Source organism: Coffea arabica, chromosome 8e (genome assembly GCF_036785885.1).
Source record: "Coffea arabica cultivar ET-39 chromosome 8e, Coffea Arabica ET-39 HiFi, whole genome shotgun sequence".
NCBI classification, from domain to species: domain Eukaryota; kingdom Viridiplantae; phylum Streptophyta; class Magnoliopsida; order Gentianales; family Rubiaceae; genus Coffea; species Coffea arabica.
In genome coordinates this window covers 37,311,044-37,383,132 of record NC_092324.1, presented here as the reverse complement: position 1 = coordinate 37,383,132, position 72,089 = coordinate 37,311,044, and the positions used below count along the sequence as shown (strand labels likewise).

Genomic DNA, 72,089 nt, shown 5'->3' with positions numbered 1-72,089 from the left:
GCAATCCTACTTCATTCAATCATATCTCAGCACACACAACTCCGATTCAGGTAATTCCAAAGCCATTTGAAAGCTAAGATACAAGGCTATAATTCTTAAGAAGATATCGACAACCACTTCGGTAATATTCCTGGTCAAACTAACCACTTACAGAAGCTGATTATCAGTTTCGGACAGAAACAGGGCAGCAGGGGTATTTCGGTTTTTTCATAGGTTACGTTGCTCCAATTGAGCTGAAATTTTGCAGACAACTATAAAACATCATTCTCTACAACTTTCATGTTTTATACTAAGGCCAATTCGGCCTCTAACATGCTCAAATAAATTCAGATAGAACAGGCTTGTTTGGAACCCTAATCTGGAATTTTAGTTTCAAACCAACAATTTTTCACAACCAATCATTTCCAACACATACCAACTCCATCTTACACTATAACAAACCATTAATCCATGACTAAACAATAATTTATATATTAAAACAGAAAATCCTCAATAAATAGGAAAATTTGCACATCTCAACCATAAGTGATGAAATAATCCACAAACTAACATATTCAACCTTTATAAACCTCCAATTTCACATCATTAAGGACAAAAGAGAATTTCCTTGACAACTTACCTTTGTAACTCCAAGAAGCAAGACAACTAGAACTTGTTCTTCACAAATGGCTCCACTCAACACCTTAAACTAGCTTAGCAACTCCCTTTTGTGAAGAAATTTGGAATTTAAACGGTTGGTTTGTGAGATACAAGCAAGAAAGGAAGGAAAATTGAAGAAGCTTTCTCTCTTTTTTTCACTCTAGTGGTTCGGCCAAGAAGGAGGAAATGGAAGATGATTTTTGGTCAAAATTAGTTTAGTTAAGGTAAAGAAAGACTAGTCAAATGCCAACTTCCAATCACAATGCAACATGTGCCCATTTCAAGCTTATCTCATTTCTTTTGTCTTGCAAGACTTAATTAACTAGCTAACCCCTAATTATCTCATAACACCATGTAATCTAATCCTTGTATACAAAGCTTCTCCAAATGAACCACATTTACCGCACTTATCGCACTAGTGGGTCCCACATCCACTGTACACTTCTAAAATCTCATGAACTAACTTATACTAGAAAAATGTTTTAAAAACTATATTGACTTATAAAAATATCACCAAAAGAAATATAATAACGAAAATATAGAAAATGTGTACAACGAAAGAAAAATAATGCCTAGAAATTAAGAAAAATTTTCGGGTTCTCACAATTATTCTGCCCAAAAACATGCTTAAATTATGCAAAAGATGATTAAAACTTAAAAGGGGTCAAATTGGTTTAATTTTTCCAGATTTTTGGCCATATTAGGATTATTTAAAAAGTAGGGGGCCAAAATGCAAATTTTCATATTTGTTCATGCAAGCTTCGAAGAAAGCTTTTTTTTTTTTCACAACTTTCTTCTGCAACTCCTGGGTTCATCATCAACTTAAAAAAATGTGGGATGATCTCTACACATCATATCTTATGAGCTATAATAACACAAGATCCGAACACAAAGATATGAAGCAAAGATCTGAGCTAAACAACTTTGCACAAAAAGGGAAGAAAAGGCCACAGAATGAAGAGGGAAAGTGAACACAATAAGAACAGATGCAATATCAAAATTTGACATGTCCAAAGCTAGTTTGAGCAGACATGAATGGAAGAAGGTAAAAAATGGTTACCCTTGATACTTTGCGAAGCCAAATCAACGTAGAGTGTCTGGAGAAACGTGTCCAAACAAGAGGCTCGAAGCAGCAAACTTTTGTCGATGAAGATCTAAGTGTTGACGACCAGCTGATTTCAAGCCAAATTTTGAAAAGGCTGGAGACGTTCTTTTGAGATGTTTTCTGAACAAAAGTTATATTTTTACCAATGTAGAGAATGCAGAAACAGAAAAAAAACCTAAAAGATCAAGATTAAGATCAGATTTCGGCCAGAAAGGAAGCCTATTCGCCAACCCCGGCTCAGAATTTCTGCCTTTTTTTCTTCTTTTTCCTCTCTGTTTTCACTCTTTTCTCTTTGCCTTTTCTTTCTCCACCGCCTCCCTCCTTTTTTTCCCCTAATGTTTCATTTTTGAAGCCTTTTATAGGAACAAAACCCCCCTTTCCCGGAAAAAAACCTAAATCAATGGTGCAGAGGAGCTGAGTTTTTTTCAAGAATTTTGAGCCATTAGATGGCTTTTATTCTAGATTTTTCTTGATGATTTGGATGAAGGATAGGTGGCCTTGTACTGGGGGGCCTGGAGGGAAAGACAAAATGCAAAAAAATTGAGTGGAAATGGGTCGGAATTTGCAGCTGCAATGTTTCGGTATTATGGTCTCGTTGCTAGTATGATAAAGGTGATTAACAGCATGCATTCTTTTTTTTTTTTTAAAGATTTGATTTTGATTTCTTTCTTTTCTTCACTTTTCTGTATTCTTTTTCTTTTAAGGAATTGAGATGATTTTCTTTAGAAAGAAATAAATAAACATAAAATAGAAACAAAATAAAATAAAATAAATATAACTAAAAAAAACAAAAATAAACTAAAACGAGCAAAAAAAATGGGAATAAAATGATAAAATTTTTGGTGTCTACAATTTGCCCCTCTTTGTCTCAATTTCATAGAAATTTGAGACAAAAATGTAGACACTAAATTACTCACCTGTCTAACTCAACTGCAATTGAAAGAATTAGCAAAGTCTAATGAATCGGAAAACCTAAACCTAGAAAATGAGAGAGTTGGTGGGATAAAATTCAAACCCAACAAAATAACAGTTGAAGGGATAAAATTCAAATCCAACAAAATAAAGGTTGGTGGGATAAAATCCAAACCCAATAAAATAACAGTTTGTGGGATAAAATTCAAATCCAATAAAATAACAGTTTGTGAGATAAAATCAAAGTCCAACAAAGTAACCAGGTTGGTGGGATAAAATTCATGCTCAACGAAATAAAGGTTGGCGGGATAAAATTTAAATCTAACAAAATAGCGATTGGTAGGATAAAATTCAAACCCAACAAAATAACGGTTGGTGGAATAAAATTCAAATCCAACAAAATAACAATTAGTGGGATAAAATCCAAAACCCAACAAAATAACAGCTGATGGGATAAAATTCAAATTCAACAAAATAATAGTTGATGGGATAAAATTCAAACCCAATAAAATAACAGTTTGTGGGATAAAATCTAAATCTAACAAAATAACAGGTTGGTGGGATAAAACGCAAACTTAACAAAATAACAGTTGGTGGGATAAAACCCAAGTCTAACGAAATAACAGTTTGTGGGATAAAATTCAATCACAACAAAATAAAAGTTGATGGGATAAAATCCAAACCTCACAAAATAAAGGTTAGTGGGATAAAACTCAAATCCAATAAAATAACGATTTGTGGGATAAATCCACACCTAACAAAATAAAAGTTGATAGGATAAAATCCAAATGCAACAAAATAAAGATTGGTGGGATAAAACCCAAATTGAACAAAATAACGGTTGATGGGATAAAATCCAAATCCAATAAAAAAACGGTTGGTGGGATAAAAGTTAAGTCCAACACAATAACGAGTTGTTGGGATAAAATCCAAACCCAACAAAATAAAGTTGGTGGGATAAAAGTCAAATCCAACAAAATAACAGTTGGTGGGATAAAATTCAAATCCAACAAAATAAAAGTTAGCGGGATAAAACTCAAATCTAACAAAATAACGGTTGGTGGGATAAAATTTAAATTCAACAAAATAAAGATTAGTGGGATAAAATCCAAATCCAACAAAATAAAGGTTGGTGGGATAAAATTCAAACCCAACAAAATAATAGTTAATGCTTGAAAGCAAATCATATAATGGGTTTGAAAAAGCTTTCGGAATCGCATTTTTTTAAAAAATTTGCCCCAGTGTAGGCCTTTTTTATAATTAAAAATTGCCCCAATTTAATTCTAATTGGATTTCTCTCTCTTTTTTTTGGCTGAAGTATGTACTCATTCTGAATGAATAAACCAATTCATCACTTTGCCCTGTAACATTATTAACCTTCAAATTTGCAAGATGTTGACTTGCTCTTCTTCATCAATCTCAACCATAAACACCTGTCCAGAGGGGATTTGTCAAAATACAACACGCACTTGAATTTTTTTATAAAATATTTCTTGCTTTATTCTGAGAAAATGATGAACTCAAATTCTGAACAATAGATTCGAAGGTATATTATTTGACTCTTGGGCAAAATCTCACAAATATAATACAAAAAATTGGCCCTAGTTTGGGCATATTAGGCAAAATCTCACAAATGTATTACAAAAATTTGTCCCAATTTCGGTCTATTGGGCGAAATCTCATAAATGTATTACAAAAATTTACCCCAGTTTGGGCCTATTTAAATTATAAAAAAATTTTGTTCGAATGACTCTCCATTTATTTGGACAAAACAAGAAAATTGTGCTTCCTAAAATTTAGAAAATAATCACGTACTAACATATAATGTGAATTGATGTACAATAGAAATTGCATTCTTCAAATGAAAAAGTTTAAATGTCGTGTTTAAACTCATATAGAAGATTCCATGATGAATCTCTCAAAACAAGACCAAGTTGCAAAATATCTCTTCCTCACTTTAGGATCGATATTTAGGGGAAATGATCACTTTTTCGTTAGTTCATCCTTTAGGACCAATCAAGTGGGTATTATTCTTGATTTTAAGGTGGCTAAGGGAAATTGTATGTCAGTATCTATCTTACTTTTGTACCCAGATTGTGTCTAACACATTCAATATCACATATCTTGGTGAAAACAAATAGTTTATTGCCCTTATTTCTTGAAAAAACTTAGTCAACATATAAACTCTATAGGTTTGTAATATATGGGTAAGAGATAGCTAAATATATAAAACAGGTTATGACCCTTTGATCACAAGTGATTGGTAGATCCCTTAGACGCTTGATCCTTATTTCATGTTGTCATGAAAGATAAATTAGCAAAGGATTTTATGAGCTTGTAATATGGCTTTGACAACGACAACTAAAAGAAACAAGATTTTCAAGGACATTGCATTTAAAATCGCATTCCTTCCCAAAATTGCCCCAGTCTTGGATTCAAAGAAATTGGATTCCATTTTGACTCTTATCATTAACCATTAGAGGGACTTCAGCATTGGATGTCTTTGCATTTTTCTTTTTCATTTTCTTCTTTCTCTATCTTTTTTTTTCCTTTTTTCACATATTCCCTTTTTTTCCCTCTTTTTCTCTCTCTCTCTCTTTTTTGTTTCCCCTTTGTTGTTTTAATACCAAAATTCCAAATATAAATGGTAGAATCGAAAACCCCTTAATTTTTAATATATAAATGCCCCTTTTTTTCTCTTTTTTTTCATACTTCATGTCTCTTTAAAAAAAAAATTAGCATCTTTGTTATTTTTAAAAATTTTTAAATCTCCTTCCCCAATGTGGGGTGTGATCATAAGTACTTGTGACACAAACTATCAATTTAAAATCAAAATGTGGATGAAAAAGATAATCAATGTTTAGATAGTATAAACGATGACCAAAGTATCATTCTTACGTTACATGACAATCAAAATAAAAAATAACCCATTGAAAAAATCCATTCCCATTTGACATTTAAAAATTTTCTCAATGTAGGGTTATGATTACTAAGGCTCTTATTGTAAACGAAATTGTACCTTCAAAGGCTCAAATGATAAAATTTGTATGGATATAAAAACGAAAGCCTAAAGTATTATTCCAAATTCTCAAAACAAACAAGAGTAATGTACATTTTTACTTTCATTTAGATGTGGATTGAATCTGGTTAGGCATAGTGGGCATTTTCAAAGTAAAGATTGCCCTACTTTGAAGCTTGTCAACCAATGTGACTAATTTTTGGAGGGTTGATAGAAGTGGACAAAATATAAATAGTAAAAATGAAAGGAAAAAAGTATCGTAGTTGGTCTTTTGAGACAAACTAACCAGTTTGAGTGACCTCTTTTGATTTCGAGTGCCCTCATTAAATAGTTTGGACCACAAATCTAGCGCATGCAGGGATTTTAGAAAATTAAACACACACTTGTGAATTTCCATGCAAGAGGTTGAAAATCTCAATTTAGTCTTATTTTTTTTAAAGTCCATCATGAAATCTCCCAATAAGCAAATAAAGAATGAATTGTACATGAATATATACAAAACCATCATTGTTTAAATGAAAACTTTATTATCGCAAATGTTTAAAGCAAAATTTTTTTTACTCAACTATAATATAAATGAGAAAACAAAAAATTTCTAAAAAGCTCCCTTACACACGCACACACACTTTCTCTTTTGTTTCTTTTAAGACAAAATATGTTAGGAACAATGAATCAAGGGAATCTTTTTACGAACAACTATATCATGAAATCTCTGAAATGTTTTAGATTGACGCTTCCAGATGGATTCTCCAGATTTTTACATTGTAGGATCTGTTCAAAAATCAAGTAATACTTGTAATTTTTTTAAAAATTTATCAGATCAAAATTGTTATCAGATATAGAAAAAATATTTTTACCTTATTAAAACATCTTTTTATAAATGCACGGGAGGGAGAAAAATAAAAGAAAAATATCCAAAGTTAATAAGCAAAACTGTAAAATCGGTATGCATATCCTATGGGGGAGCCCTTTTATGCCAAGGGTTAGTCTAGCATAAAAAATGCAATTCTCTAGGGTAGACACCATACAATACCTGATGGATCTGATCAATTTACTGACATTAGACTAAGAAACCATTTGAAAATTTGGCTAATTGGAACGACAAGAGACATTTGACCCAATAGGATGAGAACAAAAGTTTGAATGAATTGATTACTTTGATTGACATATAAAGAGATGTTAAAAGTCAATTTAGTATGAAAGAGTCTACTCTTGAAATGATGACAATGTCTCAACTAGTTTCTTTAGTGAACCATAGATCGAAACCCTAAAAGAGAATAAATTGGTCAAATAGATCGGATGGAATTGATGATTTATTCAAAAAATTGAGTAAATTATCCTAAAATAAATAAAACTGCTCAAATGAATTGGATGGTTTGTTCAAAAATTGATTGGATTGTCCTAAAAATAAATAAAATTGGTCAAATGGATTGGATGGAAATGACGGTTTACTCAAAAATTGATTGGATTGCCCGCCCATTTGTAGTTTCAAATCTCACAAATTTTGTTGCAATACATTAGTCTATGACCCTTTTAAAATAAAAAATTTGGCCTTGATATATTTATCATCTCAACAATGAGGAATCATTTGTGAATTTTTTTTTCAACTTAGTGTCCTTTACGTCAGGGAATTTTATCAACTTTGATAAATGGCCAAAAGATGATTATTAGATGCTCTTGTTCTAATGTGTAAAAGTTATTCTATCATCTTCGATGCCAATATCATGGAAAAGATCGAATCCTACTTTATTTTGTACACTACCCCTCTGGATGATATAAAAATATAAATATTCAAGTCTCCTTGAATTATATATTCGAGACAAAAGGATAGTTTATTACTAATGCAGAATTCCCTAAGTGGCATTCCCTCTATAGTTGATGCATAATGACAGTTTATTAAAATTGATAAATATACAATACGATAATTGGAATATGGCCTAAAAGTGCCCCAATTAAATGTCAGAGTAAATCTAAAATGATATGCAATATATATGTATTATTAATGCAATGACTAAAATTTAAACGTGCTATTTACAAAAGACAGTCTGTCCTAAACGAGTACTATGGCAGGACTCTTATTTCTAAGATTTGTGAATTCAAGAAAAGAGAAAACAAAGAGAGATTAGTTCAATTGATAAATAACATATAACACATTGGAGCAATAAAATGATATAAAAATGTAAAGTACCGAAAGAGGGGTAAATCCCTCCCCTCGTGTCTAGTGTTTCTAATTGGGTAAGGTTGACTCTATCTCAGGCAATTTCTAATATGGATGCATAAGATTGGATTCACTAATGCATCTAGATTCGATAAACTTTCAGGTTCCCAAACCTTCAGGCTAAGAGGTGAAGGGTCATCAATCCTAATGCATTTAGTCGGTGGTTTGAATGATCTCTCAGACATTGCTACGCGCACGTTGTGCCACGATAACATGTCCAAGTGGATCGATCCTAATCCTAAAAGGGAGGAGTGGTGTGACAACTACTAAACGAAAATAAAATGAGGGGTTAAAAAAATAACGTATGCATGTATGAAGTGCTCATTTGAGGGGAGGGATTATTATTAAGCATGCATGAAGGTTCTAGGGTGACACTCCCTCATCCCAAATGCAAAAGCGCGATAATATAAATGAAAATAAACAAGTTATTCATCACATATACGGAGATCGGGAGGTGATTACGTGTGTGAAATGCAGAAAATTCTAAAAAGAAAAGAGAAAGAAAAGACAAAAGAAAAATGCAACCTAAACATCCTAATGTGACATGTAAAAAGGGCTAGAAAAAGAAAAAGGATCGACTAAATCAAGTGCTTAAACTCTCTAAAAGTCCCCAGTGAAGTTGCTAGCTGTCGCGCCTCATTTTTTGAAAAATAAAATTATGTGTTTTAAAAATGAATTTTTGATTAATTTTGAGTGAATTAAAAAAATAATTTTTTGATTTTATAAAATAAATAAAGAAAAATGGCTTAAAATGGGATATGTAAAGTATGACAGTTTTGGCCCAAAATAATAGTCTAAAAGGGGTTTTTAAGAAAAAATAGGAGTCGCCACTTGGTATTGAGTTTAGGTGTACCAAGTCTCCCAAAGTATTTTTAAATAAATAAATGAATAAATAAAAAATAAAACCCCTTTTAGACGACTCTAAGTTTTTGAAAATAAATAAGAGGGTTCGGGAGTCACGGTCGAAAAAAGGGAAGACAAAGATTTGATAGGGTTAAATTTAAGGCACCCTTTCAATCCAATCAAGGTTAGTTGCGAGATTTAGTCGAAAATTTTCTTAATCTAACTTATAAATTTTATCACATTAGGATACTTCTATATGGATGCGAATCTAGACCTGGAGGGTATCGGGAGGGTCGGAATGTCTCTTCAAATTTTAATTGGTGCAAATTAAATTAATTGTGATGCTAAAAAATGATTCTTAGAAGAGGTCACGAATATGCAAAAGATGAGATTCAAGGAAAAAAAAATTATAATATATAAATATACATGACCTAAAAGAAAGGAATGCAGCATAACGGGTATGGAGAACTAAAATTCGTGACTCAATTTTCCTTTTTATAGAGCGAATAAGAACGTGCTAAAATAAAGAAGCCATACTCATTTATGTCCTATATTTGAAGAGTGACTTTTCTAATCTAATCAAGCAAATAGACTAACATATTTCTATTTTCCTAATGGAATGCAAGTTTAAATGTCATGTTTCGCACACATAGGGATAAGGGAGATAATATATATATATATAGAAAATATTATGCAAGATGAAAAAAGATCCTAAAAATGAAAAACATGTATGAAATGTAATGAATGTCACACAAAGAATGTGAATCTAGTGCGAAAACGGCCTAAAGGATCTAACATTGGATTAGTCTTTTTCTATAAACTTTCACTGGCGTTGGACTAACGAGAAATTGGGGAGAAATGCCACAACTAGTATTGGATTAGTGTGATGACATCATGCATTTATTATAACTAAATAAATCATATAAAACATATTTAAAACAAGTAAACACATAAAGCACATAGAGCACATAGCACATAAACATAATATCTAGATGCAAAGACTCTAAAGAAAGTGAATAAATACATAAGCACACAAGCATGCAAGCACACAAGCAAAGAAACACACATAACGACCTAACTATTATATTTGAGACCCTAACTACAATCTAAAGGGGGAATTAAAAATAATAACCTAACTATTACATTTATCTAACTAATTACATTTTTACTAAAATTAAAACCTATCTATTACATAGGCTAACTAAATACATGTCTTGAGCATCTATCTATTACAACTTGACATTTAAATGCCCTCCAAATAATCATCAAAAATTAAATATAATAAATGAAAATTAAAAGGAATGAAATGAGTAAATAAAAGAAAAAGCATTCAAATCATGCAATTACATATAAAATACATATGAGCACATAAGAGGATTTAAAATAATAAAAGAAGATACCTCCCTTAAAATAATGGTTAAATGAGATTGGATTTGTCCGATTTATACTCTAAAATTAACAAAATGGTCAAGGCACCAATTTAATTAACCAATAAAGAAAATAAAATATAAACATATGGCAAATTCACTTTGTTATTATAAAGAAATGAAAATAACCATGAAATCTGCCAAGTAAATCATTTAAATGAAGTATAATTAAGAATTAAAGAAGATAAACAACTTATACTTAGGAAATCAAAAGCTATTAGGAACCTAATTGCAAAAATTAAGAAAGTTTTTGGGGCCAAATTATAATTATTAAATCAAAGAAAAATAAAGTTTAGGGATCAAATTGAAATTAAATTATGGACCTAATTGAAATAAAATCAAAGTTTTTAGGGCCACAACAAAATTACTTAAACGACCGAGGACTGATTTGCAATTCTTGTTACCAGATTTCTTAAGAAAAAAGGCCACTGGGCCATTTAAATCTTCTTTGGGCCAAAAATCATCTTAGCGCAACCAAAATCCATTTGAAAAAGAGCGGGCCAGTCCATCCTTTTTACCAATTAAGCTCAACCGAAATGTATGGGCTTTGTCCCTTCAAACCCATGTCAAACCCAACAAAATAAGCTAAACTCTATCAAAAATCCAAACAAACAACCCACAACCCAAAACCCGACTTATTTTTACTAAAACCCAACAAGATAATAAATCAACTAAAATTATTAAACCCTAATTATGTCCCAAAGTCCATAATTATTCTACCCAAAAACATGCTTAAAATATGCAAAAGATGATCAAAACTTAAAAGGGGTCAAACTGGTTCAATTTTTCCAGATTTTGGGCTATAGTAGGATTATTTAAAAATTGGGAGGCCAAAATGCAAATTTTCATATTTGTTCATGCAAGCTTCGAAGAAAGCTTTTTTTTTTCTTTCCGCAACTTTCTACTGCAACTCCTGGGTTCATCATCAACTTAAAAAAATGCGGGATGATCTCTACACACCATATCTTATAAGCCATAATAACACAAGATCCGAACACAAAGGTATGAAGCAAAGATCTGAGCTAAACAACTTGCACAAAAAGGAAAGAAAAAGCCACAGAATGAAGAGGGAAAGAGAATACAATAAGAACAGATGCAACATCAAAATTTGACATGTCCAGAGCTAGTTTGAGCAGACATGAATGGAAGAAGGTAAAAAAAAGGTTACCCTTCATACTTTGCGAAGCCAAATCAACATGGAGTGTCTGAAGAAACGCGTCCAAACAAGAGGCTTGAAGCAGCAAACTTTTGTTGACGAAGATCTAAGTGCTGACGACCAGCTGAATTCAAGCCAAAATTTGAAAAGGCTGGGGACGTTCTTTTGAGATGTTTTCTGAACAAAAGTTATACTTTTACCCACGTAGAGAATGCAGAAATAGAAAGAAAACCTAAAAGATCAAGACTAAGATCAGATTTTAGCCAGAAAGGAAGCCTATTCGCCAACCCTGGCTTAAAGTTTCTGTTGGAAATTTTCTACCCTTTTTTCTTCTTTTTCCTCTCTATTTTCACTTTTTTCTCTTTGCCTTTTCTTTCTCCTGCCTCCCTCCTTTTTTTTCCCCTAAAGTGTCGTTTTTGAAGCCTTTTATTGGAACAAACACCCCCCCCCCCTCACCAAAAAAAACCTAGGATCAATGGTGCAGAGGAGCTGAGTTTTTTTTCAGGAATTTTGAGCCATTAGATGGCTTTTATTCTAGATTTTTCTTGATGATTTGGATTAAAACTAGGTGGCCTTGTACTAGGGGGCTTGGAGGGAAAGAAAAAATGCAAAAAAAAATTGAGTGGAAATGGGATGGAATTTGAAGCTGCAATGTTTCCGGTACTATGGCCTCGTTGCTGCGCTCATTCTTTTTTTTTTTTTTATTTTAAAGATTTGATTTTGATTTCTTTCTTTTCTTCACTTTTCTGTCTTCTTTTTTTTTTTTTTAAAAAGGAATTGAGATGATTTTCTTGAGAAAAAATAATAAATAAACATAAAATAGAAATAAAATAAATAAATATAACTAAATAAAACAAAAATAAACTAAAATGAGCAAAAATGGGAATAAAATGATAAAATTTTTGGTTTCTACAAAAGATATTTCAAAATTTAGGCTTTCTGTGTTTATTTCATATTTCCTCATTATTAACTATTTTTATTATTAAAATTAGTTTAAACAATTATTGAATCGGTGAATTGACCAATTGAATCGATGAATAGACTGGTTGAACCAATTGAACTAGTAAAAATTGAAACTGGACAGCTAGTCAGTTCACTGGCCGGTCTGAGTTTGAAAACATTATCTATAGCCCAAAAACCGTGTTTCCGCTGCACAAAATACCTTGTTTAATGCAATCTGCCAAACTCAACACAAAATATTAGAAATATGTTTGTCATGTGAAAAATGAACGGATCAAATAAACATGCTTTGATTAAACAATGACCAACTAATAAATAATATGCCATCAAGCACGTGAAGCAAGCTTTACCGTATTGGAAGACACTCATTCGATCACCGTATTAGTTAATGCAGTCGATTTCTTTGTGACCAATTCTTTTTATCCCCTTTGATCCAGTAATTGTGGGGAGTCATAGAAAATCTTTATAGGTACAAAGATTAATCTTGACGCACGCCAGATTTCAATTAGATTTTTGGGCCTTAATTTGTTCTTCACTTCGGACAAAATCATGCCATGTAATTTTTTACGATTGGATTCATCCACTCAAGTATCTGTTCACAGTCCATCATTCATTAATCGAAATAATCTTCGGGCTAGACCAACGTGTCCTTTTTTTTTTTTTTTGTCTCCTCCACCAAAATTGCTTCTCAGGATCTTAAACCTTATCAAAAATGTTTCTTTTAAACTTTACCAAAAATCCTTCGTAAATTGATTTCCAAAACTTCTTCTTAGTATTCTTTTCCATATGACTCCATTGAAATTTATTCTCTCTCACCCGATGATAGTATAAATGCACCACAGATGAGCTTTAAAGCTCTAAATCTCAATCAATGGTTTGTTTCCAAGCATCCTTTTCCTTTGTCAGTTGCTCCTATTTATCCAATCCACTCTTTTATTTTGATTATCCATCATCACCCTAGTTTCTTGGGTTAATGTTTCCATCAGTTGCAAAATACAACATTATTTTACGAAAATGAAACCCCATCTAAGTACAAATCATATAAACAAACACACAGCCTGCGTAACAAGTTTGAAAAAGTTCATATCATATATACAACTTCATAACTGTAGTAACCAATGTATCCACTAAATTAATATCTCCACTTTGAATTGTAAACATGCAAAATACAATTCAAAATAGGATCATGGTCTCACAAATTCTACTTCGGACTAATTGAGCACAAAATGGTTCTTTTCTAATTTTTTACACCATAGTACTATCAGTTCACATCCTGCCTAAAACTATTTATTTATACCTTAGGAGCAAATTGATTTGAGCTAAAATTTGTGAAGCCCCTTGATCCTTCGACATAATATTCACATACATAGAGCATCAAATATTTGGTGAACTCCACGACTACTAACCAATGTTTTAAAACCCAGACCGTCAATTGAACCGGTGAAGTGAAAGGGTCGAGATTCAACCGGTCGGACCGATTCAACCCCGGTTAAATGAATTTTTTTAAAAATAATTTATATAAATAAATATATATATATATATATATACATGCACAAAATAAGACATGCAATGGACTAATTTAAAACTTTATATGATGAAAAGTTTACTATTTTTGAATAACTTGGATTTTCAAAAATAAATTTTTTAAATTATAAGTTGAAACAAATAAATTTGATCTCAATTTCAATTATATCTACCAAAAAAATCTGAAATCCAACCCAAAAATATCAAAATATTTTGAAATTATACAAAATTCACGTCTTTGAGAATTTAGACATTGTGAACTTAAATTTTAATTTATGTTTTTGAGATTTAGAGATTGCAAATTAAAAAAGGAAGTTTAGAGTTTGAAGGAAGTCAAGAGAATCGAAAATAGAAATGCAAACTTGATAAGAAACAAAAAATGAGATAAAAGTGAGTGGTTGTGGCATTAAATAATTTTGGTTAAAGAAAAATAATTCTTTTTTAACTTTTTTCAATTTAATGGACAAAAACAAAATTAAAAGATGGAAGAAAACATCAATAAATTAAAACTAAAAAGGTTTGATTAAAAAGGGAGTGACAAAAGAAAAGAGAAGAGAGAGAGAGAGTTGAAGATTAAAAATAAAAAGTCATGAGAGAATGAGATTTTGTAAAAAAATTGAAAAAAAGAAATATGTGTGTTTGTTTTATATAAATAAGTTATTAAAAAAGCTAATAAGATGTGATGGTGCACTGGTTATTACATTGGTCTTCAATCACAAAAGTCTTGAGTTTGAATCTTGATAGTTACATTTTGCAAAACAAAAAAAAAAAAAAGGAGGGGAAACTTGAAAACTGAAAACCATCGGTTCAATTTGGTTCAGCGGTTTTTCACGGGTTGACCGGTTTTATGACAAAGTCAACTCTAACATAGAATCGGACTGGTGCTATGGCTGGTTTGCGGTTCAACTGATCGAATCGGCTGATCCGGTTCGATTTTTCAAAACACTGCTACTAACTTCTCACATTTGACTTTCCCCCAAATACCAATGCTCTCTTATCCTAAAAGCTTAAAACGGGAAGTTCTATTTTAAAGTTGGCATTCTAAAACAATGAATATCCCCCAAATACCAATGCTCTCTTATCCTAAAAGCTTAAAACGGGAAGTTCTATCTTAAAGTTGGCATTCTAAAACAATGAATAGACAAAACTAAAACAAGAAGACTAAAAGCAGAACCTGATATGCGAAACAAAATGATAATTGAGTTAAAAATATCTATGCACAAAAATAAATGTCTAATTGCTTCTTGAGAATCACTTGGTAAATTTTCAGTTCGAATTTAAAATAAAATCTCTCGAAATTTAAGAAAATAAGAACTGCTTTCAAGACCTTTAGATCTTGTTTGAATTAAAAATTTTTAAAGTTTTTGTAGGAAAATATACTATAGTAATATGACTTATGTAAAATAAAAAGATGATTAAAAAATACATTGAGAGAATATTTCTCTTAAACCTCGCAATCCAAATAAGGCCTAGAATTCTGTTCAAAAAGATGCCGTTGAGCAATCTTCAAATCTCTCACCTTCTTCCCCTCTTGGAACTTTTCAACTGAAATATATCATCTGCTGTCGTAAGATGTGGGAAGGCTGAGATCGAAATATGTTGAAAGGAGGGATGATTGGCAAGTGAGGAAATGTATGAATGTTGAAGCGGTGGAATAAGCGGATCAATGGCACCAACAGTTGTTAGTAACAACCATTCTGAACGATGTAATATTTTTGAAATAAAGTATAATTTTATATGAACTATTTGTAAAACTTCATAATAGAGACATAATTATCACATATGGAATTCACGTGAATAATAATAAAATATCACATCTCTATTATAAGAATATACAAAAAATTATAAAATATTCAAAAAAATGTTACATTATCCGTGAACAATCCGCTTTTGAATAAGCGGATTTGACTTAATCGAAGATTGCTTCCCACCGCACCACTCATCTTTATTTATTTTTTCCATTTTTCCCCCCTTTTTTTCACACTCTTCCCGCTCTCAAACCATAGGGCTCAGAAGTTAAACCCTGAGCTGCACCACACCGCTGCAATACACTAAAAGTTGCTTCAAGACACTGGCAGAAAAGAACTGCGGCGCAAAGTTGTACTTCAACTCCAAAACTAAAAGGGATAATTTCAGAAACCTCCCCTGAGGTTTCTGACACTTTCACTGGCACCCCCCGAGGTTCTCAAAATTTCACTGACCTCCCTTGCTTTTAAATTGGGCCCCTTTGCTGACATCATGAAGGCCAAAATTACAAATATATCCTATGAAGTTGGGGTTTATTATGATCGTTTAGTTGGAGAAAAAGGCATCTAAAGTGATTAATTAAACTTAACAACAATAACACAAACTTGATGGTTAATACATGAATTAAAGCTGGATTAGGGAGTAAGGTGCCATTTTTGTGCCATTCTTGTGCCTGCTGTGAATATATAAATATTTTTAAGTAAAATTCAAAAAGTGTTACAGTAATTTCTTACGAAAAAAAACTAGTAGGTTATCTATTTAACATAAATTAAATATTTTTTAAAAAAGAAATATCCCATAAAGTACCAATTCTTTATGGCTTTTCTCTATTACATGAATCAAGTACCAGGTTTTTATGGACATTTTATTCTGAATTATTTAATTTATGTTAAATACATAAATATTTGCAAATAAAATTCAAAAGCCGTTACACAAATATTTTTACGAAATAAAAACTCGCATGTTTTGTATTTAATATAAATGAAATATTTGAAAGTAAAAAAAATTGTCCATAACATACCAGTTCTTTACGAGTTTTTTTTATTATATGAATAAAGTACTAGCTATTTATGAGTATTTTACCTCCAAATAAAAACGCAATTTTCAAATACGTTATTTTAGTTTTCATAAATTTGTTTAAATATGAAAAATTGGTTAAATAGCGCATTAAATACAAAACCGCTTTATGGTATGTTATGGGCAATTTCTTTTTTTTTTTTAAACTTTCACATATTTAATTTATGCTAAATACAAAACATAGTAGTTTTCCTTTAGCCACTATTTAACCATTTTTTCTATAAAGAGCTGGTATGTTTCCCATAAAGAGCTGATACAAAACATATTACAAAACCTGCCAGTTTCCCATAAAGGGCTGGTATGTTATGCGCTATTTTTTTTTTTTTTAACTTTCACATATTTAATTTATGTTAAATACAAAACATACTAGTTTTCCTTTGGTCGCTATTTAACCAATTTTTCCTATAAAGAGCTGGTATGTTTCCCATAAATAACTGGTACAAAACATACTACAAAACCTACCAATTTCCCATAAAGAGCTGGTATGTTATGCGCTATTTCTTTTTTTTTTTTTTTTAACTCACATATTTAATTTATGTTAAATACAAAACATACTAGTTTTCCTTTGGTCGCTATTTAATCAATTTTTCCTATAAAGAGCTGGTATGTTTCCCATAAATAACTGGTACAAAACATACTACAAAACCTACCAGTTTCCCATAAAGAGCGGGTATGTTATGCGCTATTTCTTTTTTTTTTTAACTCACATATTTAATTTATGTTAAATACATAAATTTAACTTTCAGAAATTGGCGTCAAATTACTTCTTCTATTGCCGCCTAGGAGTAATGATTTTTTAATCACCTTTATTAGATATTAAATTTATGTTATTCTAGTTAAATGTAATTACCAACCAGCAGATACATTTGTCAATTACTTAACGTAAGTAAAATTTAAAAGGTGATATACTAATATTTTTACGAAAGGCAAACTAGTAGGTTTTATATTTAACATAAATTAAATACGTGAAAGTAAAAAAAAAAGTAATTGCCCATAACATATCAGTTCTTTATGGGTTTCCTCTATTACGAGTTTCTCCCATTTAATTAGTTTAATTAGTTACTTACTTTATGTTAAATAGATAACCTACTAGTTGACTTAAAATTTATGAAAACCGACATTTTTCCTGGCACATCTGGTGCTTACATTTTTTTGTATTGTATTTATTCCCCCTCAATTTTAGTAATCATTCTAATAATTTATTCTTCTTTCAATCTTCTACTAATACAAGGAGCAAAGGGGCAGCCATGGAATAAAAATACCTTCTCACACATGAAAATAATATTGCAATCAGATTTGGACTGCAATGTTACCAAAAACTCAAAAGCAAGGGAGGTCAGTGAAATTTTGAGAACCTCAGGGGGTGCCAGTGAAAGTGTCAGAAACCTCAGGGGAGGTTTCTGAAATTATCCCAAACTAAAAAAGAAAAAATATCCTGACAGCTGTCCAATGCAACATAAATAACACCTGCCAGCACTACCAAAGACACACTGTCAAATCCCGAAAATGCTCACCACAGCCCTATATGAAATGATACAGCTCTCCGCCTAATAAAGGGTACGAATGCAGAATTCTGATCGCAAACTCCTGCTTTTAGGATGTGACTCTTCCATTACATATTCATGTATAAAACTTAATGTTGCATGCCGTGATTCATTGACATAGGTTCTTTTTAAGAGTTCAACTGAACTAAAGATATAATTGCCATAATTTTAAAAAATATAAGTATCAATATATAGAGTGTGTAACATGAATACTACACTCCATTATATAAGTGAAGACGTGTTGCCCTATTTTTATAGTAGTTTACATTTTGTCGTTTTATAGATGGATGATTATATGAGTGTGTTTGGACAGGGGATTGTTTGAAATATAATTAGGAATAATTATTGTAACACTTTTGTGATGTGATATATGTGAGATAAAAAAATAATTGTAAACATAAAAAGACGCGCTAAAAAATGTGTTTACAATGGAAGTAAAATTTTTTTGTGCAAATAATTCCTATCCACTTCTATCCATTTAAAGAAATTAGAAACATCAAAATATAATACGCAACTATTTCGCCTCATTGCTAGTAATAACATATCATATTAATATGGATAGAATACACATTTACCCCTGGTGGTTCAGTAATTTAATTTTTCATATAACCTTCTCACCCTCCATAGTTTCAAAAATTATGCATAATCTTCTCATAGTTTGGACTAAAGTGTCAATATAACTAAAATGATCCTCTGTAACGAAACCTAAGAAAATGTCGAGAATATCGTTGTTTAAAAACTAAAATGGGTGAGATGACCAAAATATATGAACTTAATATGTATTATACTTTGACCCCTTATGATTTTACATTTTATTACATAACCCCTTTATAGTTTAGTGTTTTACCATCCCTTATGTTTTGAAAATATATACACAAGCCCCGGTGGTTAATTAATAATTTTTAACTTCACAAAGGGGTGCTTTTGACATTTTAGTTGACTTTGTTATTGATTGCAAATTCCGTAACTTTGACATTTTAGGCCAAATTATGCAGGGGTTATATATAGTTTTTCAAACTACAAGGAAGTTATGTGAAAAAGCGCTAAACCACAGAGGATAAAGTGTATTTTAACCTTTTAATAAACACCTCCTTTGTTTAACCGCTGCCCTTCCAACCAAAAGAACACATCATATTAATAAGGGATAATTTCAAAAACCTCTCTTGAGGTTTCTAACAATTTCATTGACCTCTGTTAACATTTGTAAAATTACACTAACCTCTTCTGAAATTAAGATTTTGGTAACAAAATTAGTCCAAATCGAAAAAAAGTCATTAAAAATACTTTGAGAAGAGAGATAAAACTTTTATTCCATAAATGCTCTTTATGCTTGTGTACAAATTATATTGTAAAGGAATGAAAAACATGTTAATAAAAATGAGGGAAGATAAGTGCAAATAGCAAAGAACCAAAAATAAATAGCAACTAACTTTCTCTACAAAGTTAGATCAACGCTAGTGCATTGGATTATGATGGCTATTTTTTTAGGTCTTTACCAATTTTGCATATAACGGCAACAAGAAGCATTAAGATGGATCTCATTTTCACTTCAAGCAGCAAAATTTGAGGTGGAAAAATAGTGATTTTGTATAGAGTTCGCAAGTTGAAGGTGAAGTATAGGTGTAGAAACTATAGCGCTATCAAACTACAGGAGAAAATCATAATATTCACCCACATCTTTTAGCATTAAGAACAAATATTGCAAGTGTAATTGCAAGGCAACTGTGAAGATTTTTAAGAGTACAAAATATCCAGACAAATTATTGTTTGGTGTATCAAATTCTGAGAGTGAACAAAAATTTGGTACATCAATTGGCACCATTTTGTAATTGCAGGTTATTGTTCATCATTTAAAAGTTTTCTAATAGCTATTTTCGTTAATTAGTTACTAACAGTTAATTAGTACCCTAATTACTTAATTGCTGGATGTTAGTTTCCAATAAAACATAATATCTTAGGGTATATGAGTAATTTTCATCCAATAAAACACTATAAGGGAGGTTAGTGTTATTTTGGAAACCTTAAGAGAGGTGAGTGAAATTGTCAGAAACCTCTCTTGAGGGAGGTTTCTGAAATTATCCCTATTAATAAACACCTCCTTAGTTTTGGTTGGGGTGGGAGGGGTGTTTGGTTTGGTTTGGAAGGCAAAAGCAAAATGGACAAAAATAATTAACCTCAGCTAACATGTCGTCTGCCTCATCAAACACAAGAATCTTCAAGAAAATTATGTTCAATTTCCTTGCTATTATCCACCAGTGGTGATTTGAGTGGTGATCCGATCACTTTTGCTGTAACATGTGGCCTCTTTGAGAGTGGTACGATGTTGGCACCAGTGGTGCAATGTTGATATACCTGCTGGGCAGCTGATTCTGTGAATTGCCGCATCTTCAACAAAAAGACAAACCGATAGACTGTAACAGCTTGACTTAGCAAGAAACCACTTTACTTCTTTCAAACGCTCCGCATAACCCAAAAGAAATCAACTCGCCCAGCCCTGTAATCCGCTTATCCTGCTGATTATCTTCAATGTCTTGCTCGTTCATCAACATTGGATCTCTTTGTTTCTAGGTTTGATGCTTTCCTCTTCCTCTCACTAAGCTCAGTTTGTACTATTTTCTTCGGACATTAAATCATAGATATTCAAATTGGATTAATTCGGAAGAAGATAAAGAAATGTTTTCACAAGAATAAAGAGATTGGTGATGACATAATTGTGGTGTATATAAATCACATAGAAGTAGCAATAAAAAAAAATCATTGATCATATGCTCTTAAAAGTATGACTGTGTGTGTGGGTGCATGTATGTGCACTCTCAAATGTGTATCTTATGTTGAGAGTCAAAGGTGATGGAGAGACCAACTCTTCTTTTTTTTTTTTTTTTCGTTTAACCCATCCACTCGTCCCCTCTATTTCCCTATTCCCCAACTGCTAGGGCTAAGGATTGATCCCTAGACCTAGTAAGGGGGGAAGAGCTCTAAACTCTCCCCCGGCCACCTAGGACTTAGTCCTAGAGCTCTCCCCCAGCCACCTAGACTAGTCCTAGGTAGGTGGCTGTGGGGAAGAGATTTACCAAGGCATACTTAAACAGATTATGCATGGACAATTGTTTTTGCTAATATGCATTAATTCAATCCATTTCGAACAATTTATACACGTTTACTAAACCGTTCCAATGGATTGGACGAATTTTTATCACTGTTAATTAAATGAAAATCAATTATAAACAATTTATCAATTTTGCCACCACTATAACCAAAAAAGTATTATATTGACCAGACATGACTTGATCGCCATTTACTGCCCGAAAACCTTCTCTTCCACTTCCAAAGAAGCCTTTATAGATCCTAACACTTGAGCAGTGCTTAAAAAAAAAAAGAATCTTCATATGTTAGAAAGATTAATCCTCAAACAATGTTCTACTAGCTCCGCAAGATCTCCTAACGAAGACCAAGGTTGGGTCTGGATCAGGATTTGGTGCTTTGTTTTTTTAACTTTGGAAAAAATTATCCCATTTCGTTTTTTTCTAAGTTGCATCAATCTATTCACATTCAGCAATCCATATAATGTCTGAGCTATACCAGGCTGTCTGAAGGAACTTTTGTTTTGTCTTTTTCTCTCTCTTAAAACTTCACCAAATATGCTTCTTTGACTGATTTCCAAAACTGCTTCTTAATATTTTTTCCGCATGAAGTCCATTGAAAATTTGACTATTCTTTGTCACCCTGTGATACTGATAAATGTACAACAGATAAGCTCTACAGCTCTGAATCTCGATCAACGGTTTGTTTCCAAGCTTTCTTTTCCTTCTCAGTTGCTCCTATTTATCCAATCTTACCCTTTCATTTTAATTATCTATCATCCAAATTACTGAAAAACAGGCTTCCTCTCCTATTGTAATTGTTACAAGCTTTAAAATTTTCTTCCTTCGGTTCTCTCTTTCTTCCCCCACACCCCCCCCCCCCTTTTTCTTAATCATGTAACTTTTAATTTTAAACGCATCTACTGCATGAATTATGCTGAAGTTGAAGACTAGCGAAGGCAGCGGACCATGGCTAAACAGTACCAATCGACACATTGGAAGGCAGCATTGGGAGTTCTGGAACTCCTGAACAACGAAAAGAAGCAGAATTAGTTCGTCAGCACTTCAAGAAGAACAGGTTCCAGAGGCAGTAAAGTTCTGACCTCCTGATGCGAATGCAGGTACAATAGAGCAGTAGTACTATTACTGTCACACCTCTTTGCCTACCACAATTGATTAACATTCATATCCTTTTTTACGTAATATACTTAAACTCTCACATATGTTACTACAGTTAGGAAAGGAGAACTCACATTGTCCTCCAATTCCACCGGCAATAAGGGTTAAAGATATAGAAGATGTAACAGAGGAAGCTGTGGTAACTACACTCAGGAGAGGGATAAGCTTCTACTCAACTATTCAGGCCCGAGATGGATTCTGGCCAGCCGAAAGTGCCGGTCCACTGTTCTTCATGCCTCCGTTAGTATGTATGCTGAAAAATTTTGGTGTCAAAATTTTAAAAATATTAATCAACTAATTGAATGGAACAAGTCTAATTATTAACCATGTTAACAGGTCATGGCCTTTTATATTACCAGAACACTGAATACCGTTCTATCATCAGAACACCAAAAGGAGATCATCCGTTACATATACAATCATCAGGTCCTAAAAGATCTCGATCATGGAAAGTTAAAAAAAAAAAGAATAAATTCTTTTGTGCTTAAGAAAAGATGGAGCAGTTATTTATTTGACATTTTCTTTTTCATTTATAGAATGAAGATGGAGGCTGGGGACTGCATATAGAGAGACAGCTCTATGCTTGGTTCAATCATTAGCTACATCGCATTGAGGTTGCTAGGAGAAGGACCTGAAGATGGGGAAGATAGGGCCATGGCAAGAGGGCGTGGATGGATTCTTGATCGTGGTGGTGCTGTTGCATGGTTCGAAGTCTCGGCCGAGACCGAGACGACTCGGCCGAGTACCGTGACGAAACGATACCGAGATACTTGACTCGCCGAGAAATCGGCCGAGACGTCACCACGACGGATTGATTCGGCCGAGTCACTCCGAGTTATCCCGAGTCAAGACGAGAGATCGGCCGAGTTACACTGTGACGGATTGACTCGGTCATTTCTTTTGCTATTTTTTATTATTTTTGTTTAGCATACTTTTTTTTTATATTATTAACAATTTTTAGAATATTAAATACTTTAAAATTTGCGTCTCACCTAGACCACGACCGATATGTCGAGGCCGATGTGGAACGTTCTGGGCCGCGACCGTGACCGCGACCACGACCGCGACTTTGAACCATGGTTGCAACACCATCATGGGGAAAGTTTTGGCTAAGTGTATGGTTATACAGCTTTACTCGTACTTGCTCATTTACTCAAAAAGGCTTCTTAAACTATCGGGGGACTACATTTGTGAATGCACTTCTCAATCGCATTTGTTGTTTAAGGTGACTAACGTCTTGGTGGTGGGCAGAAGTAATAATATAATATTTTCTTAAAAACAGGTTCTTGGAGTGTATGATTGGGCAGGGTGCAATCCACTTCCTCCAGAGTTCTGGCTACTTCCCAAATCCTTTCCAATTCATCCAGGTTCTTATATACTAATATAAGTATATAACTGCTTCGCCTTTTTCTGTAACATGTTATTGTCAATGGATAATAAATGGCAGATATCCTTTAAAGGCTTCTACACTGAGTAGTAATATGCCAATCTACTGTAAGCAATTTGACAATGAGGATGTCTAGATTCTTCAGCATAGTATTCAGAGCTTAACTCTCTATTTCATTCTAATGCTTTAGCTTACTGGTTGTTGCATGCTTTCGGCTTATTTGTTCCCATCATGTCAATATTTGTGATGCGGCACAAATGATGTGTTACTGTCGCTTGGTTTACATGCCCAGTCATATTTGTACCGGAAGAGATTTGTTGGGAGGATAACAGAAATAATACATTCTCTGAGAAATGAGTTGTACGTCCAACCATATCATCAAGTAGATTGGAATAACACACGAAATACCATTGCAAAGGTCAGCTCAACTAGCTCAAGCCATTGCATCATTTAATCTAATCATATGTTCATATATCTTCCAATTCAAGTAGAACTGATTTTCTGTTGATACAATGAAAATATGCTAAATGCATTAAATATGTGAAGAATTTCTTGGTTATTGTTTCCATTCAGGAGGATTTGTACTTCCCACACCCTTTAGTACAGGATATGCTACGGGGATTCCTCTATCATTGTGTTGAACCTATCATGACGCAATGGCCATTTTCTATAATAAGGAAAACGGCTTTAGAAAAGGCAATGGAACATGTGCATTATGAGGATGAAAACAGCAGGTATATTTGCATCGGAGTCGTAGAGAAGGTATTTCTTGCCAACTAATTTTATATGGTATGAATCATCAAGTCGAGTCAAGAGTGAATTAAGGATATATAAACAAATTTGTGATGCCAAACTTTATACACTCGATGCAGGTGCTATAGTGGATCATATTGTTTTGGAAAATTACAATTCAAGGACCAATCATAATGTAAATTCCGTGAGCTAGCTTGCAAGTTATTTTACCTAATTATTCTATTATTTTTACAGGCCAATTACTCTATTTATAGGTCAAATTAAAATATAGAATAAATTAAGGTCGATCCCAGAGAGAATCAAAATAATTACTTTGCTTTTTTAAACTCACTTTATTATCTAAACAAATAAAAGTTCAAGTAAAGATAATTCTACAATTATAGTATTCTAATGAAAAGATAGCAAGTCATAAATTTGATGAAGAAATTTCTTAGGGATTTGAATACCTTGTAGTTTAAGTTAAGGTAGTTAATTTGGTTGATCAAGGCTATTGACTTATGGCTTACTAAGGACATTACCTCCAAAATCATTTGTAAATTATTTTCACCAATAAATAAACATACTTATACTAAATCTCCAACTATTTGCATGATGAATTAATTTAGTATAAGGTCATGAAACTCTGAAGTTATCATATCAAGTCCACTTAAACTCGTCTCCTACAATTGTGAACATGGAATCTACTTTTAAAGCACATATTACTTTTGAAACAAAACATGAATAACATGTAAAAAATAAGAGAAAAAATTGAAGAAATCTTATTCAGGATGAACTCCTCAAACTCTTCTTTACAACTTGTTCTTCAACATTGATACAAAAGTATCTCTTCACGAGGAGATCTTCACTTTGCTCTCCTTTATCTAGAACTACATCTACTACTACAAGTGAACTATTAGCTAACACCATCTATCCAACCTCTCCTCATTTCTATGTCCAAGTACTACTCTTTATATATTGCCCTCCATTGGTCTCTACAAGACAAAAAGGTAATCATTTTTTCTATGTGAACACAAAGTTAAAGTTATCTTCAAAAAGTCAAGAAAGATGGCTCCGTGGAATCCAGATGATTTGAGATGATTAAAAGTGTTGTCGATGTTAAGTTGTCATTGATTTTCAAGTCATCAATATGCCCAACCAACTTTCCCACCAAAAGCAAGTAGCATGTGGCAAGAAAGAATGAAGTTGCACAAGTTGTGGAACTTGCAGGTATTTTTCGGCTGGAGAAACTGGGGAAGAAAACTCAGCATGCTCGTGGGATTCTGGGCTGGTTTCTGCGAACTGTTCTTGAGCAACGTTGGAGAAACCATTCTGTTCGGAATCCTCAGATGAAACCGTTGCAAGCTTCATTCAGTTTCTTCCCCTGTCTCACAGCTGCTTTTGATATGCACACTTCTTGCTTTTCTTGCTCATTTTGGCAATCCAATTTCCTAAAATTCTCCTGCCTTTTTCTCTACAATACTAATCAACCAAATGAGTAAGAAAAAGGACAAAAGTTCAATCATTGATCAACATGTTCAAGCATCAAATTGTAACACTAATTCCAACTTCAACATTTGGTTTTGATTAAGAAATGATTGGAAATTACTTAAAACATCAACAAAATATGATGCATATAACATACTTATAATAAATAAATCAGTTCTAATAATGTGGCTGGGTACTATATTCGACTCTTTGGCTACAAAATTGCAAAAGTAGTTAATTTTTATTTTGAATTATTAGTCGGTTACATAATTTACCAATCTTTTCCAGTCATTTTACCTTGTTTTTTTTGGCTTGTGATCCTTTTCCCAAATTATAAATAGCACAAGAATGGTGGATTTCCTGTATGGGAGCCGGAGAAAGCATGCCGTTGGATGGAGGTAACAGTAACAACTAGTTCCACATTATACCATCATCTTGCTTTTGTCCTAACAAAACATTATTTTTCGTAATCCAATGTAGAATCTCAATCCAATTCAAATCTTCCAAGAAGTTATTATCGAACAACGGTCAGATGTCCCTCTCTTTCTTTCCTGCTCCCCCATCCTCGATTTCCAGTCTTCTTCTTGTGATCACAGAAAAAAAAAAAAAAACTACTTGACTGAAACAAGTACAATGCTAGGTATGTGGAATGCACTTCTTCAGCAATTCAATCTCTGATTCTCTTTCAAAAGTTGCATCCTGGACATAGGGAAGCGGAGATAAAGACGTGTATCTGCAAAGCTATAGCTTATATTGAAGATGAACAAAAAACAAGATGGCTCATGGTTTGCTTCTCTATACCCTGATTTTACCTTTGTTACTTTCTTTTTCACAAAAAAGAAAAAAAGAAAAGTTAGTTTCTTTATTCCGACATATAATCTCTAAGCAATCAAATCTATCACCACTTAGAAAGTAATGAAAATGTTTTCGCCAAAAAGTTATAAGACTTTTAGAAATGTTCCTATATAGTCACCTGACTTTTTTATCTCTTCATTTTTATCTTCATTATTGTTGTTATATTAGTAATATCATTGCTTGAAAAAAAAAAAGAAAAAAGAACAAGGTGGCTCATGGTCCGCTTCTCTATATCCTAACTTAACATTTTTAAAATTTTTTTGTTCCTTCCCACTCCCGCCCCCTCTCCCCCGTGGTTCCATTACAATGATGAAGGGGGGAAGGAGAAAGTTTGAAAATTGAATCAGGGATCTCATATATATACTTGATTAATATCCTTATGAATTGAACCAGATCTTAGGAACAGTTAATTTTTTTTTGGGTAAGTTTATGGACAGTTTCTTTATTATGGAATATAATCTCTAAGCATTCAGATTTATCCATCAGAAATTAATAAAAGCATTATAACTTACAAATATTTAAAAATTTACCAAATTTCCTATTATACCCATTGAATGTTATTTTCTTGACTTTTATCCCTATTACTATAACTATTATGATTTTGACAAAGTTTTGTCCCCATTTATATGCAATTTTAACGAATAATAACAGTCAACATCAGCGTATCATGAAGGTTTGAATTCTTCCTAGGTTTGGTCGCTGGGGCATTTGTTACACGTACGCGACCTGGTTTGCGGTGGAAGCACTGGTTGCTTCAGGAAAGAACTATAAAAACTCCGACTCTACGAAAGGCTTGTAGATTTTTGCTATCAAAGCAATTGCCTGATGGTGGATGGGGGGAGAGTTATGTTTCTTGCTCAAATGAGGTTCATAATTTTTTTTCTTTTTCTTTGATCTCCAATAGTTTCATCCATTTTGAAGTAATTAATGTATCACTATAGACACATCAATTAGTTTGTTTTGATAATATCTTTTATTGTTTTATGAGTTATCACCTTAAATTGTTCATTCATTTAACATTTTAATCTTGAAGGAAACAGATCAAATATGGTGCAAACTTCATGGACCTTGTTAACTTTGATTGCTACTGGACAGGTCAGTGTGAATATCAAAAGAAACAAATTTTGCTTCTTATAACTAGTCAGTGTGACTGTTTATAAATTTTCAATCTTCTTATTCCTTTTCTCTAAATTGTCCCTGTAATAAAATGCAATAGTCAAATGGATAAATTGTTTAATGGGATTATTCCATGAACCTCCCTTGGGGTGTATGATAGTTCGATGAAAGTCCTTCACTACTATTTCTTTTTTTTTTTTAAGTCAACTGGTAATATTTATGCTATTCTATTGTAGAGAAGAAGGAGAGCCTAACTGGGTTGTATAAGGAGTTAGAAGGGAGATATGTCCATCTAGATCAAAGAGATGTTTTGGCACACTCTTTGAGTTTTTTTTACCTATAGGATGCGACATTTGAATTCTGACCTATAGTCCAAAGAAAGATTTTAAATCCCTTTTGGTAATCAACTTTCCTAAGACAACCTTCACTACTTTGTCTCTTTTTCCCCTTCACCTTTGATTTAGCCAAACTTTCCTCTCCCTAAAGCCCTATCGCTCTCTCTTCTAATGAGCCAAAACCCACTGTTCCAACCCTAACCACTACTGTGCCATTCCAAATGTTCATTTCCACCACTAAAGAAGTCCTTCTCTAAGACACATACACACCCACATTCATAAACAATTTCATTTGGATATGCAAATGCTTGTTCAAGAGAAAATATACACTAAGAAAAAGATTCATAAAAATAATATAAGAAACAACAGCATTTATAATCGATAGCGAAAGCTCTGTTGCATCTCCTTCCATTTATTGCTACTTAAGGGAGTTCACAAAACTGAAAACTAAGGGGGTGCTTGTTTCATATATTGGAATCGGAAATGGAAATGGAATAATAGACTCTGGTTTTGGAATTAAACTTTTCATTCCAATATCTAGCTTGGTTCACACATTGGAATTAACATCATTCCAATTCCTGATGCTTGGTTTGATGAGTGTTTCGGAATTAAATACAATTAAATTCCAAATTTACCCCTGATATAACAATTCTTATAAAACAAAGGGATAATTGCAGAAAGAAAGTACCCATTTTCCTTTGTATTACTTTCCTCCATTATAAGAACAGAATACCCATTTTCATATAAACAAATTTATTTATTTATCAGATAAAATAAAAATAAACTCGTTTTTCAATAAAAGACCAGCTCTTTATGGCTTTTCTCCATTATAAGAACAGCTCTTTATGGCTTTCCTTCATTATAAGAAGAGAATGCTACAGGTCAGTGTGAATATCAAAAGAAACAAATTTTGCTTCTTATAACTAGTCAGTGTGACTGTTTATAAATTTTCAATCTTCTTATTCCTTTTCTCTAAATTGTCCCTGTAATAAAATGCAATAGTCAAATGGATAAATTGTTTAATGGGATTATTCCATGAACCTCCCTTGGGGTGTATGATAGTTCGATGAAAGTCCTTCACTACTATTTCTTTTTTTTTTTTTAAGTCAACTGGTAATATTTATGCTATTCTATTGTAGAGAAGAAGGAGAGCCTAACTGGGTTGTATAAGGAGTTAGAAGGGAGATATGTCCATCTAGATCAAAGAGATGTTTTGGCACACTCTTTGAGTTTTTTTTACCTATAGGATGCGACATTTGAATTCTGACCTATAGTCCAAAGAAAGATTTTAAATCCCTTTTGGTAATCAACTTTCCTAAGACAACCTTCACTACTTTGTCTCTTTTTCCCCTTCACCTTTGATTTAGCCAAACTTTCCTCTCCCTAAAGCCCTATCGCTCTCTCTTCTAATGAGCCAAAACCCACTGTTCCAACCCTAACCACTACTGTGCCATTCCAAATGTTCATTTCCACCACTAAAGAAGTCCTTCTCTAAGACACATACACACCCACATTCATAAACAATTTCATTTGGATATGCAAATGCTTGTTCAAGAGAAAATATACACTAAGAAAAAGATTCATAAAAATAATATAAGAAACAACAGCATTTATAATCGATAGCGAAAGCTCTGTTGCATCTCCTTCCATTTATTGCTACTTAAGGGAGTTCACAAAACTGAAAACTAAGGGGGTGCTTGTTTCATATATTGGAATCGGAAATGGAAATGGAATAATAGACTCTGGTTTTGGAATTAAACTTTTCATTCCAATATCTAGCTTGGTTCACACATTGGAATTAACATCATTCCAATTCCTGATGCTTGGTTTGATGAGTGTTTCGGAATTAAATACAATTAAATTCCAAATTTACCCCTGATATAACAATTCTTATAAAACAAAGGGATAATTGCAGAAAGAAAGTACCCATTTTCCTTTGTATTACTTTCCTCCATTATAAGAACGGAATACCCATTTTCATATAAACAAATTTATTTATTTATCAGATAAAATAAAAATAAACTCGTTTTTCAATAAAAGACCAGCTCTTTATGGCTTTTCTCCATTATAAGAACAGCTCTTTATGGCTTTCCTTCATTATAAGAAGAGAATGCTCATTTTTCCATAAATAAATTTATTTATTTATCAGATAAAATAAAATAAAATAGAAATAAACTCGTATTCCAATAAAAGACCAGCTCTTTATGGCTTTCCCCCATTATAAGAATAACTCTTTATGACTTTACTTCATTATAAGAACAGAGTACCCATTTTTCATAAACAAATTTATTTATTTATCGGATAAAATAAAAATAAACCCGTTTTTCAATAAAAGACCAACTCTTTATGGCTTTCCTCCATTATAAGAACAGAGTACCCATTTTTCCATAAATAAATTTATTTTTTAGATAAAATAAAAATAAACCCGTTTCCAAATAAAAGACCAACTCTTTATGGCTTTTCTTTATTATAAGAGCAGAGTACCCATTTTTTCATAAACAAATTTATTTATCGGATAAAATAATAATAAACCCGTTCTCCAATAAAACACCAGTTCTTTATGACTTTTCTCCATAAGTTATCCATTTTTATATTTGTTCATAAACTAATTTATTAGTTGGATAAAATCAGAATAATGTTAAATCGCAAAAGAAATAGTGGTTGCATTAACAAGTCATTATCAAAATAATGTCAAATCACAAAAGAAATAGTGGCTGCATTAATAAGTCGTTTGTGGTTCCTACATTAGATAATGATTTGAAATAGATCTCTCCTTACATATATGAACAAAAGAAGGAGACTCAAATCACAAAAGCTAACCATACAAAATACAAACCAATTGTCTATTCCAGTTGAGAGTGCCACTCAATATCCACAATCTCCAAAAGACTAATCATATAACCATCTAACAATCATCATAACAAAAAGAAATTGCCATCAAATCATCACTTTCCAGATAGCAATAATTTTACTTCAGTGAGTAGATGGAGGATAAAGGAGGTTAATTACATATTGTCATTTCATTTTTGTAGGAAGATTGTAGAACACATGAAGCATGGAAATCTACTCCGAAAGTATGTCAGCTGCATTCATTACATCTCCACTTGGTAAAGCAAGTTTCAATAACTCAGCAACAACTTGATCTCTTCTATCGGAGACCAATTGCTCACGTTTATCCTCATTTGACATGGTTGCTGCCATAGTTGTGAAATTAGCTTGAATTCCTTCCACGAAATCTCCAAATTTGCTGGTGAGAACAAACCCCTAATACATTCGTTGCAATACTTCATTTTCTCATTCGATATCTTGATTTTTGTTCGGTGGGTGGTGTCACATCTATTAATGTCCTATCGAAGGCACCTAAACAATTCTATTTTAACAAAAATAAAAAATGTAAAATGAGTTAAAATGTCTATATTGGATAGTTTAGATGAAAATATACATTTATTAAATGATTGTATTTTAATGTTTGAATTACCTTAAAACATTTCCATCTCTCATCTGTGCAATCTTCGGTAATAGGCTCAGGCTTCTTAAGCAATATAGTATGCAATTTCAAAACTGCTAGGAGGCAAAGATTAAATTGACAACTCACTGTTTCTCTACTTCTCCAAAATAGACCACAACTTGTTCTACTTTTCTTGTGGTGAGCCAAAACATATACAAATATGGCAACAATTTCTTCTATTGACATGTTTCTTGTAGCTTTCAAACCTCCAGTGTCTTTAATCATTTCACATAATATCTCAAATGTTCGTCTATCCATACAAAGTTCGCTAATACAATAAGCATCACTCTCCCTAGTCAAATTGAATAAGTGTTGCATGCGCTCAGTGACTTTTTCTTCTTTTGATTTTATTTAGCGCCTTCTACTTCAGAGATGAATGAATATTAACTGGTACCACATTATAAACAGTGCAATAACAACCATTATCATTCCCGATAAAATTTGGCTTTGCCCTCGATATTTTTTGCGTCTTCTGTTTTCAATAGGCAAACGTGGCATCTTTGTCTACGTAACAATATGACAACCAAACGTAAGTATTCACCAAACTAGATTACGACATCAAAATCTTCAAATGCATTAAACATCAATTGATCTTATTAAAAGGGCCTAGACATGCATCATACATCCGTAAACACAATGATGTATAGATATAAATAAGCATAAACAAATGAAATTGATGGTTGAAACTCAAAATCCTATTGTACGAATAACTATGAAACTGAAAGGTATTCAGACAGACAATTTTACAAACAGGTACAGGGCATGTAGAAGCCCACCCAAACTATACCAGTATTCACGGATCAAATAACCAAAAGATCAAGAATCTATTGACCCTTTGTTTCTGAGCTTCCATTGAATGCGTAATTCAAGAAAACACATTAAAAACATAAAAATGACAAATCCAGTGACATTAACATTTATCTCACCAAAAAAAAGAAACAAAATAATGTATCTGTTGAAGTACATGAATTAAAATACATGTATTACAACAAAATACATGGATTAAAAACATGTATTGTTCTCACCAATAATAGTGTATTTGTTGCGGAAATAATGTGTAAAGTACTAAGCAATCTTCTTAATTAATTTCTCATTGCGTTTTGTGACAAAAGAATATGAATTCATGGAAGGAAGACTTTTTTGCAAAACTGGCAGGTTGTGTAGCGTGAGTGGAATAAAAGTGAGAAGGTGATGGGTCCAGAGCATAGCATTTTGGTCCAGTTAGTGTTATTGTGTCAAATTCCCTTCTTTTCTTCTTTATTTTTAGACAGAAAGAAGGAAGAGAAAAGCTTGGCATACGGAGAAGAAAATTGCAGAGGCAAGGGGGTTTGTAATCCACTTACCTGGGATCAAGGAATTCACCCTAGTAGAAGACTCTTCAACTCTAGAATTCGCTGTTTAGGGAGAATCGAAACCCACTGCTCTTTATGGCTGTCCAATCGGTGAAGTAGAAGAGATAGCAAATCTGATGAAGAAGAAGAACAAAAGGTGCAGCGTGTAATGAAGAGAAAGAGAGGGTAGGTCTGTCATAAATATTTTTGCTCGGAAATAAGATGAGGGTTTTGTCCAAAACCTCCCAATTTGCTCGGGAATGAGATAAGTCCTATTTTTTAGAAATGATTCCAGAAATTGCATTCCAATAGGCTTAACCCAAGCAACAAATAAGGGGTTCATTCCATTATATGATTCCCAAACCCTTTAACCAAGCAGCCCCTAAGTCTAATTCTAAAGAATGAAATTCAAGTGTGAAGTGCTAATTTGTTGCATTCATAAAGCCATAGGCATTTGATAATCAATTGAATTTGAGCACTGAATTGAAATGTTCTATTCTTTGAATTTATACAGTCTAGTACAATATTACATTTCCATTATTATATTTAATTAGTTGATTGTATTTCCTTTTTAATAATAATAAATTATATACAAATAGAAAAAAGTATGCGTAAGAGAGATAGAGTGCATCTATTTGTGAATATTTGTTTTTGACATAAGAAATATGTGTCTTTGTGTGTGTGCATATGACAGAGTGATAATGCTTGAAAGTGTGCCTTAGACAAGGAAATTAGTGTGTTTGCAATAGAGATTGTGTGTGTGAGCGTGAAAGTAACATACATACATGCATACATTCATTCATACATATATACATACATACATATATACTCTATATATATATATATAGAGAGAGAGAAAGTATTCATATGCATGAAAGTTTGTGTTCGGGAAAGAGAATGTATATGTATAAATTTGAAATTGTGTAGCTGTGTGAAATCTTAAACGAGTTTTGCAACATTAGTCTTCAATTTTAACAAAGCAAGTGATGAAAACTTTGGCTCAGAATTTTGAACACTAATTAAGTGCTCAAAACCTAATCATAAGAGAATTCAATTATCAAACCACCGTTATTTTAAAAAATATTAAATTAATGAAATTTTAGTACTTAACGGAGTTATCAAACACCCTTTTAGGAGAAAAAAAAAAGGGAAAGAAATTAAGCTCAACTATAGCCCAACTCGTTTCAATAATTTTGGGGTAAGAAGAATAAAAAAATGTCAATCCTAGGACAAGAAACTTGCGATTGGGGAGTGAAGAAGAAGAAGAATAAGAATAGGTAGGTACCCATTCCAACATGAGCATGGCGTTTCAAAAAAACATAATCTCTCCTGCATGAATAACGTGATAATCAACATTTGAGTTGTTTAGATTTTTAACTTTTTTCCCCTTTTGGAGTGGGAGATGGGATAGGAGAAAGCTATGCCATGGGTTGTGATGAATGATCGATCGTAGAGAATGTAGGTCGAACTTAGAGGATAAACTTAGGGTAACCCAAATCTTTGGGACCTGAGGGTATAAATGAAAATGACATGCATAAATTGGGTTGTTTAGGAGGCTAGGAGCTCTTTATGTTCCTAGCATAAATTTGTGCTAGTTAATAATTCACTTTAGAGCTCATCATTGTCATTTTCTTCTTTATACATGTCACCCTAAAATGGAGGTTAATGTAATTACTGAAACGTAAGTAGAAATGGATACAATTGTCATATATTATTGAGGAGAGTTGGCATAGGGACATTGTCAATTGGAATGATATAATTGCTCGTTACTTGCAGCTTTCATGATTAACACCCTATCATCTGTTTTGAGAGGAAAAAAATAGAAAGAAAAAAAAAGACAACTCTGACCTGTTTGACATATTAACTTGTTAAAAATATTATAGAAATGGGTAGTTTTGTCATTTTATGGTATAAAATTACAGACAGGAGGTGACTGCAATACGGCTAAATCTCAAGATTTTATCTATAATATAGTTAAACCTTAAGGGGGTAAATGTAATTAACCCATAATAAATGTTAAATTACTAATATTCATTTGTATACTAACATAATATGTACAAATAACAAATCTATTCTTTTTTCATGAAAAATCTATAACCTTGTACATTGCTCCATGATACCTTTTTGAAATTTCCTACTAATCTCATGGTGAGCATGATCTAACTCCTATATATCGTGGCGTAAGATTGCTAATAAACTCGCAGATGGAAGATGGTGACTTTCCTTAGCAGGTATATAATAAAGGTCCTCCATATATCTCAATTTTTGCAGTTCTACTTATTATGTACAGTGTCAACAATGGAATTTTAATTAAATTCTAAAAATTACCATTATTTCTATGACTCATTTTTGTCCAATTGGATATTGCTATATGTCATGTACACTTCAAAAATTGGTTATTAAATAGCCAATTATATCTCGCCAAGTGTTAAGTTGAGGTGTTCCAATCAACTGAAATTGCGGGGATGTCTCCACCAATCAAATCATATCATGTCACATGTCTATATGACTTGACAAAATGTTGGACAAATATATAAATATTTATTTCTTATTAAAGAGATAATATTTAAAGTTGTTTAATCCATATATATTTCTTATCTACTGCAATAGCTTATCCAATCAAATGGCGCCACGTCACGTGTCCCTACAAGTTTGGCCAATCAAGGAATTACTTATTGGTATTATCTCTTTATTAATAAATACAAAAGAAGAGATAATATTTAAGTTGGCACAGCTCTAATATGACTGCATGTCTTGTCGGACAAGTAGAGCAGTATACATGTTTCCAACCTCTACCTCATACTACAACTATACATAAGGGTCTCTCTACCAAATCAAATGACACGAAGAGACATCTCACGTACTCAAGTTTTGAAACTCTAAGCTATGAAGGCCTCTACCTTCAAGTTCCTCAAGTCTTCCATATATTAAGGCTTGAGTCTTCATATATCCTCGAAGTTCTTCAAATCTTCCATATCAAGATTTGAAGGAATCGGTGGTCGATCCAGGAACAAGCTGCGAAGCTCTTGGATTAGCGTTTGAAAGGATGAATCGAGGGAAACTCTCTACAAATTTAAGGGAATTCCGAAGACTGTACTCACATGTTTTCTTAAATTTATATATTGTATATTTGTCATGTATTTTTCTTGTCTTTTGCAGACTTGAAATTTTATCGCGTACAAATTTTTTGCATGCCTAGTGGGACCATCTCTACCTTCCATCTCTTCTCTTCGCATATTCAACTACATCCATCATCGATGGTACCAAAAAATAATAAATCCATGACTGCTCGTTCCAAGGCTACTAATGCCGAACCTGTTCAAGAAGCTGCACATGTTATCACCAGTACTCGTGCTATTGGTCCTGTGACAAGGAGTATGATAAGAACTTCTACCCAAATTAGTATGGAGGTTCTATCTGTATCAACTCCCGTCTTTGGTTCAACATCATCAATGCGCTCTTCTCCCACAACGGGGATCAAAGACGTTCCTGCCTCAATTGAGAAGACTTTTGTCATGCTCGAACTCGGATCTGGATCCAAATTTTCTAAGTATGATGATGATTCATCAAGCACTGGATTAGCTTTTTCACATAAAATTCTTCAATCGAAGTTTTCTATTGAAGATTATACTGCTTCTTTTGCCGCAAAGCCTGCTATGATGACAAACACTTTAAATCTCGAAGAGCAAGTTTCGAACATATCCAAGATGATGAAGACTATGATGAAACATATCAAGGACTAAGATGCTCTCATCACCCAACTACTCACTCAAAAAGATCACGTTCCTGAAGAAAGCCATATGAACTCTAAGGAGCACCAAGAGCATGAAATTCTCTCATCTAAAAGCAAGGACAATGTAAAGAAAGTATACGTGACCACCGAGAGAACTATCCCTGTAGAACAACTGAAGGAACGCGTTGAAGACGTGATTAAGGATAAAAGGGAGGGTGGCTCAAAGTCAAGCTTTACCTACTCCAAGTCTTACACTGCTAGAATTGATAACCTAGCGATGCCTGCTGGACATCAACCGCCTAAATTTCAACATTTCGATGGAAAAGGCAGTCCAAAACAACATGTGATTTATTTCATCGAGACCTGTAATAATGTTGGAACCTATGGTGACATGCTAGTCAAACAGTTTGTTCGGTCCAAGAAAAAAGAAAAAAAAAAGTTACAAGAGAAAAGAAGAAAAAAGGAAGAAAAAAATAGAGAGATGATTATCTTAAGTGGCGACATTCTAACCAACGATGGTGTAAAGGAAACCTCCTCCAAATCAGAAGAGGTCCTCTTCTTTGATCGGTTCCAATAACGGTCTTAACTACTACTACCGTTTGCCAATGAATGGGTTCCTCCTTGGGTTGATTCGGTACCCTGGACTTGAGTTTTCTCTTTTTCAATAGCCTTGATAGAATCGTGAAGTTCAATATTTCAATTTCAGTATCTTCTCTCCTAGAAGTCATGGTTAAAAATTATGAAGTTTTTGATGGCATTTTCGTTATTGGAATTGCCAGTTTTGTCTCTTTGATGGCCCGTTGAGAGCCTTTTGAAAACTTATTTTTCCTGACAATACTTTCCAAGCGAGTATTTGTAAATTTGTCCTTCTGCAAGATAGATGCAATAAGACTCGTTCCAGAATCTATAGTTTCATTATGACACATTGATTCATTGACAGAAGTAACCTGGCCATTCTTTGATGACTGTTGGGGGATCTTAACAATGAATTTAAAGAAAGAGACGCTATTTGACCGTGTTGACCATCAGGCATCGTAGTTTTTTGTGATCAATGGATGCTGCATATGAATAGCTATAGTCATTCACGATCGTGTCTACGTGCGAACTGAGGACTCCCATAATTGAATAGCCTTACCCAAAGTATAAGTGTGAGTAATCTCTTTCAAATTATTTGAAATATCCTGACAGAATCCGAATTGTCTACTAAATCTGCAAGGATTATATCTTTTAATAGTAAAGATATTATCCTTACATAGAGTCAAGTGGCAAGAGCGTTGACTAATAAAGTAGCTCGTAAGCCTTGATGATAAGGATCCATCGTCGATCAACACCTTTTCTTCATTCTCAATCTAACACAATTTGGAAAGTATCAAGGGATTCACTTTTTTGAAGATTTCCTTAACTTCTGATTTACTATAAAATATTGTCATTTTCTCACCACTAAATTTTGTCATACGCGCGTGGTGACTACTTACTTGATTATTTTTATAATATACGTCAAAATATTGGCCAATCCAAGCATAGACGTAATGGATTGGAAGAATTATCCCACATTCTCCAAAATTAGGGGCGTAGACGATCTCTCTCAACCCATGATATATGCTCGCAAGAATAGGAATTGCAAGGCAAAATTTTTTTCTTGTAGCCATTAAGCATACAACCTTGAAGACACTTGGACGAATGCAATTGAGCTTTTTGCTTGGCAAAAGAAATTTGCAAATCTAACAAGCTATGAATGTCGCAATATAGGTTTCCTTTCTTAAAGATCCTGGGATATCTAATGTGTCAAAAGGGACGTTGAAATCCTTTGTATCTGCAAGATCATGAGGCTCTACGCTTTCAAAAAGGTTATAGGTCATTTTTTGTTTAAATGTGGTCTTTTTTCTATTCACCCTGTTCGGAGGAGCCCTATACCTAGCCTCTCCTTTGAACCAGAAGCGGATCCAGTCTTTTATCCACACTCCTTGGTCATTCGTCCAAAGGTGATAGTAAGCGAAAAAAAAATGCCTGCAACTCTCAGGGAGAAGTAGCTTCCCTTCTTTGTCACGAGTGAGAAGTTCTTGTGCTGAAAGAACAATTTCATCAAAGAACGAGCCATCGATTGAAAGGTCACCAAATCGATAAAGATCCCAAAGTGTGATGGACAACTCCCTAATGGGCGTATGGAGTGTATTTGTCGAGAGACACCAATATTTGAAGAAATCTCGCAAGATATTTTCACAATGATTGTAGGAGAATCTCGACGCGTAGACGGTTTCAAATATACCAGCAATTGTGAGCACTTCTTTATATCTTCCAAGGATGTCCTCGACCCACTCCCAATAATGAGAGGTGAAGCATGCCTCATCAAAGAAGGACGAAAGAATCTTGCATGTAGTTTTGTCAATATTGAATCTCATGAATAAAAGCATGAATTTGGCTATATCTGGATCTCCATTATGAAGTGACGAGATTAATACGACCACTTCTTTCTCCCTCGAAGTAGTGAAGAAAGTCGATTGTGCTGCAACTTCCTTAGTCAACTTGCTAGTCCAATCTTCAAGATGAAAGCATCCTTCAAGGGGTATAAAAGACTCAACAAAGACACCAATTGTTGGCTTATTAACATATAGTGATAGATTTTTCGATTGAAATCCTCCCCACTCATCCGTCCATGAAATATGTGGTAACGGCGTGGCATAGTCCTTAATTTGCATGGTTGTTGAAATTTTCGTAAAAGAAGATATTAGATAATGGAGGGAAATTTCTACAAAATTTTGGTAATTAAATTACCTAATTAGTTGTCCTTTTCTTAAGTCTCCGAAATTTCTTGAAGCTCCCCTTCAAGGGTGATTTTGGTTACTTACAAGGAAGCAAGTTAATAAAGTTGAGATATTGACATGGACTGGTGCGAAAATTAAGGCCGGCGTTCTAGCAAAAAATAAATTGCTTAAATATCATACTTAGTGTTATTCTAATATGTGAATCAAATGGCCAGGCTATCTTATGATACATGCTGATGAAAGTCTACAAGTTTAAAACACATGACAAGTAGACATACGAATTGCAAGTGCCAATCACATTCGAAACATCAAGGATGCATCAAAATAAACACGCCAAGTCTGTTGTCGAAGTTCTTTTTAGCAATTAAGTGCTAAGAAGTGAAGCCTTAGGTACCTAATAAACAAAAAAATGGTATCGGTAGGGCGCAAATAGTGGGTGGCACCAATTTGGTAGAAGCAACCGTCAAATATTTTTACTTTAAAGCATGACCATTCATAGTGCATTATCAAGTTTTCACCTTAACGCATTACTGGCGGCCATAATATAGTAATCAGTTTGTGGTGGAAAGTTTCATGCAAGACCAACAAAGACGATGATTCATATGGTACTTAACATCTTGCATGGAAAATAAATAGCCGCGTGCATACCTTAAAATAATTCAAGAGCGGGACGGCAAAGGTGATAACCAGTTTCAAATTGTTTCTTTTAGTCAAAAGACAGCAAAGCGGAGCAAATGACAAGTAATAAGTGGTGGTGGTAGCAACAAAGTAATTTGCAGTAGCATCAACTTGATGATGAAAATTAAAAAGAATGGAATGAAGCTTGATTTTTAAAAAGCTTTCATTGAAGAATTGATGGCTTCGGTCTTGACTATTTATAATAAGTGCTATTTGAATCCAAGAAGAGTTAAGTTCTGCAATTCAAGGAATCCGTAAGATGAGTTTGAAGTTGATTATAAGTCTAACATCATTCTGGCTTCGGGACTTACCAGCTTGGTTGATCGAGATTGGACTATGCATATCCCGTAGACTCCTAATGAATTTCAAATACTACTTGGAGTTCTCTATGGCAATTAATCTCTTGAATGTGCCGTGCATAGATCTCTTGGATTAAGGTGCGGGTGTGATTTGAAGATGGAAGTGAAAAGGAAAAAAAATAATTCTTTATGATATGGGATTGTAATTTATATTTCCTATTTAGGCTCTTGATAAAAAGTTTGTTCCTTCTAAGATTGGATTTTACAAGCCGTAAAGAGACTAGTGGTTAAGGATTTCAAATTTGTTTGGAGTTCGAATTCATTGCCTACTTTAGCAATGGTCCAGCAAAGATGGCGTTTGTAATAGATTCAACTAAGGAATTCTTCTTGTTCGGTTTGGAATATTAAAACACTCATATTGTTTGCCATCCGAAAGCAAAATTGGTTTATCAAGTTCTTTGGGATTGTGTTGGTAATTGCGGAACTTGCAATGACAAGGAATTTTAATTCAACGTGGAATTGAGCAAGTGTGATTTGTTAATTCATGGGTTGTGGTTATGTTTCACAATTGGTACGGAACTCCTTTTTGAGTTTTCGGGTTCAATTTAGCAGTTTACCAAGGATGCAAATTCTAGCTTTAAGAGGTTACCCGAACCTTACAAGGGAAAGAATTCTTGTGCGCATAATGTTCAAATTCCTAAAAGTAAAAGGAGATTTATGGCTAAGGCAGTGGACTTGAGGATATTGCATGGTATGGCTTGATCTTGGAAATTAAGATGGCTCGATCTTGGAAATTGAGATTACTAATTCACCAAGATATGAGTCAGTGAATAATGTGGCATCTTGCATGGCCATCTTACGTGACTGAGTCATTGCCATCAAGTTTCTAAAAGCCTTAAGTGTGGTTCATTTATGAGTTTTGTTGAAAAATTAATATTTTAACGGTGTTGGGATTGAAGTTAAAAAAAAATGTTGAAACTTGTCTATTCAGATCTTCCTTCAAGCTTTTAGCATTCACAAACAAGTTTTGAGGGAGCATTTGTAGACAATGGGATTTTAATTAAATTCTAAAAATTACCATTATTTCTATGTCTCATTTTTTGTCCAATTGGATATTGTTATATGTCATGTACACTTGAAAAATTGGTTATTAAATGGCCAATTATATCTCGGCACGTGTCAAGTTGAGGTGTTCCAATCAACTGAAATTGTTGGGATATCTCCACAAATCAAATCATATCATGTCACATGTCTATATGACTTAACAAGATATTAGACAAATATCAAAATATTTATTTCTTATTAAAGAGATAATATTTATAGCTGTTTAATCCATATATATTTCTTATATATTTCAATAGCTTGTCCAATCAAATGGCGCCACGTCACGTGTCCCTACAAATTTGGCCAATCAAGGAATTACTTATTGGTATTATCTCTTTATTAATAAATACAAAAGAAGAGATAATATTTAAGTTGGCACGGCCCTAATATGACTACATGTCTTGTTAGACAAGTAGAGCAGTATACATGTTTCCAACCTCTATCTCAGACCATAGCTATAAATAGAGGTCTTTCTACCAAATCAAAGGACACGAAGAGGCATCTCACGCACTCAAGTTCTAAAGCTCCAAGTTATGAAGGCCTCTATCTTCAAGTTCTTCAAGTCTTCCATATATTAAGGCTTAAGTCTTCATATATCCTCGAAGTTCTTCAAATCTTCTCGCGTCCCATTTTTCGCGATGAAAATAAAAGGTTTATAAAAGATGATGTTTCATTTAAAAATAAGTGAAAAAAGGACCTAAAATAGGATTTTAAAGAATGCGATGGTTTTGATCCAAAATTTTGTCTAAAAAGGGTTTTAAAGAAAAATATGAGTCATCACTTGGTATTAAATTTTGAGTGTACCAAGTCACCAAAAAATATTTTTGACAAAAATAAAATAAAACCCTTTTCGACAACTCCATGTCTTTGAAAACAAGAGAAAATGAGTTCGGGATCCACGGTTGAAGAAAGGGAAGGCAAAGGTTCAACTGATTCAAACCAAATGCACCCTTTCAACCTAGTCTAACCTAGTCGCGTGGTTTAGTTAAAATTTCTCTAATCTAACCCTTAAATTTATCACGTTTGGATGTTTCCTACATGGATGCAAATCTAAATTTATAGAAAATATCGAAATGGACAAAATGTCCATTCAAAGATTTAATTGAACCAATCGCATTAATTGCAAAGACCAATATAATTCCTTGAAGGGGGTCATGAGTATGCGAATGATGAAATTAAAAGAAAAGAAAAGAAAATTAAATTATATACATAGGTATAGGTAATCCAAGAAAAATGAATGCAGCATAATGGGTACGGGAGGCAAAAAACTCGTGACATAATTTTTTTATATAAGGATTAATGGGATATTTAAACTAAAAAAATTATAATCACCCATTTCCATGTTCAAAGAATAATTTTCCTAATATGAACAAGCAAATGAACTAACTTATTTTACAATTTCTTAAATGAAATGCAATTATAAATGATTTGATTAATACATATAGAGGATAAAGGATAATATAATAGGCAATATCATGCAAATGAGAAAAGATCCTATAAATATGCATGAAAATGTAATGAATATCACACAAAAATGAATCTAACTCATAAATGATCTAAGGGTCTAGCATTTGGTTAACTCATTTCTAAAAATCCTTGTTAGCATTGGACTAGCAAGTAAGCGGAATGGGGAAGCCACAACTAGGATTGGACTAGTTTTGTGACGTCACACATTAACAATACATAATAAGACAAATAAGCATAAATTAAAACAAATAAACACATAAGAACACGTAGCACGTAACACATAAGTATAATATCTAGATACAAAAATTCTAAGGAAAGCGGGTAAGGCACATAATACATAAGCCACATAAACACACAACCTACCTATTACATCGGGGAGTCAAACTACAATCTAAATGAGAAAAGTATGATAAAATAAACCTACCTATCATATCTATTACATTGGTCTATCTAATTACAATTTTTGTAAAAAATGTTACCTATCTATTACATCTTGAGGTATTTAAACACCTCTCAAACAATTAAAAATTAACTAAACAAACATAAGAAAATTCAAATGAACGTTTAAATCAAATAAATAAAGCATATAGAAATATATAAGCACATAGAAACACGTAGGAGCACATAAGAGCACGTAATTAATATTGCAATAATAATAATAGGGGTACCTCCCTTTTGAAGTGGTGACCTAATGGAGTTACATGGTCCTATTTATACTCAAAATGAACAAAAGAATCATGGCACCAATTTAATTGAAAAATAAAATAATGATAAAAATTCATCTTAATATGTCAAACGCATAGAAATTGAAGAACATCTAAAAATTACAAGTTAAATAATATTCAAAAGTAACATAATTAGCTATTAAAGAAAAGAAACAATCATAATAAAGAGAGTCAAAATTCATTAGGGACTGAATTGCAAAAATAAAAAATTTTAAGGGTAAAAATATAATTTTCCAAAGTTTAGAGGGCAAAATTAAATAAAAGATAAAATTTAGGGACCAAAGTGCAATTAATTTAAGGACCTAAGTGAAAGAAATTTAAAATGTTCTGGGCTGCAGTGAAACTACTCCAAAGATCAGGAGCTAAATTGAAAATTTCGGTTTCTGCCTTGGGTAAGAAAAGGCCATCGGGCCATCATTTCATTTCTTTGGGCCGAACACTACTTAAGCCCAGTCGAAATCCAAGCCAAAACACACAGGCTAACCCGTCTTTTATCACTCAAACCCAACCAAAATTAAAGAAATGACCCATCAGAAAATAAACCTTAGCCCAATTCCCTTTTTTTTCTTTTCTTTTCTTTCTTTTCCTTTTGTTCTTCCTCTTCTTTTTTTTTTCTTCTCCTTCCACTGCAGCAAGTTGAAACTTACATCAGTTGGCCGCCGGTGGCGCCACCGCTACTGGACCGCCACCAGCGGTTGTTGCTGGCGACCGACAACCTCTCCAGTCATCAAATTTCACCAAAATACACCCCTCTCACTCGATTTTTCGTGTAGATTTCATTTTCGGAGTTTGTTTTTACAAAAAAATGACCCGAAAATATCCAAAATGTCAAAAAAATCCAGCTTTTATGTTTTTAAACCCTTAAATCTTCACCAAAAAAACATAAAATTTATACTACAACACTCCTTTTGATTTTTACAACATAACTATGAACTGAAATGAATAAAAGCAGCATCAAATGTGACGAAATTAAATCAAAACAGTCCTAAAAATAAAAAAAATCCTTCAATACTTTTAAGGCTCAAAACTCCAAAATTTTAAAATAACCACACATTTTCGAACCTACACTAGCAAACGGCCACCTATTTTGACAAAAAAAAAACATGCACAATGTTCGGCTTTTAATTCATTTTCCATTTTTGTATTTTATCAAACATGTAGCATGCATGCGCAAAAGCTATTTCTCTTTCTTCAATCTTGCTTGTAACTTAACCTCAAAATTTAACAACCTAACGGCAACAATAAAACCAGCAAGAGGCAGGGACAAATCAGCAATTAAACATACCTTAAATATAACTAATAATAAAGGGAAAGAAAAAGAAAAAGAAATCAGAAAAAGAAAGGAAAACTACCTCAACTGGAATTACGGTCCTTTGGCTAGAGTTTGGAGGAAATTCCAAACTTTGATTGTCCAACAGGTGGCTGCCCCTCCCCTCTTTTGATGTTGTGTGTGAGTGTGTTGGGAGAAAGAGAAGGAGCCGAGAGAGCTCCAAAAGTTTTGGTTAAGTTTTTTTTGGTTCTTGCTTGGTTAAGAAAAGAGAGAGCCGAGAGGTTGTATTGGGAAAGAGAGTGAAGTTCGTTTTTCTTGTCAAAATGATGGTCTTCCCACCTAATGAAAAGAAAGGTGTATGGCCATTGAGTGTGAAATGGGTTAATAGTTGTTTCAGTGGGAAAAATGATGAAAATGTGTAAGTTTAGTTTGATTTTTTATTTTTTCTTTTTTTTTTAATTTTCTTTTCTTAAAATTAACTTGCAAAAATAAGAAAAAAATACACATTAAAATGCAAGAAAATAGATAACTCATTAAATAGAAAAAATTCAACAAAATATTAAAATTTGACAAAAATTTGGTGTCTATAGCTTGCCCCTCTTTGTCTGGAGTTTCGAAGAAATTGAAAACAAAGATGTGGACACCATATTACTTACCTGTCTCTTTTAACTGCACCTGAGTTAAAGTAACAAGTTAACACTTGGCTATAATTATTGAGCAAAATGATACAATAATGTTGCAGAAAATATGACCGAACTCATGTAGAATTGGCTACGTATCCCACTATGAGAATCAGGTCAAAGGTAGTTCGAATATCAGTGAACTACAATAAAACAAGTGCATTGGCCAACTGTAATCTTTGCAAAGTCGAAGAAGTCCGAACCCTCAGAACTTCTAAATATGAAACACAAAAATAACTGAGAAAGCACAATTATTAATCAAAATAGTCAAGACAAGTAGACTGTGGAGGGACGCGGTTACGCTCCAACAGGAAATTAAATGTGATTGTCAAGAAGGGAGACAGAAGGGTGCGCGGCGGACGCTGAGACTGGCCAACAGGAATTTAAATTTGATTATCAAGAAGTAATAGATTAGTGGGATAAGACCTGAACCCAATAAACAAAAATAGTCAGTGGGATCAGTGACGTAGCTAGGATATTTTCCCTGAGGGAACCAAAATTTTTTCGAATAAAATTATCTTAATATGCTATGTTCAAACTAATTTTTATTTATTTAAATATATGATATCTTAAAATATCAAATTTTAATTTTAATTATAAAGATATGTCTATTTCATAAATATGTAGCATAGTCATAACTAAAATTAAGATAACAAATACAATTTGATTAAATATCTTATAACATCACAAATCACTTAGGTTGCATATTATGAGAGAAGATTCTCCAATATGTCATCTGTGCAAAAACAAAATTATAACTATGTAATATAAATATAATTATTTTCAATTAAAAAAAGATAAAAGTTATGTTAATATACCTTGAAATTTCATCCTCTTTTATTAAAAGTAAATTGAAATTTACGTTCTTTCATAGAACTAAATTCATCTCTAATTGAATCAATGCTAAATTTTCAAACAACTTCCTTTTTTTATATACATTGTTAGGCAATCATTCAAGAAATGATCTTTTATCTTGTTTTGGAGTTTTATTTGGATTATTTTCATAATTGAAAATGTCCTTCTATAGACTATAAAATGGAGTCAGGATTTTTTCCTTGGGAAAGGGACCAAAATTTTCTGAACAAAATTATCCTAGTATGTTATGTTCAAAATAATTTTCATCTATTTAAATATATGACATCTTAAAATGTCAAATATTAATTTTAATTATAAAGGTATGTCTATTTCATAAATATGCAGCATAGTCATAACAAAAATTAGGACAAAAATAACCGTTGATTAAATATCTTATAACATAACAAACTACCGAAATTGTACATTATGAGAAGATGCTTCAATATGTCATTTGTGCAAAAATAAAAATATAAATATAAATCCACAATATAATATAACTATTTTCAATTAATAAAACATAAAAGTTATGTTAGCATACCTTGAAATTTTAACCTCTTTTCTTAAAAGTAAATTGAGTTTTACGTTCTTTCATAGAACTAAATTCATCTATAATTGAATCGGTGCTAAATTTTGATCATCCTTTTTTTTATGTACATTGTTAGACAATTATTCAAGAAATTATCTTTTATCTTGTTTTGGAGTTTTGTTTTGATTATATTCACAATTGAAAATGTATGTTCTATAGTTGCAGTTGATATAGAAAGAATGAGAACAGATATAATCAATCTGCCAATAACAGGATATATCACTTAATTTCTTGTCTTCACCAAGCTTTCAAGTTATTATTTGTATATTTGTATATAAGTCAACAAGAGGATAGATCACTAATTTTAAATTTTTTATCAATTAGGCTAAGGTGTATATTTGTATATGGACCAATAAAGTAATTATTTTTATTTTAGCCCATTGATAATTATGAATTAAGTCTTTTATTATAATACATCAAATCGGGTCAATTTACTATGGATCATCAAATTATATGTTTAATTTTTTGAATGTTAAATAATTAGTACAATAAAAAATAAATACATTTTTTTGAAGAAAACATTAAATCAAAAGGTGGCTAATTCATACACACACACAGATATATATACATATATATATATATAAACTCTCATAATATAAACTAAAATTGTAAAAAATTAGGGGGAGCCAACTTTAACTTATACATATATTTACATATTATGAATTAAAATTTTCAAAACTTGGGGGGACCATGGCCCCCCTCTGCCCCCCTTGGCTCCATCATTAAGTGGGATAAAACTCAAACCTGTCGTGGTTGGTGAAAACGGTCAGTGGCATAAGATCCAAGCCTGCCGATGTTGGTGGAATAAAATCCAATACCAACAAGATAAAAATCGTCAGTGGGATAAGACCCGAGCCTACCGAGATTGAGGGGATAAAATCCAAACCCAATAAAATAAAAACGGTCAGTGGGATAAAACCCGAGTCTGCCAAGATTAGTGGGATAAAACCTAACCCAACAAAAATAAAAACGGAAGAAATGAAAACACAAGTTCTATGCTATCGAACTAAAAGATCAGAATGCATGTTGCTCAAAAGATAATAAACCAAGAAAAACTTACCTGGGGGACTTACAACTCTTTTGATTTTTCGAACTTTAAAAGAATGGAATAATAATTTTCTTTTCTTTCTTTAGAAATGTAGAACGAAACTTGGAGCTTAATCCTTCTACCATTTGCCCCAGTGTAAATCATGCTCAACTAAACCAGTATTATGTCACATAATTTTCTCTGCAAAAAGGAATAAAGGAAAAGAAACAACTGTGACAGAAACACTGCCACCACCATGTAATCCCTTTACCTTGAGAGCCGTATAAACATGAGTTTCAATATCGACAAATTGTTTCCTTAGGTTCGATCGACAACCTCTTCAGAATCTTTGTAACTGTCAAATGTCAATTATCCAGACTTTATTATCATAGGACCTTCAATTTCATGACTCCTTTGAAATAAATTATAGGGGATTGTCTTTTGGATGAGACCCAATAAATGAGAAACATAAACAATAAAAAATGTATTATTTATCATGCAATAATGCTAATATGAAATAAATAATGATACATAATAAATAAATAAAATAATAAATAGAATAGTAAAACAAAATTGTTGAATTTTTTAATATAGGTCCAAGGATCAAAAGTTGGATTCATATTTAAATGACGGCCTTTAATGAGGAAAAATGCTCCATTTGACCCCTTCGACGTCCTCCATTTTGGAATTCGTTGTCAGCAAAAGAACTATAGTATGAAAAAGACCCAAATCAACATAGTCACCAGCTTTCAGACTTCAGTATCTTTTTCTTCGTTCACGATTCTCTTGTATTCCAAAACCTTACCTTAGCGTCCTTTCGGGTTTTCACTAAAGTTACCCCAATCCTTTTTCTTTTTTTTCTTCTTTTTTTTGTTGCTTTTGTTTTTGTTTTTTTGTTTTTTATTTTTTTATTGTTTTAAAAGGTGTCCTTTCAGGTTTTCACATTGAAACATAGGCAAGACAATTTTAACCCCAACTGTATCATTCCAGTCATATTTTGAGAATTTGTGGCATCAGTGAGATAATCATCTCTGACATATTTCAGCAAAGTTATATTTGCGTCATTTGCTAATTAATTAAGAAAAATTTTTCTTAAAGTACTGCAAAAGATGAAAGTCGGCAACTTTGGACTCTTGTAACTAGGATCAGATGAAATAGTGAAGGAAAAGTTGAGACTTGAAAGTAGATCATATGATGGGTTTGCAATCATTTGAGATAGCATTCTTTCGAAAAACTTGCTCTAGTCTAGGGTTGGAAAGAGATAAAATTTGCCCCAGTTTAATTCTAACCAATTTTCTCTATTTTTCTTTTCTTTTTCTTTTTTTCTTCCTTTATTTTTCTTTTCTCTCTTTTTTTCATTTTTTTTTCAAAAAAATAAAATTGCCTCAGTATAGGGTTAGTGATTTTAATGGACTGCCAAGCAAAAAAGGAAGGTGGTTCTGAAAATTCAAAAAAAAAAAAAAATTAGGGATAGGATATCGAAATGAAAAAATGAGAGGAAGTATGCCTTAAATCCGTCTCTTGCAGTATTTTTAAAGAATTTTTTTTTTGTAATCAAATGAAAATTTTTTTGCACATGTCTGCATTGATTGGTTGGGAAAAAACTTGACCGTCCATTTCCATAAGGATAAGCGCTCCCCCAATGATGGAGCCAAGGAGGGGCAGAGGGGGGCCTAGTTTTGAAAATTTTAATTCATAATATGTAAATATATATATAAGTTAAAGTGGGCCCCCCCCTAATTTTTTACAATTTTAGTTTATATTATGAGAGTTTATATATATATGTATCTATATATCTGTGTGTGTGTGTATGAATTAGCCACCTTTTGATTTAATATTTTCTTCAAAAAAAGGTATTTATTTTTTATTGTACTAATTATTTAACATTCAAAAAATTAAACATATAATTTGATGATCCATAGTAAATTGACCCAATTTGATGTATTATAACAAAAGACTCAATTCATAATTATCAATGGGCTAAAATAAAATAATTACTTTATTGGTCCATATACAAATATACACCTTAGCCTAATTGATAAAAAATTTAAAATTAGTGATCTATCCTCTTGTTGACTTATATACAAATATACAAATAATTACTTGAAAGCTTGGTGAAGACAAGAAATTAAGTGATATATCCTGTTATTGGCAGATTGATTATATTTGTTCTCACTCTTTCTATATCAACTGCAACTATAGAACATACATTTTCAATTGTGAATATAATCAAAACAAAACTCCAAAACAAGATAAAAGATAATTTCTTGAATGATTGTCTAACAATGTACATAAAAAAAAAGATGATCAAAATTTGGCACCGATTCAATTATAGATGAATTTAGTTCTATGAAAGAACGTAAAACTCAATTTACTTTTAAGAAAAGATGTTAAAATTTCAAGGTATGCTAACATAACTTTTATGTTTTATTAATTGAAAATAGTTATATTATATTGTGGATTTATATTTATATTTATATTTTTGCACAAATGACATATTGAAGCATCTTCTCATAATGCACAATTTGGGTAGTTTGTTATGTTATAAGATATTTAATCAACGGTTATTTTTGTCCTAATTTTTGTTATGACTATGCTGCATATTTATGAAATAGACATACCTTTATAATTAAAATTAATATTTGACATTTTAAGATGTCATATATTTAAATAGACGAAAATTATTTTGAACATAACATACTAGGATAATTTTGTTCAGAAAAATTTTGGCCCCTCTCCCAAGGAAAAATCCTGACTCCATTTTATAGTTTATAGAAGGACATTTTCAATTATGAAAATAATCCAAATAAAACTCCAAAATAAGATAAAAGATCATTTCTTGAATGATTGCCTAACAATATATATAAAAAAAAGGAAGTTGTTCGAAAATTTAGCATTGATTCAATTAGAGATGAATTTAGTTCTATGAAAGAACGTAAATTTCAATTTACTTTTAATAAAAGAGGATGAAATTTCAAGGTATATTAACATAACTTTTATCTTTTTTTAATTGAAAATAATTATATTTATATTACATAGTTATAATTTTGTTTTTGCACAGATGACATATTGGAGAATCTTCTCTCATAATATGCAACCTAAGTGATTTGTGATGTTATAAGATATTTAATCAAATTTTATTTGTTATCTTAATTTTAGTTATGACTATGCTACATATTTATGAAATAGATATTCGAAAAAATTTTGGCCCCTTCAGGGAAAATATCCTGGCTACGTCACTGGCTCCTCCGGATAGCACTTTCTTAACAATGAATGATTCTTGCCAATTGGGAGCAAACTTCCCTTTAGTCTCCTCTTGCATTGGAAGAATCCATTTCAAGACCTTATCTCCAACTTCAAACAAACAGAGTTTAACTTTTTTATTATAAACCCGAGTCATTCATTGCTGATAATATTGTCCATGACAGACGGCATTCAACCTTTTTCATCAATTAGACACAACTGCTCATAGCGTTCCCTGACCCATTTAGCATCTTTTATCTGAGCCTCCACTAAAATGCGTAAGGAAGGAATTTCAACTTCTGCAGGCCATACTGCTTCCATTCCATACATAAGAGAGTAAGGAGTTGCTGCGATAGAAGTCCCGATCGCCGCTCTATACGCCATCAATGCATAAGGCAACTTCCCATGCTAATTCCGATGTGTTTTAGTCATTTTTCAAATTCTTATTTGCGGCTTCCGCAGCTCCATTCATCTGAAGTATGTAAACAACAGAATTTCGATGCATAACCTTAAACCGTTTGCATAATCCATTCACCATGTCAATATTGAGATCTTTTGCATTGTCAGTAATCAGCGTCTCTGGTACCCCAAAACGACAAATGATATTATTTTCTCAAAAAATCTGACATCACTTTCTTAGTCACATGCTCATAGGAAATGACCATCGAATTTCAAAATGGTGACATTCAAGGGATCAAAGGATTTTATTTGTGGCAATCTAATAGAACATACGTAATAAATATATAGAAAATAATTTTAAAATGCAAGGGAAGTCCTCCATTCCATTGAGTTCAAAGTTTACCGAAATTTCACAAAATAACAAATATACAGATATGATTGCTATTCAAAGACATATCTAACCCAAACATTTATTTCCATTTCAGCAATTTCCTTGAATGAGACAAGTTATATTAACTGAAACGAAATAAAGGTCCAAAAAATGAAAGCGATTTCTTTATAACAACAGATCCAGACTATAGCCCTATCTGGATATGAATCTATACAAAAAGACAATCCCCTTAAATTTATCGAAATTCCTTTCGAGAGAGAAGATAATCAGCAGTTCAATTTTGAAGGGCTTCTTCGAAAATTGGCAAAAATTCTGAATCCACTGAAGACCCTTCCCTGAAAGTAGATCCAGCGAACCATTGAGATATATTTCAACCTCTTCAATAAGATCCTCTTTCTCTGACATTATTACCTCTTTTCAAGCACAAAAGATTTCAACTTTTCATCAAAAATATCATCTGTATTTTTTAGTCATGGATTCTTCAGCAGACATCAGCTTTCTCATTCTCACATGATCAACTTTCATTATGCCAAACAGCTTAGTTTCATCTGTGATGAATTGCATGGGGTTGACAAAATCTTCATCAGCTATGATAGCCTCTACAGTACTCTCGTGTTCAGGTAAAGGATTTTTATTAACATTCGATGCTTGTTCTCCTTTTCTCTTGAGGATGATGTCTCCAGCGTCAACCATATCTTGAATTTTGTGCTTTAGGGCCCAACACTTGGCAGCTGTGTCCTGGACTTCCGAAATGATAAGCAAAAATAGCTTGTGGATCATAGCCACTGGAAATGCCTTTGGAGTAGATTTTGGGGGTACAATATCTATTTTACCTGCTTCTTTAAGTTGCTCATACAATTGATTAAGAGGTAGGCCCAAATCTGTGAAAGTTCGGAATGGCTTTTAGGTTTGATTAGCATTGGTTTGGAATGGATTTTGAATGGGATTATTGTTTTGCAGGGTTGATCTGGGACGATAAATAGGATGAGAGTAATTTTGAAAGGTAAGTTGTAAGATTGAAGGTAACGGTGGGGTATTCGAGTGATTTGATCGGGAATGATGAGATTGGGAAGTAGTGTGATAAACAGGTTAAAGGTTAGGGTAATGTGAGTAAGAGATAGCATGAGTAGGATGATTTTGAACTCTAGGTCTGAAAGAGGAGCTTTGATCCCATATAAAAGTAGTCTCTCCTTCTTTCTTGGTAAACGGGGGCTTTTTTCCATTATTGTTTTAATTCTGTAGAGTATCTAACTGCAACTTCAATGCCGATATATTAACAATCTTCCCTGCCTTGACAAATTCATCATACTCCTCCAACTTGTTAATAATAACGGCAAATAAACTTTCAGTCATGCGAAAAATCTCTTCAAAGTAGGGTGGGTCATGAGTCTTGATGAAAGTACGAACAATCTCCTCCTCAGTTATAGGAGGCTCTACTTTGGCAGTTAACTTTCTCCACCGCTTTGCATAGGTCTTGTGATCGTCCGATGACTTTCTTTTTGTACCCTCCGGTGTTGTTCGTGCCGGTGCCAACTCACAAGTAAATTCATATTGCTTTACAAAAGTTGTTAACAGATCCAACCAGGTGTTGACCTCTCTAGATTTCAAATTTAAGTACCAATCTAGAGCATGTCCCTCCAAACTTTTTGGAAATAGACGTATAGGTAAACTTTCATCATCCATGGGTTTACCTAACTTGTTAGCAAACATCTTGAGATGCGTCTTAGGATTTCCGATTCCATCATACTTGCTGAATTTGGGAGTTTTAAATCCCAACGGTAGCTGAATATATGAAAATAGATACAATTCATCGTAATTCAACCCACTATGCCTACTCGATCCCTGATTCTTTTTCATAAATTCATCAAATCGATCCAAACTTTTTAACAGATTCTTGTCAATAGGTTCAGGTTGTTCCTCCATTGTCGCCTTCCCTTGAGAGGTAGTATCCCATACAAAGGGTTCTATAATATGATGGTGGTATCCCTGGGGGTTGGGAGAAATATTCAGATTGGCTTGCGGAATGGTTTGAGGGATTTGATTAGTGGTTGGGTATATTAATGCGTAATTCGGACGCACATAGGAAAGGTCTGGATTTGGTCGGGCAAAGGTATTTTCAAGAAAATTAGTGAAAGGTGGAAGGAAAGCTATTTGGGTATTGGATGAGTGGGGTGGTTGATGGTCTTGTGCAGGTGCGTGATTATCGATAGGTTCTTGATCGTTCGGGACACCACCACCACTATTGCCTGCAACCAACTGATCAATTACCTGCCTTTGTACAGCCATTTCAACACTCAATTCATTAAACTTGTCAAGTACCTCACTTAATTGAGCTCCCAAAGCAATCAAATCTGATGACACAACTAGGGCAGATCTATTCGAAATTTCTAGCATTGAACTCATGTTTATACGTTGTCTTAAAATTCTACTTAGGGACCTGGTGATGATAGGGGTTCTACGAGTAGCTATTGTGAAAAATACCTGATAGTGGAGAAAGAAAACTGATTTAAGAGTGAATTTTCTATCAAATTGCTGCAATTTATTTAAGAAAAAGGAAAAAGACATGAGTTAGTAGATATTTAAATAATTCGGATGCATGTCCTATGGTGGAACTCTTTTTACGCCAGGATCGACCTAACATGATGCAACACCTTTGGAATAAAGTCCCAATTTCAAACCTGTAAATGAATGTAGAAATCAAAGTAGAAATCCTCATTGAATACTGACAAGTTTAATCATTTTTTACAGCTTCATTGATGATTCGGCTGACCATTTTTACAAAATCCTCATGCCTTGCTAAACTAGTACGTTGAGACTCCCTAGAACTTCCTATACTAAACTTCCGAATTCCTTCTTAAATTTTGTCAAATGCATCCAGTGCTCTTTCCAACTTTTCAGTTTTTCTTGCCTCCCTCCTTAATTGTGATCGGACGTCCTCCAAGGCATGATCGGTCACTATAAACTGTAATTGGTAATCCTCGAGCTCTTTCTTCAACTTGTCTATCTGCTTTTCAGGTCTAGCGGGAGCAGACTGTGACTTCTCTCTTGCTTGTTCGACTGTCAGTTTGATCCACTCATTATATTCTGCAATGACCTTGGGTTCCAATTTGTTGACTTGATCCAAGTACAGGTTCTCTAAACCACGAAGATTTTCCCAAGTTTCCAATACCGCGCTCCGACTCTCAGCAATTGTGTTGACTCTGATATTTTCGATCCCTCGTATTGTCGGAATTCTTTGTGGATATCCAAATTGCCTAATGACTCGTTCCAGAACATATGCGACCAATCCATTGGTGCTTGCTAGGGGGATAAAATTGTGTTGGGTAGTCATGAAAATTGGATCCCTAACTTTTGTCCAATCCAAAATCCATTGTATCTTATCGGGTGTCAAGTTATCGAACTCTTGAATAAACTGGTTTAAAGATGCAATTCAATAATACTTTTTGACCCTTTCTCGGTATGATTCGATCCAATTTTCTGCAGGGAGACAAGATCCCAAGGGATTGAGTGTTCTCTTCACTAGATGCTCCATTGCCCACATTTGGAGTACCAAATTTGGCTCATAGAAGAAACCTCTCTTCTTTTGACATTCCGTAGAGGCCGTGAAGATGTCGGCAATAATTACAGGTACCAAGGTAGGGGTCGTTCCATTAATTTCTAAAAATAGACTCTGAACCATATTGATAGTAGAAAAGGCAATCTTTCCATGCTTCTGCGGGAACAACAACAGATTGACCAAAGCTAATCCAAAAGCTTACACTCGCTTCTCTTCCAATTGTTCTTTACTTATGAAAAAATCGGTTCGGTATTGTTCATAGGATTCTCTTTCTTCAAATCGTTCACACAACAACTATAATGGGTACGATCTCGCATCCGGGTGTTGGTTCATGCTAGCTTGCCTCAATCCCAAAAACCTATAAAACTGTTCTCTTGTTCCACTAGTTGGATATATCATAGGGTAATATTTTCCAGGTATCTGCAATAGTCCTTCTATTTCTTCTAAAGTTGGTGTTTGTTCACATTCACCGAATCGAAAAATAGAACCTTTTGAATCCCAATGCCCAAGTAAAACTTGAATGATCGACATTCGGGGTTATGTTTAGAAGACTCGGTAAATGCCCCACATACTTGAACAATTTTTTCACCTCATGTGTCATATTATTTTTTCAGTCTGTTAGTTCCCGAGGTATCTGGTTCAACATTCTGCACGGAGCCATCTGAGGAAAAATTTCACTTTTAGTATCTTACCTCGAAATTTTACCCCTTAGGCAATACAAAATTGTAAACATGTAAGTCACATTGGATTACATATCCGAGACATGAGGTGGCTTATTCCGAACGTGAGATTTCCTATGCGGCGTTCCCTCTATGGTTAATGCATGATGACAATTTATTAAAGCATATTAAACATACAAAGAAATAATTGAAATATGAACTAAAAGTGACCCATTTAAATGATGGGATAAGCCTAAAATGATGTGCAATACATATGCATATGCGATTTAAACATGTTTGATATAAAAGGCGGTCTTATCCTAAACGAGTACCATACTAGGACTCTTATTTCTAATATTTGTCTATGCAGAAAAAGAGAAAACAATGAGAGGTTAGTTCAACAAGTAACACATAACATGTTGGGATAATAAATGATACAAAAATGAAAAGTAAATAAAGCAAAGAAAACGGGGTGAAATCCATCCCCTCGTGTCTAGTGTTACTAATTGGGTAAGGTTAACTCTATTCAAGGTAATTTCTAATATGGATGCATGAGGTTTAGCTTACTAATGCATTTAGACTCGATAAAGGTTTTAAACTCCCAAACCTTCAAATCAAGAGGCGTAAGGTCATCAATTCCAAGGCCTTCGGTCAGTGGCTTGAGTGATCGCTTAAGCATCGCTATGGGCGCATAGCATACTATCCGCATACCTAAGAAAATCGATTCTAATCCTATAAGGAAATGTGAGATAGCGCCCACGAGAAAATTAAAAATAGGATAAAAGCGATGCATACACGTATGATGTGCTTTCTTTAGAGAGGAGGGATTATCATTAAAACACGCGTGAAAGCTCTAAAGTGGTATTCCCCTCCCCCCACCCAAGATGCAAACGTGATACAAGTATATGAATATAAATAAATAAAAATAAATAAATAAATTATCGCATACGCGGATATCAAGAGATGATTGCATGTGTGAAATGCAATAATCCTAAAAATGAGAAAAAAGAAAGAGTAAAAGAAATATGCAACCTAAACATCCAAATATGATAAATGAAAGGGTTAGAAAGGAAAAAGATAACAAACCAAGTGCTTGAACTCTCTAGGTCCCCAATGGAGTCTCCAAATTGTCGTGCCCCATTTTTTGCGATGAAAATAAAAAGTTTATAAAAGATGATGTTTCATTTAAAAATAAGTGAAAAAAAACCTAAAATGGGACTTTAAAGAATGCGATGGTTTGGGTCCAAAATTTAGTCTAAAAAGGGTTTTTAAGAAAAATAGGAGTTACTATTTGGTATTGAATTTTGAGTGTACCACGTCACCAAAAAATATTTTTGACAAAAATAAAATAAAACCCTTTTCGACAACTCCAGGTCTTTGAAAACAAGAGAAAATGAGTTTGGCAGTCACGGTTGAAAAAAAGAAAGACAAAGGTTCAATTGATTCAAACCAAATGCACCATTTCAACCTAGTCTAAACTAGTTGCATGGTTTAGTTAAATTCTCTAATTTAATCCTTATATTTATCATGTTTGGATGTTTCCTACATGGATACAAATCTAAATTTATAGAAAGTATCGAAAGAGACAAAATGTCCATTCAAAGGTTTAATTGAACCAATCGCATTAATGCGAAGGTCAAAATAATTCCTTGAAGGGGTTCACGAGTATACGAACAATGAAATTAAAAGAAAATAAAAGAAAATTAAATTATATACATAGGTATAGGTAATCAATGAGAAAGGAATGCAGCATAATGGGTATGGGAGGCGAAAAAATCGTGACACAATTTTTCTTGTATAAAGATTAATGGGATATTTAAACTAAAAAGTTATAATCACCCATTTCCATGTTCAAAGAATAATTTTCCTAATATGAACAAGCAAATGAACTAACTTATTTCACAATTTATTAAATGAAATGCAATTCTAAATGATATGATTAATATATATAGAGGATAGAGGATAATATAATAGGCAATATCATGCAAATGAGAAAAGATCCTATAAATATGCATGAAAATGTCATGAATATCATACAAAAATGAATCTAACGCACGAACGATCTAAGGGTCTAGCGTTGGACTACCCATTTCTAAAAATCCTTGCTAGCGTTGGACTAATAAGTAAGCGGAGGGGGGAAGTCACAACTAGCATTGGACTAGTATAGGGATATCACACATTAACAATACATAATAAGACAAATAGGCATAAATTAAAACAAATAAATGCATAAGAGCACGCAGCACGTAATAAATAAGTATAATATCTAGATGCAAAAATCCTGAGAAAAACGGATAAGGCATATAACACATAAGTCATATAAACACACAACCTACCTATTACATCAAGGAGCCTAACTACAATCTAAATGGGGAAAGAATGATAAAATAAACCTATCTATCCTATCTATTACATTGGTCTATCTAATTTCAATTTTTGTAAAAAATATTACCTATCTATTACATCTTGAGGTATTTAAACACCTCTCAAATAATTAAAAATTAACTAAACAAATATAAGAAAATTCAAATGAACATTTAAATCAAATAAATAAAGCATATAGAAATATATAAACACATGGAAACACGTAGGAACACATAAAAGCACGTAATTGATATTGAAATAATATTAATATGGGTACCACCCTTTTGAAGTGGTGATCTAATGGAGTTACATGGCCCTATTTATACTCAAAATGAACAAAAGAATCATGGCACCAATTTAATTGAAAAATAATAATAATAATAATAATAATAAATTCATCTTAATATGTCAAACGCATAGAAATTTAAGAACATCTAAAAATTACAAGTTAAATAATATTCAAAAGTAACATAATTAGCTATTAAAGAAAAGAAACAATCATAATAAAGAGAGTCAAAATTCATTAGGGACTGAATTGCAAAAATCAAAAAATTTTAAGGGTAAAAATATAATTTTCCAAAGTTTAGAAGGCAAAATTAAATAAAAGATAAAATTTAGGGACCAAAGTGCAATTAATTTAAGGACCTAAGTGAAAGAAATTTAAAATGTTCTGGGCTGCAGTGAAACTACTCCAAAGATCAGGAGCTAAATTGAAAATTTCGATTTCTGCCTTGGGTAAGAAAAGGCCATCGGGCCATCATTTCATTTCTTTGGTCCGAACACTACTTAAGCCCAGTCGAAGTCCAAGCCAAAAGACACAGGCCAGCCCTTATTTTATCACTCAAACCTAACCAAAATTAAAGAAATGCCCATTAGAAAATAAACCTTAGCCCAATTTCCTTTTTTTTTTCTTTCTTTCTTTTTCCTTCTCTTCTTCTTCTTCTTTTTTTTCTTCTCCTTCCACTCCGGCAAGTTGAAGCTTACTTCAGTTACCGAGTTAGTTTTTATAAAAAATGACCCGAAAGTGTCCAAAATATCAAAAAAAATCCAGCTTTTATATTTTTAAACTCTCAAATCTTCACCAAAAAAACATAAAATTTATACTACAACACTCGTGATTTTTACAACATAATTATGAACTGAAATCAATAAAAGCGACAACAAATGTGACGAAATTAAATCAAAACAGTCCTAAAAATAAAAAAAATCCTTAATACTTTTAAGGCTCAAAACTTCGAAATTTTTGAATAACCACACATTTTCGGACCTACACTAGCAAACGGTCACCTATTTTGACAAAAAAAAAAACATGCACAATGTAGCATGCATGCACAAAAGCTATTTCTCTTTCTTCAATCTTGCTTGTAACTTAACCTCAAAATTTAATAGCCTAACGGCAACAATAAAACCAGCAAGAGGCAGGGACAAATCAACAACTGAACATGCCTTAAATATAACGAATAATAAGGGGAAGAAAAAGAAAAAGAAATCAGAAAAAAGAAGGAAAACTACCTCAACTAGAATTACGGTCCTTTGGCTAGAGTTTGGAGGAAATTCCAAGCTTTGATTGTCCAACAGGTAGCTACCCCTCCCCTCTTTTGATGTTGTGTGTGAGTGTGTTGGGAGAAAGAGAGGGTGCCGAGAGAGCTCCAAAAGTTTTGGTGGAGTTTCTTTTGGTTCTTGCCTGGTTAAGAAAAGAGAGAGCTGAGAGGTTGTATTGGGAGAGAAAGTGGAGTTCCTTTTTCTTGTCAAAATGATGGTCTTCCCACCTAATGAAAAGAAATGTGTATGGCCATTGAGTGTGAAATGGGTTAATAGTTGTTTTGGTAAGAAAAATGATGAAAATGTGTAAGTTTAGTTTGATTTTTGACTTTTTTTTTAATTTTCTTTTCTTAAAATTAAACTACAAAAATGAGAAAAAAATACACATTAAAATGCAAGAAAATAGATAACTCATTAAATAGAAAAAATTCGAGAAAACATTAAAATTTGACAAAAATTTGGTGTCTACATTCCATATCAAGATTTGAAGGAATCGGTGGTCGATCCAGGAACAAGCTGCGAAGCTCTTGGATTAGCATTTGAAGGGACGAATCGAGGGAAACTCTCTACAAGTTTAGGGGAATTCGGGAGACTATACTCACATATTTTCTTAAATTTATATATTGTATATTTGTCGTGTATTTTTCTTGTCCTTTGCCGACTTGAAATTTTATCGCTTACATATAGATCAACTGAGCTTCGTAAATTCATGCCCTTTTCTTCCTTTTTTTAAAACTGGATTCATGGCATCTTTATAATCTTGAACTTTTTTACAGGAAGCAGTAGGAATGTTTTTCAAGAGTTGTATTATGCAATATGGGACATTTCGAAATATATTCCCGATTTGGGCTCTTGGTGAATTTTGCAAATGTGTCCTCCATGTCTAACTCAGCAATGCTGAAAGTGATAAAATTGGACATTACAAGCATCCGAGCCAAAATATTACCAAACATGTATGGAAGCTTTGAAATCAAGCCGGTTGCTTCATTTGTTTGTCAATTCCTTTTATATATCTTACCGTGCTACAAACTTGAGAATATCCTTGGAATATTCCAATCTATATCTATAATGTTAAATGTTAACATTTTAATTTACGTGGTATGTATTGGATTTCTCTAAATGTTAAATATTCCAATCTATCTCTATAATGTTGGATGTCAACATTTTAATTTAGGTGGTTTATATTTGATTTCTCTAAAGTTACCCTCACTAAAAAAAATTAAAAGAGTATGTAGTGTCCTGAAATTTGAATGCCTTTTGCATATTGTTGAGGTTAGCTATCCATTTAACTTCATTTTTTTTAATGGTTCAAGAAGAGACTCCAAATCTACAAGGGAGAAGGGGGAAAGGGAAGCAATTGCCTCAACTTTTAGGTTTACGAGGAATGAATGCAATTTACACAAAAATATATGTTATGCGTATAGGAGACTTGGCAGAGTTGGCAACCAAAGGAATGCACTAATAAGTCTAGGAAGAAAGGGAATGAAACAAACATCGGAGAAAAGAAAAAAGAGAAAGAAACTGGATTATAAAATTATATTGAAAGCACTCAGATTTTCTTCTTTTCTTTAAAGCCAATTTACTTTTGCTTTGAACATATATAGTAGCACGTTCTTGTTATGTTTTCTAGTATATGACTCAGAAAAGTAAAAATTCAAGCTTATAAAAGGGACTTATTTCATTATACCAATTTGCCAAATTTCAGAGGACTAGTCAGTCTGGGAGGTAATCAAGTAGTTCATACATTGAGTATCCAACTATTTTACATTCGCCGCTCTGTAATGATTAGTTTGAAGTAACAAAAATTCAATTATAAAAAAGTAAAAATAATAAATCTCACCCAATAAGGGTGGCCGACATTAACTTAAACTGAAATATGAAAAAAAAACTAAATTGAAACTTGTAAGAATAAGACTACAATGTCTCCATGTCATAATGCAATCATCACAATAAAGGGTTATTAACTATCGAGCTCTCTCTATGAGAGTCTAACATGATTCCAAAATTAAGACTCGAATGTGTTATATTGCAACTCACAACAGTAAATGGTGATGGTCTCAACTCTCTTATTAAGACCCATGATCGTAGCTTACACGATTCTGAAGATAAATTCTGAACTATTTGTGTATTGATTGCCACTCTGGCGCTTGAGAACGTTAGACATGAGAATACTAGACATAAAGAGTAGGGTTTTGGTTTTAACTTATAAATCATAATAGTAATAAATTTAAGGTGTACCTTATGATCTAACTCCATAATTCACTAATGTCTAGCATCCATGATTATTTCTAATAAGGGTTTATTTTAAGTATTTTTAAGTGCATTTTATTAGTTAATTTTGGCTTGATTATTTAGTTTTATAACTAAAATAACGAAGGTTTTGGTAAAAAACTACATTTTATGTTAAAGTGGCTAACATTGCATTTCTATTGATTTTAATGGTAAAAACTTCATTTTCATGCAGGATTAATGACCAAAGGATGTCAATTGAGGTGAAAAGTGGATAATTGGTGATGAATTTAAGTGATAAAGAAGAAATGAAATGAATTGAAAAAATGTAAGTTAAAACAACTCTGGCACATTTTCGTATTTTGACTATATCTGGAGCTATACATATTTGATTGAGGTGATCTTTATACCATTTTGAATCTAAGAGATAGATCTAAATTTGGTATGAAGATATCAGAATCCAATTTAGCCGTTTTCTCAGTCAAAAGGTCGAAATACCAAAATTCAACACTGCTGTCCAAAGTTGAAAATAGGGGTTTGACCAGGTGTTAGTATTTTGATCATATCTCAGTCTACAAAACTCCAATTTAGATTATTCTTGAAGTATTGTAAAACTAATTCAAAGGGCTACAACTTTTATGTTTTGCACAAAAGCTAGTTCGGCATCCATCATAGAAAAAATCGTAGTTGAATCGAGGCAAAAAACACAGAGTTGAAAATGCGAGTCAACAAAACGTGGTTTGATGCCGCGTTTTGTGAAGTCGTGTTTTGTAGCCGAAATTCTGCAATTTGCTCAGTCATTTCTCTTATATTCACACCACTTTCCAGCTATTCTTGGTAAGAGATATAGCTAAGGTTCCAAGTCAAAAGCCATTGTTTTTGACTTTCCTAACAAATTTGAGATTTGAGAATCATTAGGTAGAAAATTTGGACCGATGGAAAGGTGCCTCATATCAGTTTTATATAGAGAGCAACCAGAGAGGAAAATTATCATACGGGAGAAGCTTGAAGAGTGCAAAAATGTAGTTCTTCCATTTCCTTAGTGTAGGATAGTTTAACTAGTTAGTTTATCCTTCTTGTTTATTAGTTAGATGAAGCAGAGGTTGGAGAATAAAGAAGACAAGGAGATGAAATCATGTGACAAGGGTTACATTCCTTTTCAATTCTTTATCTTTTGTACTTGATTCCAAGTTTAGTTAATATGCAAGTTTTGGATTTTGTATTTATTATGTATCTTTAAAGTTTATGCCTTGAATTTTGTTGAATTTTCTATGATTATTAGTGTTTATTATCTGACTATTTGATACTATTACTTGAGCAAGTTATTTAGCACTTTAGATCCCTAAATCATGATTAATCTGGTACCATTAATTGTAATTATCTAAGGTGTTGTTTCAGCAATGAAAATGGGAGAAAATGAAGTTGAATGGTGTACATATATTTATTTTCAAAATATTGGATCATTGTTGGTTTGTATTTCTAATTGCTTGAGGACAAGCAATGGTTCAAGTGTGGGGATATTTGACAAGTAGATATTTTACGTATTTTTAGTGTATTTTATTGGTTAGTTTTGGTGTATTTTATTTAGTTTTATAGTTAATAAACTACGATTCTAGTGAAAATATACATTTTATGGTTAAAGTGTAAAAATTGCATTTTATGGATTTTTATGGTAAAAACTTTATATTTTATAGGTTTAATGATTCAATCATCAAATGGAGTGCATTGAGAAGATAATTGGATGATTGATGATGGTTTAAAGTGATAAAAATAAAATATGAAGTGTAAAAGAGAAAATGCAATTTAAGGACAAAAGAATGCAAGAAAAGTCAGCTTTGGTAACTTGTGGTATTTTGGCTATATCTTGAGCTACATACATTGGATTGAAATGATTCTTGAACCATGTTGAAGCTAAGAAGTTTTTAGCACCATTGCTGGGGAAGATTTGGCAATATCGGTGTGAAGAGAAACTTTATTAATTTAAACAATTTTTCTTATTTTTGTTGTTTTTGCTGTATCTTATGTATTTTATGTCATTTTTAGTGTTTTGTTGAGTCAACTTTTATTTTTTCTGTTTTAGTTTGTGTCTTGGAATCTATCCTTCTTAACTAATCTTACTTTTGAAATTGTTTAAAAATAATTTTAGGTAATAAGGAGGGTAGGTGAATTTGGAGGACAATACTTAAGAAATGGAAGATTGGCAATGGATGGTTACCAAGTGCAAAACTCCTTCAATAGAGGTAACCAAGAAATTACTGAAGATATTTCTTTTGAAAATGGTTTGAAGTACTTAAAGGCAAAATTTGATATAATTATGTTACAAATGGACACAATTATGCATGAAATTGAGAAAGGAAAGAATGCTAATACTTTCAATTCTTATCAAGTGATTTGTGACTTGTGTGGAGATTATCATACCACTAATACATGTATACAAGTATAAAATGTGGATTATTATGATGAATTAGAACATTACAATCCTTGTTTTGATCAATATAGTGCTAATTGGAGTAATTCTCCTACTTATGGTTGGGATAATCAATGTACTTATAGTAATTCTTCATATTTTTACGATTACCAACTTGAATATGTCCAATATGAATCAAAACCATCTTGGGAGTTGGTAATAGAAAGAGTAGCTAATGATTCTAAGCCATCTTGGGAGTTAGCTATAGAAGAATTAGCTAATGTGACTTCCGATCGTTTTGATAGGATTGAGGGAAGAATAGATGAATTAACTTCTCACTTTGGTGGAATACAAGATCAATTGCATGCATTGTGTGAAGTTATTTCTTCTAATAATTTACAAAATGATCCTAGCATGAATGGTGGGAATGTTGTATGTGAAAATGGAATGCATTTGGATGAAAATGATGAATCTCAATAGCAAATATCCATTTCACATGATAATATCCTTGGAACTAATCTTGAACCTCAAGAGATGAGTTTTAATGACTCATTTTTCACCCCTCTTGAGGAGTGCATGGAAGGTATAGGTTCTAAGGATATTGCTGCCCAAGATACTCTCATGGCATGTCCTTTGGTAAGTTCTCAAGTGGTATATTTTCAAAATAATATTTATGAAACACTTGGAATAGGTAAGTCACTTCTATCCGTCATATCATTAGAATATGTGGCTTTTGTTATTAAACCATCTTTTAATGATCCACCACGACCTATGGTGGATTATTCATTAACAAAGCCTCCTTGAGAAATGAGGTTCAATAATCGAGCCAACGACTATAAACAAAAGCGTTTATTGGGAGTCAACCCAATGGTTGTTTAAGTTCGTGTTATTTTGGGGTGATTTTATGTTTAAGTTATGAGTTTGAGTTATTTTATTGCTTTTCATTTATAGGTATTGGAAATAGAAGCAAAAGTGACCAAATGAGGTGAAAAAGGCAAAGTTTGATCAAGGAACTCAACCCCTCGATTTGAGTAATTGTTGTTTTTGATTCGTTAGAAGGGGTTAAAATGCATGTTTTGATTGTTTTACATGTGCATGCATTGAGTATTTTAGCAAACAAATGATCTATGATGCATTTTGGAAAATTGGGGTACCATTACTAATTATTCAAAAGTTGCATTTCTACATAATTTCGCAGAAGAAAATGCGCTTTTCTCGAAAACGCACCACTTAGTCGCATTTTCCTAGAAACGTGTTTTCAATTCCGCACCTACACCAAAGGAAGTTGCATTTTCCAACCTGGTTCAAAACCAAAAACGCACAACCTCAGCTGCGTTTTCAATGCTGCAAATTTTGTGAAGAAACGCGACTTCACAAAACGCAGCTTGATGGCGTGTTTTTATGAGTTGCGTTTTTTGAGCACGTTTCTTTAAAGAAAAATGCAGGTTCCTTGGTTCTCTTTGTCTTCTTTTTTTCATATACTTTCTCGCACCTTGAGTTGCATAATATGTATTTTATATAGGTATATCACCAAAACAAAGGTTTGAAGTTACGGATCACCGTTTTGTTTATTGAGCCTTTGTTATCACCTTTGTCTTTCATTTTTCATTTTTAGGTTTACATCACTAATGGTTATCCAATGGAACTCATGAAGCGTTGGAGATACACGGACAATGGATTTTGAAGCTTTATATTCAATCACAACAATAAGCGAGTATTACTTTTCTTTATCTTGATTTTCCTTTTTACACATTGAGAACAATGTGTATGTTAAGTGTGGGGGAAAGAATTGAGATTATATATATTGTATGTGATTGACTTGTTGGTTGAAAATATTGGACTTGTGTTTAAATTCAAAATTTTTTCAAAATCTTGTCCAAATTTGCGAATTTGCCCCAAAAAGTTTAAAATTTTTTCAATTTTATCCAAAGGGGTAACAAGATCCTTACCATTAGTAGTTCAAATTCCTTCTACATTTGAGATAAATATATATGATTTGGAAACTTCTTTTCTCATTTATTTGAAAATAACTATTATGTGATTATAATTTGTGCATTTGTAGGAAAGTATATCTTGTAAAGTGGAGAAAATTATGCCTATTTTTTTGCATATTTAATGAAATTTCTTCTATTTATTTGATTTTATAAGTTAAGTGGTAAATATGGTCAATAAGTGTAATATTCTTCTCATGATTATTCTTTTGAAGAAATTATTATTATCTTTGCTGTTTAAAAAAAAGGTGGAAAGAAAAAATGAAAAAAAGATTTGTTCCACTTCAATGATACTTGTATTTAGTAATCGGGAGTTTTCATCTACCAATGTCGACTTTCCGTAAAACAGTATTTGAATTAAGAGTATGCAAAGCAACTTGAGTATGTGAAGTTGTCGCGCCCCACTTTTTGAGTGTGTGAAAGTAGTGTGTATGTGAACGTGTGTAAACATGAAAATAAAAGGCCGGGGGATTGTGAAATGCGACGGTTTGGCCAAATAAAGTTCAAAAAGGGTTTTTGAATGGAAAAATGGAATCGCCACTTGGTATAGAGTTAGGGTGTACCAAGTCACCCAAAAAGTGATTTTTTGGAAAGAAAAGTAAACAAACCCTTTTTGAAGAATTTTAGATCTACGTAACCAAAGCAAGGGATCGGGGGTCACATTTGATAAGGGAGAAGGCAAAGGTAAAGTCTAAGGCACTCCCTTACCCTAGCCAAAGCTAGTTGCGCGACTTAGCCCCTCTTTTCCTAATTCTTCTACCCAAAGTATGTTTTGCATGTTGGATATGACTAATGGATATGAAAAAAATACAATCCTAAATCTAAAATGTCTCGTATGAGGTTTTTTGGTCCCAATCACATGAATTGTGATGGCCAATAAGGAAAACTCTCATAGAGGTCACGGGTAATGCAAATGAAGACCCAAATATGAGTGAAAGTGTGAAAAATGTAAGAGGAATGCAAAATAAGATAGAAATACAAATATAAGTGCGAGTGTGCAAATGTAAGAAAAAGTGCAATGTGTCCAAATGTAAGAAAAGTATATGTGTGCCAATTGAGAAAATGAAGGTGTTTGTGTGCAAGTGGATGAAAATATGGTATAAATAGTGGTAAATGCATATAAGTGCAATTGGGTACAATTTGTGAGGTAGAAAATAAATAAGTGATAGGGAAAGAAGAGAAGTGTGTGAACATGGCATGTGGAGTGAGAAAAATATAAGTAGTGGGAAATGTAGATAAAAAAATGATAAAGTGATATGCATGAACCTAGAGGAATGCATCAAGTCGGGTACGGGAATGACTCCTAATCTCACGACTTTAATTTTTCCTTTGATTAGAAGGAAGAACTAGCGTGTTAAGGCTATTTTGTAGTCACACTCGCTCGTTTCCCTTACCTAAAGGGGACTCTCAAGCAAATGTACCCTATAACTAGCATGAGGATGCAAAAACCTAAAATGAAGGGGAAAGGATTGGAGGAGCATGCTAAATGCTAGAAAACTAAGAAAAATGTCTGAAATGTAGTGAAACATGCAAGTATGAACTAGCGAGGGAAATCCCTAAGGGTCTAGCGTTGGACTAGCCCATATCTATGAATTCCTACTAGCGTTGGACTAGTGAAAAACGGGACAATGAGCCACAACTAGCGTTGGACTAGTGTGGTGACGTGCAATCATCCATCACATTCATCTATGACTATAGAAAGCAAGTAGACATGCCAATCACCTATAAACACGTAGCACATAACACTTAGCATGCTCGACTAAATGCAAGAGCCTAATAAAGCAAATTAACACGTAGCAACGAAAGCAAGCAATCAATCTAATGAACCTATTACATTTGCTAACTAAAACAAAAGGGGAAGGGAAAAAATGGACAAAAATGCTCTCCAAGCCCTATCTATTACAAGCCAAGAGGTGTACACATACCCCATAAAGAAAAACTTAAATAAAAAGTAAAAGTAAAATGAAATAAATGAAAGGAATTAAGGAAAGACAAGGGAAGCAAGTAGACATGCAATTCTCATTTAGCACGTTGGGTCACATAGGAGAGACAAAAAAAGGATAAAAGAAGTTATACCTCCCCCGTTTGTGGTGCTCATAAAGTGAACAAGACTTAACTTGGGCTATGGGCATCAAAGGAAGAGATAATTTGGGCTAAAACTATCAAAACAAGGGATTAATGCATCACTTTAATTAACAAAATCTCAAGGAAAAGAATAAATATGAAATTGAATAATTAAATAAAACATTCAAAGAAGTTAAACAACCCCTATTCGTCCAATTAAACAAACAAAGATCCATTTAAAGCATTAAAGAATATTCAAGGGATTAATTTATTATTACTATAAAATAAAATAAAATTAAGGACCTAAGGTGAGACCCCCAATCAAATGATAAAAATCACATAAAAACAAATAAAAACCAATTTGCTAGGATTAAACAATAAAGAATCCGAATTAAAGTCATAAGTCTCTTAAAAGCTAATGAAACCTCAAAATCTCATCTCAAAAAACTCATGCATGTTCTGTTCAATAATCCCATGAAAGCAAATCAAGGGAAAATAACATGTTAAAGGGGTCAAATTGGTTGATTTTCCCAATTATTTGGGCCACAGGGGAACAAAGGGAGACTTGGGGGGTCAAAGTGCTAAATTTAGAAGTTATTTTCATGCAAAACATGCAGCTACGTATGGCTTAAACTTCTGCAACTAAAAAATGAAGCATGCTTCCTTTTGTTTCCAAGCTTGCTGCAATTTTCATTCATTTTTTTTTTTGCAAGTACATATCAACCTCAACACCAATTTTGATCAAAACCTTTCAACCAAACATCCAAAAACTAATCTAAGCATCATAACACACAATTTCAACCTTCAAACAAACCAAAACATAGAAGAAAAATCATGCCAATGCTGGAAAATTCTATGCAAAAGGTTCGGCAATCCTGACTTGTTCCTTTTCAGCAAGCATTCGATCATAGCTTAAACATGAAACTTAAGTGTAAGGACCCCAAACACACAAACCCGGCACCAAATCATTCCATTCCTTGCCCTTCACACCAGATTAAACATGAAACTTAAGTGTAAGGACTCGATGATCAGCCATGGAAAAGAAAACAGAACAGAAAATGCAATTTCTTTTGTTCTTTGCTGCGGAATTTTTGCAGCTATGAGTTCGTGTAGATTAAATGCAGAAACATTGCATTAGACTCACCATTCATCCACCAAATGCATACACATTTCCCAAACATCAATCTCAGTAGTGAGGAAACAAAAGAAATACAGCAAAGAAAGCATCAACGTCCACTTAAGATGTTGAACCAAAACATTCGTGGATACATCTCAACTCTCGGGCCATGAAGCAAAGACAGCATTAGACATTTACACAGGGCGTTCCGAGACAACATCTGACAACCGTGGAGGCTTATACGTAAATATCAACCAAATAGGAAACAAATCATAAGCTTCAAACAAGCCTACGTCTGAACGAGCCAAAGAAGGAAACAGAATTCATTTATTCACGCTGCTGTAACAAACTGAAATCCTTAAACTTGTTGCAGCAGATTTTTATGGGCAACTCCAAGCGTGAAAGTATTCTAAGATCATGCAAACGGGCTCCTCAAACATTCTTCCCAGTTTTCAACGTAAAATTCTTAAGATGGAACACAAAAATTCAGAAAGAGAAAGCGTGCAAAACTGGAAAAAATTCCTGTAACCTTCGGATGGCTTTGAGATGTTTATTGAGCCTCATGCGGCAATAGCTCATTGCACTCTTAAACAACAAAAAGTCCTCAAATTCTTGTTAAACTCCCTAAACCCATCATCAAATACAATACCAAGCCTTTAAAAGAAAGAAAAACTGAACTGGGGAAAAACTTGCAAACCCAGATTCGTTCATTAGCTTCAAGTTTCTGGTTTCATGTCAGAATCACACAAACACCGAGCTTCTAGGCCAAAACAACAAACAAACTTCAAATCTTATACTTAGACCTCCTTAGAATTCTTCAGACTCAAAATATACACACAAACCAAAACCAAAAATGCAACCTTTAGCACATCAGATTACATAGGTGGGAAAACATTATCTATTCATGGCTCCTAAACTGAATCCATGGTTTCGTGTGTGCATTAAATGAACAAAAAGGCTAACACCAAACCCGTCAACAGCAGAAACAACGACACCGAGCATAACCACAGGCATAGTCATCAGGCATGGATAACGACCAAGACTTAGAAAAGGAAAAGAATTATGCATGAGGCTCGAGTCCTGTGCAGATTGTGTTAAACGAACTTTGAAAGGAATCCATTATACCTGAGAGCACTTAGGCTGCTACACGGACAGGAGAGATCCAAAGGAGTCGAATGGTTCTGGAAATCGAAATCCTCGAACCAAGTTGCAGGAAAATCCCGGTGCTGATGCCGGCGATACCAACCAAAGATTCCTCCTTTTCCTTTCTTGTTTCTGGCCGAAGCCCCTCCTCTCAGATCTTTCTCGCTCTCGTTTTTGCTCTCCTTCTCAGCCGTCGCTCACTTTTCCTCTCCAGCCTTAGCTGTCGCGCCTCATACTCTCCCTCAACTTTCTCCGTAGCTTTTCTGGTTTCCTTCTCGTCTAAAGCTTTCTCTGCGTTTTTTCCTACCGTCGCCAACTAGATTCACAACCTCACTCCCAAGAACCCCCAGCCGCTGTTTTTCTCTCTTCTCTCCCTTACTCTCTAACCTTAGCCGTCAAAAACCTCCTCTCTCAAAGCTGCGTTTTTTTTATATCAAAAACCCAGCCGCCACTCTCTCTTCTGTTTCTTTCTTTTTTTGCTTCCCCTTTTGTTGCATCCGCCGTCCCAAAACCTCTCTATCTCCCTCCTATTTGCTAGCCCTCTCCAGATCTCCCTTTTTTTCTCTCTGTCGGCTACTGCCCAAATGCAACCCACCTTCATACCAAACCCTTCGTCCCAC

At 33.1% G+C, this 72,089-nt stretch overlaps 1 pseudogene; it reads left to right on the top strand.

The window, feature by feature from the left end:
- Positions 1-22,184: 22,184 nt before the first annotated feature.
- On the top strand, positions 22,185-61,405 carry LOC113703481 (lupeol synthase-like; annotated as a pseudogene).
- Positions 61,406-72,089: the final 10,684 nt, after the last annotated feature.